This window comes from Somniosus microcephalus, chromosome 18 (assembly GCF_052327205.1).
Source record: "Somniosus microcephalus isolate GS21.2 chromosome 18, FLI_Smic_1.0, whole genome shotgun sequence".
NCBI classification, from domain to species: Eukaryota; Metazoa; Chordata; class Chondrichthyes; order Squaliformes; family Somniosidae; genus Somniosus; species Somniosus microcephalus.
In genome coordinates, this window is record NC_141004.1 from 83,472,177 (window position 1) to 83,543,618 (window position 71,442).

General features: G+C 48.2%; 2 protein-coding genes across 5 annotated transcripts in view; both read left to right on the top strand.

Moving 5' to 3' along the window:
- Positions 1-14,836: 14,836 nt before the first annotated feature.
- LOC147105418 (mitochondrial glutamate carrier 1-like) lies at positions 14,837-41,013 on the top strand. Of its 3 annotated transcripts, none has more exons than XM_086011711.1 (10): positions 14,837-14,952; positions 27,251-27,362; positions 29,213-29,338; positions 29,820-29,875; positions 34,560-34,650; positions 35,068-35,186; positions 35,296-35,491; positions 36,330-36,484; positions 38,222-38,297; positions 39,528-41,013. In XM_086011711.1, the coding sequence occupies exons 2-10, from the start codon at positions 27,343-27,345 to the stop codon at positions 39,679-39,681; spliced, it is 993 nt and encodes a 330-aa protein (XP_085867837.1). In that variant the 5' UTR covers positions 14,837-14,952; positions 27,251-27,342; the 3' UTR covers positions 39,682-41,013. The 3 variants fall into 3 exon arrangements, with proteins under 3 accessions (XP_085867837.1, XP_085867838.1, XP_085867839.1); XM_086011712.1 differs by having other exon boundaries at positions 35,299-35,491; XM_086011713.1 differs by lacking the exons at positions 14,837-14,952; positions 27,251-27,362 and adding an exon at positions 32,195-32,282 and having other exon boundaries at positions 29,254-29,338.
- A 23,650-nt stretch (positions 41,014-64,663) lies between these two features.
- LOC147105419 (serine/threonine-protein kinase 38) overlaps positions 64,664-71,442 on the top strand; it is a 175,617-nt gene continuing 168,838 nt past the window's right edge. The window contains exon 1 of one of the 2 annotated variants that reach the window (XM_086011719.1): positions 64,664-64,727. The gene's annotated coding sequence lies outside the window, so the exon portion shown is untranslated. The remainder of the gene's footprint in view (positions 64,728-71,442) is intronic. The other variant, XM_086011717.1, reaches the window with a different exon arrangement.

A 71,442-nucleotide genomic window follows, 5' to 3' on the forward strand; every position in this document is an offset into this window, starting at 1 on the left:
TCACATCATATCCCTGAATGGATATTGTGTTATCAGCTTGTTGACTAATTGGCATCTGTCAATCATAGTTTCTGACACAGGCCTGCCTCGCTCAATGCTCCTTGAAAAGGATCGATGTGACAGAGTTGTCCATCTGGATTGGTCATTTACAGAACAAAATCAGTGGTCCCGTTCCATAAGTGGGAATTGACGTTGTGAAACTAAGGGTGGACAAGGTCATGCTTTGCCTGCTCCTAAACAAGAAGTTTCCAAGAAGGTTGTTAAGAGTGTTAAGAATAAAGTTGGAAGATTAAAAAAGGCTAAGTGGTTAACTGAGCAGAAGTAAAACTTATTAGTTAATAACCTAAATTTCTGAATCCAGAGAGTGAAGGAACAGTATACAGTATGGAAAGATAATGCTCGGGAAAGGTTGGTCAGCTGGGATTAGATGCCCTTTAAACGCCCCCTTCCATTGTGAACTGAACCCCTTACTGTTCCTCAGCCCAAACAGCTGACAGGTGAGCTGCTTACAATCCTCTGTCAAATCAGAGTGTGATTGTTTGCTGTGTGGTAGAGTCTCACCTTCTATTTTAATGTCTTCCAGTCGGTTTTTTTTGTACACTATAAAGTGCTACTTGGAGCTGTTTTGTATTTGGTCACAGGCTTTGTCCCTTCTGACACGTAGGCAGCTTCCCGGGCAGCAGCAGGTGCACGGCGGTCTGGATCCCCCTGGAACAGCTGGTCGAGCGCTTGCTGCAATGGGCCAGGCAGGAAGCTTCACCGTTCAGAAATATCGTTCACAAAGGAGTTTAAGATTTCAGCCGTGGTTCAATGGGTTGCACTTTCACCTCTGAGTCAGAAGGTCATGGGTAGAAGTCCCACTCCAGAGACTTGAGCACAAAATCTAGGCTGCCACTCTAGTGCACTGCTGAGGGAGTGCTGCACTGTCAGAGGTGCCGTCTTTCGAATGAGATGTTAAACCGAGGCCCTGTCTGCCCTCTGAGGTGGATATAAAAATCCCATGGCACTATTCCAAAGAGCTGGGGAGTGCTTCCTGATGTCCTGGCCAATTTTGATCCCTCAACCAACATCAATAAAACAGATTATTTGATCATTATCACAAAGCCGTTTCTGGGATCTTGCTGCCACATTTGCTATATTACAAAAGTGACTACACTTCAAAAGTACTTTGTTGGCTGTAAAGCGCTTTGGGACATCATGAGGTGGTGAAAGGCGCTATATAAATGCAAGTCTTTCTTATAATGCCCACGGCCTTTGATGAGATGCCAGTGTTGGGGTGAACCTTCTTCATCACATTGTACACGTAGATTGAGTTACTCTCCTCCTCAACATTCTCTGCTTCTTGATGCCCTTTGCCGTAACTTTAGTATGGGTGCTGGTTTCATCAAAAGAGCTCTGTACAAGCGGTCATAAGCCTCATTGTTAACTATGCCCAGACTTGGCAAATAGACCAATTGTGTGTGAAAGTAGCTCATGATTGACTGGCAGGTGTTCGCTCCCGCTTTTTTAATTGGCACATATAGGGGGTATGATTAAGAAGTTTGCAGATGATATTAAAATCGGCTGTGTGGTTGATACTGAAGAAGGAAGCTGTAGACTGCAGGAAGATACGGGCACGGGCAGCACGGTGGCATAGTGGTTAGCACTGTTGCCTCACAGCGCCAGGGACCCAGGTTCGAATCCGGCCTCGGGCGACTGTCTGTGTGGAGTTTGCACATTCTCCCCGTGTTTGCGTGGGTTTACTCCGGGTGCTCCGGTTTCCTCCCACAGTCCAAAGATGTGCAGGTTAGGTTGATTGGCTATGATAAATTGACCCTTAGTGTTAGGGAGATTAAATACGTGGGGTTACAGGGATAGGGTGGGATATGTGTTGGTGTAGGGGTTACGGGGATCAGGTGGGATATGTGTCGGTGCAGGCTCGATGGGCCGAAATGGCCTCTATCTGCACTGTGGGGTTTCTGTGATTCTGTGATATCAATAAATTGGTCAGGTGGGCAAAACGCGGGTGTCAGCGGGAGGCGCGAGCGGGAAGCTTTAAAAAGCTTCCAAGACCCAGGTAAGGCCTCAGACCGCGGGTGTCGGCGGGAGGCGCGAGCGGGAAGCTTAAAAAGGCTTCAGAGACCCAGGTAAGGCCTCAGACCGCGGGTGTTGGCGGGAGGCGTGAGCGGGAAGCTTTAAAAAGCTTCCGAGACCAAGGTAATGCCTCAGACCGCGGGTGTCGGCGGGAGGCGCGAGCGGGAAGCTTAAAAAGGCTTCAGAGACCCAGGTAAGGCCTCAGACCGCGGGTGTCGGCGGGAGGCGTGAGCGGGAAGCTTTAAAAAGCTTCCGAGACCAAGGTAATGCCTCAGACCGCGGGTGTCGGCGGGAGGCGCGAGCGGGAAGCTTAAAAAGCCTTCAGAGACCCAGGTAAGGCCTCAGACCGCGGGTGTCGGCGGGAGGCGCGAGCGGGAAGCTTAAAAAGCTTCCGAGACCCAGGTAGGCATACCAGTCTCCAGTCTCGGACCTCAGAGGGAAGGAGAGAGGTAAAAAGTAATCCAAGTGTGACGTCACCAGAAAGCGGGTAAGTGATTGGTTGGTGAGTATTTCTCTCTTTTGAAGCTTAAACTCTGTGGTTTATAGTTTCTAAGGTGCGATATTCATCATCTAGAATCGGGGCAGAGGGTATTTAAGAATAATAATAAATGTAATTAATTACATAGAATGGGAGATCAGGTGATGTGTTGCTGCTGCAATATGTGGGAGCTGGTGGACACCATTGATGCTCACAGTGATCACATTTGCAGTAAGTGTTGGCTGCTCGAGGAATTCGGCTCCGTGTTGAAGAGCTGGAGTCCGAGCTTCAAACACTGAGACACATCAGGAAGGGGGAGAGTTACCTGGACTCTGTGTATCAGGAGGTAGTCACACCAATTAGATTAATTAATTCAGATGTAGTCCGTGGCCAGGGTCAGGATGGTGTGACTAGAAGTGAGGCAGGTACGGGGATTCTGGAGGTAGTGTTGGAGGAGCCGCAGCCCTTGCTCTTGTCCAACAGGTTTGAGGCTCTTACTCCCTGTGAGGACGGGAACGGGGACTGCGGGGAGGATGAGCAACCCGGCCACAGCACCGTGGAGCGGGGGGCCATTCAAGTGGGGGGGAGATAAAAGAAATGTTGTAGTGGTAGGGGATAGTATCGTTAGGGGGATAGATTGAGTTCTTTGCAGCCGAGAGCGAGAGTCCCGAAGGCTGTGTTGCCTGCCCGGTGCCAGGGTTAAGGACATCTCCTCTGGGCTGGAGAGAAACTTGGAGTGGGAGGGGGAGGATCCAGTTGTCGTGGTCCGTGTTGGTACCAACGACATAGATAGGACAAGGAAGGAGGTTCTGCTGAGGGAGTTTGAGCAGCTAGGGGCCAAATTAAAAAGCAGAACCACAAGGGTAATAATCTGTGGATTACTACCTGAGCCACGTGCAAATTTGGCTAGGGTAAATAAAATTAGAGAGTTAAATGCGTGGCTCAAAGCCTGGTGTGGGAGAAATGGGTTTTGCTTCCTGGGACACTGGCATCAGTACTGGGACAGGAGAGAGCTGTTCAGTTGGGACGGACTTCACTTGGCCAGTGCTGGGACTAGAGTCCTGGCAAATCGAATAACTAGGGCTGTAGAGAGGGCTTTAAACTAATTAGTGGGGGGGAGGTTTTAAGAGAGCGAAAAATAAAAATGACAGCGGAGAAGGCAATAGAGCAAGGTAGCAGTGGGGGAATTAAAAACCAGAGCGTGTCAGGAAGGGACAGAATGTATAATGATAAAGGTAAAGTAGTAAAAGGGGTAAAAGCAGGAATAAATTGTCAGAAAACATATTTGAAAGTTCTTTATCTGAATGCACGCAGCATTCGTAACAAAATTGACGAGTTGACGGTACAAATAACTACACATGGGTATGATCTGGTGGCCATTACGGAAACATGGCTGCAAGATAATCATGACTGGGAACTAAACATACAAGGGTATTTGACAATTAGGAAGGACAGACAGGAAGGAAAGGGAGGTGGGGTTGCTATGTTAATCAAGGATGGAATCACTGCAATAGTCAGAAATGATATTGGGTCAAAGGATCAGGATAGTGAAATAGTTTGGGTGGAGATAAGGAATAAGAAGGGGAAAAAGTCACTAGTGGGCGTAGTCTATAGGCCTCCTAACAGTTGCAACTCTGTTGGTTGGAGTATAAATCAGGAAATAGTTGGGGCTTGTAATAAGGGAACAGCTATAATCATGTGGGATTTTAACTTTCATATTGACTGACTAATCAAATTGGGCATGGCAGCCTTGAGGAAGAGTTCATAGAGTGTATTAGGGACGGGTTCCTTGAGCAGTATGTAACTGAACCAACCAGGGGGCAGGCAATCTTAGATCTGGTCCTGTGTAATGAAACAGGATTAATAAAAAATGTCCTAGTAAAGGATCCCCTTGGAATGAGTGACCATAATATGGTTGAATTCCAAATTCAGTTTGAGGGTGAGAGAGTTGGATCTCAAATCAGCATACTGAGCTTAAATAAAGGAGACTATGAAGGTATGAGAGTAGAATTGACTAAAGTGGACTGGGAAAACAGATTAAAGTGTAAGACGGTACAAGAGCAGTGGTCTACATTCAAGGAGATATTTCACATCTTTCAAGATAAATATATTCCACTGAGGAAAAAGGGGAGTAAAAGAAAAGACAGCCATCCGTGGCTTAGTAAAGTAATAAAGGATAGTATCCGACTGAAAACAAGGGCATATAAAGTAGCCAAATCTAGTGGGAGGATAGAAGATTGGGAAGCATTTAAAAGCCAGCAAACAATAACTAAAAGATTAATTAAGAAAGGGAAGATAGATTATGAAAGTAAACTAGCAAAAAATATAAAAACAGATAGCAAGAGTTTCTACAGCTATATAAAAAGAAAAAGGGTGGCTAAAGTGAACGTTGGTCCCTTAGAGGATGGGACCGGGAAACTAGTGGTGGGGAACATGGAGATGGCAAAGACGCTGAACAAATATTTTGTATCAGTCTTTACAGTAGAGAACACTAAAAATATCCCAACACTGGACAAACAGGGGGCAATGGGGGGGGGGGGAGGAGCTAAAGACGATTAAAATCACTAAGGAGATGGTACTCAGTAAAATAATGGGACTTAAGGCGGATAAATCCCCCGGACCTGATGGCCTACATCCTAGGGCCTTGAGAGAAGTGGTGGTAGGGATTGTGGATGCATTGGTGATTATTTTCCAGAACTCCCTGGACTCAGGAAAGGGCCCGGCAGATTGGAAAACTGCTAATGTAACACCCTTATTTAAGAAGGGAAGTAGACAAAAAGCTGGAAACTATAGACCAGTTAGCCTAACATCTGTGGTTGGCAAAATGTTGGAGTCCATTATTAAGGAAACAGTAACAGAGCACTTGGATAAACGTAATTTAATAGGACAGAGTCAGCATGGTTTTACGAAGGGGAAGTCATGTTTGACAAATTTGCTCGAATTCTTTGAGGATGTAACATACAGGGTGGATAAAGGGGAACCAGTGGATGTAGTGTATTTGGACTTCCAAAAGGCATTTGACAAGGTTCCACACAAAAGATTACTGATCAATATAAGAAATCACGGGATTGGGGGTAATATACTGGCATGGGTGGAAGATTGGCTATCTAACAGAAAACAAAGAGTTGGGATAAATGGTTCATTCTCGGGCTGGCAATCAGTAACTAGTGGTGTTCCGCAGGGGTCAGTGCTGGGACCCCAACTCTTTACAATCTATATTAACGATTTGGAGGAAGGGACCGAGTGAAACATATCCAAGTTTGCCGACGATACAAAGATGGGAGGGAAAGCAATGAGTGAGGAGGACATAAAAAACCTGCAAAAGGACATAGACAGGCTAAGTGAGTGGGCAGAGATTTGGCAGATGCAATATAATGTTGGAAAGTGTGAGGTTATGCACTTTGGCAGAAAAAATCAAAGAGCAAGTTATTATCTAAATGGAGAGAAACTGCAAAGTGCTACAGTACAAAGGGATCTGGGGGTCCTGGTGCATGAAACACAAAAAGTTAGTATGCAGGTGCAGCAGGTGATCAGGAAGGCCAATGGAATCTTGGCTTTTATTGCAAGGGGGATGGAGTATAAAAACAGGGAAGTCTTGCTGCAGTTATACAGGGTACTGGTGAGGCCACACCTGGAATACTGCGTGCAGCTTTGGTTTCCATATTTAAGAAAAGATATACTTGCTCTCGAGGCGGTTCAGAGAAGGTTCACTCAGTTGATTCCGGAGATGAGGGGGTTGACGTATGAGGAAAGGTTGAGTAGGTTGGGACTCTACTCATTGGAGTTCAGAAGAATGAGAGGCGATCTTATCGAAACATATAAGATTGGGCAGCACGGTGGCATAGTGGTTAGCACTGTTGCCTCACAGCACCAGGGACCCGGGTTCGAATCCGGCCTCGGGCGACTGTCTGTGTGGAGTTTGCACATTCTCCCCGTGTTTGCGTGGGTTTCCTCCGGGTGCTCCGGTTTCCTCCCACAGTCCAAAGATGTGCGGGTTAGGTTGATTGGCTATGATAAATTGACCCTTAGTGTTAGGGGGATTAAATACGTGGGGTTACGGGGATAGGGTGGGATATGTGTTGGTGTAGGGGTTACGGGGATCGGGTGGGACATGTGTCGGTGCAGGCTCGATGGGCCGAAATGGCCTCTATCTGCACTGTGGGGTTTCTGTGATTTCTGTGATTGTGAGGGGGCTTGATCGGGTGGATGCGGTGAGGATGTTTCCACTGATGGGTGAGACTAGAACTAGGGGACATAATCTAAGAATAAGGGGCTGCCCTTTCAAAACTGAGATGAGGAGAAACTTCTTCACTCAGAGGGTAGTAAATCTATGGAATTTGCTACCCCAGAGAGCTGTGGAAACTGCAACATTAAATAAATTTAAAATGGAGATAGACAGTTTCCTAGCAGATAAGGGAATTAGGGGTTACGGGGAGAGGGCAGGGAAGTGGACGTGAGTCTGGATTCGGATCAGCCATGATCCTATTGAATGGCGGAGCAGGCCCGAGGGGGCGTATGGCCTACTCCTGCTCCTACTTCTAATGTTCTTAAGCCGGAGAAGTGTGAGGTAGTGCATTTGGGGAGGGCTAATGTAAAGTCTGTGTGTTCTAGTTGTAATTAATAACACACAGGCTACAAGCTTAAAGTTCAACAGATCTTTACTGGTTGGAGGTCCTCTTTTTATTTGAACCAAAATTTAAAATTTAAACCAAATCAACTGTAAATAAACAAAAGTTCAACTAAACCTTAATAAATCAAATTAAAATTTGGTGTTCCAAATTGACGATGCACTCCAGCCCCCGCGGCGCCCAACGGTCGCGGAAATACTCAAGCGTACCAGCGGACACCGCGTGCTCCATCTCCAGGGCCACCCGGGCGCGAACATGGCCGCGGAAGAGAGGCAGGCAATCCGGCTGGATGACCCCCTCGATCGCCCGCTGCCTGGACCAATTGATTGCTCTTTTAGCCAGGCCCAGGAGCAGGCCCACAAGGAGGTCCTCCAGCCTATCCGCTCCCCTCCGCACCGGGTGACCGTAGATCAAGAGCGTGGGACTGAAGTGCAACCAAAAATCGAGGAGCAGCCCCTTTAAGTAGTGAAAGAGGGGCTGCAACCTCCCACACTCCATATAAACGTGGAAAACGGACTCCTCCAGGCCGCAAAAAACACAGGCGGCCTGGGAGTCCGTGAACCTACTTAAAACCTTATTGCACGGGACCGCTCCGTGCAACACCCTCCAGGCCAAGTCCCCGATGGAACAAGGGAGGACTCCTGCATAGAGAGCCCTCCATTGGGGACCTCCGCCACCGCCAGTCGGCAAGACGCCACGCCAAGGCGTGTCTGGACGGCAGACGAAGATGGCAAAGTGGAGAGTGTGCAGGAGCAGCCCGTACAGGAAACCCCTCCGCGCGGAATGAAAAGGCACGGAGGGTATTTCCTCGAGACGGCTCAAGTTGTGAGGCGCCGGCTCCCGAGGGGAGTTTCGGGGCCGGGCGCCAATAAGGAATTCCGTCCGGACGGGGGTAAGCTCGGACTGGATCGCCCCATGTGCTTGAGCCGCCTCGGTACACCTAGTGGAATCGGGGCCCAGTGCCACTTTCACCGACTCGATGGCTTCGGCCGCGAGCCGGACGTTGGCCCAGGACAGGCGCCACGCCAGCTCCTCCGGCGCCATCCAGCCCGCTCCTCCGACATCGAGCAGGTCCCCGACTCTGGTCACACCGCCAGCCACAGCCCCACCCTCCGCCAGCCGCCCGAACCCACATTCACGGAGGTGCGGATTCCTGAGCAGCGGCTCCCGAAGGAGAGCAGCGGCTCCCGAAGGAGAGCCGCCGCTCCTGACGGGGGAGAGCTCCGCCTGGAAGCGACATAGTTCCAAACCCATAGTAGTTCCTGGTAGAAGACAGGCAGCTCCCGCAGGCCGGCACGCCTGCTGCCCACTTTCGCAAACAGGAGCTGCGTGTCGTAATTGAGGCCATGCAGCTGACGGAAGAAAAACGTCGCCAGCGCACACCATCTCGGAGGATTCTCGACGTACAGGTATCTCTGCAGCGTCTGAAGATGGAAAGTCGCCGCCTGGGTGCGAAGGCACACCAGCACCTGACCGCCCTCCCTAAGCGGGAGACACAGAACTGCAGCAGAGACCCAGTGCTTCCTTTTGTCCCAGAAGAAGTCGATGAGCTTCTTCTGTATCTTGGCGACAAACGCAGGGGGAGGGATCAAAGTGACCAACCGGTACCACAACATGGCAGCCACCAGCTGGTTTATGACCGGTGCTCGACCCCTGTAGGACAACACTCGGAGCAGTCCTGTCCAGCGTCCTAGGCGAGCGGTGTCTTTGGCCTCCAGCTCTTGCCAGTTCGCCGGCCAGGCATCCTCGGCAGGGCTAAGGTAGACTCCCAAATAGAGGAGGTGCGTAGTGCTCCAGGCGAAAGGCCTGAACTCCTCCGGCAGGGAGTCCACCCGCCACTGACCCACCAGGAGTCCGGAACATTTCTCCCAGTTGATCTTGGCGGAGGATGCGTCCAAGTAAATCTGCTGGCATTCCCGCATCCTCCGCAAGTCAGCGGGATCCGTGACCGTGAGGAGCACGTCATCGGCGTAAGCCGAGAGGACCACCTCCACGCCCGGCCCTTGCAGAGCCAGTCCCATCAACCTCTTCCGCAAGAGGCGCAGGAATGGCTCCACGCAAATGGCGTATAACTGACCGGACATGGGGCATCCCTGACGCACCCCCCTCCCGAAGCGAAGGGGCGCCGTCAAGGACCCATTAACTTTAATCAGACACTCTGCGGCGGCGTACAGAAGTCGGATCCGGGCGACGAAATGCGTCCCGAACCCTAATGCGCGCAGAGTCCCGAAAAGATACTCGTGATCCACCCTGTCGAACGCCTTCTCCTGATCCAGGGAGAGGAAGGCGACCGACAGACCAGCCCTCTGGGAGTGGTGGACCAGGTCCCGGACCAGATGGATGTTGTCGTGGATGGTCCGGCCCGGGACCGTGTAGGACTGGTCGGGGTGGATCATGTGGGCCAGCACGGTGCCAAGGCGAGCAGACATAGCCCTGGCAAAGATTTTATAGTCCGTGCTAAGGAGGGAGACCGGGCGCCAGTTCTTGAGGAGGCGGAGATCGCCCCTCTTAGGCAGCAGGACAATGACCGCCCTGCGCCAAGAGAGGGGCATCTCCCCGGTCGCCAAACTTTCCCCCAGGACCCGCACGTAGTCGCCCCCCAAGACATCCCAGAACGCCCTGTGGAACTCCACGGTCAGCCCGTCCAGCCCCGGGGACTTTCCCCTAGAGAGCTGGCGGAGGGCGCCGGTCAGCTCCGCCAGGCTTAGCGGAGCGTCCAATTTTTCGGCGCCCTCCGGACTGACCTTCGGCAGGTCCTCCCACAAAACTCTGCGCGCATCCTCGCTGGACGGATCCGGAGAGAACAGAGCCCCGTAGTAGGCGCGGGTCTCCGCGCTGATTCCCTCCGGATCCGAGACCAGAGATCCGTCGTCGGCCAGCAGCCCCAACAGCTGCTTACGGACCCCTCGTCTTTTTTCCAGCGAGTAGAGGAAGGGGGAGCCGCGGTCCAGGTCCCGCAGGAGCTGGATCCGCGACCTCACGTACACGCCTCGGGACCCGACGAGCTGCAGGTCCTTCAGCGCGCCCTTCTTCTCTTCGTACACCTTCCGCAGGGCCGAGTCCCCAACAACTTGACCGAGACGGGACTCCAGGTCGAGCACCTCCTTCTCCAACCGCCCGACCCGGGCCTCCCGCCTCTTGGTCGACCCCTTCGCATACTCCTGACAGAAGAGATGCACGTGAGCCTTGCCCACGTCCCACCACAGCCTCAAGGAGGGGAAGCCCCCCTGCTTCCTTCTCCAGTCGGCCCAGAAACGACAAAACGAATCCCGGAACCGCGCGTCCGCCAGCAGCAGGTTGTTAAAGTGCCAGTACGCGGACCCCCCCCCGAGCGCGCAGCGGGACGAGCTCCGCCCACACCAGGTGGTGGTCCGTGCACGGCACCGGCCGCATGGAAGCCGCCGGAACGCAGGATACGTACGCCCGGGACATGAAAAGGCGGTCGATTCTGGACCCTCCTCCTCCAGACCTCACGTAAGTGAAGGCGCTGGAGTCGGGATGAAGATTTCGCCAGACGTCCACCAAGTCGAAGGACCCGACCAGGTCCCTCAACTTCTCCATCGCCGGCGGGCATCGCGGGGGACCCGTACGGTCCCTCGCCTCGAGGGTACAGTTAAAATCCCCCCCGAGGATGACGCACTCGCCCACGTCGATGGAGCCCAGAAGAGCGGACACTTCTTCAAAGAAGCGCACTTGCTGCGCACCGGCCTGAGGGGCATACACGTTCACTAGATGGAGCGGCACGCCCCCCAGGCGAACAGTGACCTGGAGCAAGCGGCCCGGCACGAGCTCCTTGACCCCCAAGATCTCCGGCTGAAAAAGCGGGGCCAGCAAGATAGCCACCCCGCTGGAATTGTTGGAGAGGTGACTCATGCTGACTCCTCCTTGCCACTCCAGGAGCCACGTGGCTTCGTCTCCCGGAACGGTGTGGGTTTCTTGCAGGAAGCACACCGCATACTTCCCGTCCCGAAGGACCGAGAAGTTATTGAATCTGCGGCGCGCCTCCCCGCTGCCGTTGATGTTGAGGCTGGCTATGGTTATCTTCATGTCAGAAGCATAGTGCAACCTGTACCTACAACTAACGGGGGGAGGAAGCGCAGCCGCTAGTCAGCCGCCACCTCCTCAGCAGCCCAGTGAGAAATGTTCTGAGCCGACGCAGCTCAAGTGGGTTCACACCCTCGTCCGCGTCCATGGTCTTAACGGCGGCGCGGACGGAAACAATGAGCAGCGCCAGCTCCGACCACCTGTCGAGGGCCAGCCGGACCTTCCCGCGCCGACCCAGGCACATGGCCATAAAATCCCGGAGTTCCCTTGCAGGAATGAGGGGAGACTCGGCAAGGGGCACGAGGTCGTCCACCGCCTCGTCGGCGCCGGAGTCCGACTCGTCCTCCGTGCCCATCGCCGAGTCCCCATCCTCCTCCAGGGGGTCGTCACCAGCGGCCGACCCGTCCACCGCGCAGCGGACGGCTCGGCCGCAACAGCCGGCCCCGCCTCCACCCGGATCCCACCCCCAGGATCGGTGGCGGAGGAATTCTCCCTGGGCTCCTCCGGGGGCGCCGGGCCAGAAGACGGCGGCGGCGGTTCGGAGCCCCCCTCCGCCTCAGACGCCAGATCGAACGGAGAAATCGGGGAGAACACAAATCCGAACTCCCCCAGGACGTCCGGCGCCCGAGACACAGCCAGAGGGCCTTCCTCTTCCGCGCCACCGGCCTCTGACCCGGCAGATGGGACGTCTTTGGCTAAATCCTCGACCAGGTCGAGCAGCCCCCGGGAAATGACCGGGCCGCTTTGGGCGAGCTCACTTTCTTCGAACTCGCCCGACCCAGACCCCAGGCCGCCCGACCCGTCGAGGGGTAACGGCACCGATAGATAGTCTATTTCAGCCGCGGGTTGATCCGCGACCCCCCCCACGGGCAGTGTCTCGTCCCCATCCCCGGGAGGCACGTGCTGGACAGACACATCTGCCTCAGCCTCCCGAGGGACAGGGGATCCCCGCCGATCGCCGGTGATGGTGACAGCGGTGGGGGGGGGGCGCAGCTCCCGCGGCGGGCGACGACTCCCCCTGTTCGGAGGGACCCTCTTCCTCCCGGTCCTCCTCCTCATCCAGGGTGTCGCGCCTTCTTTTTAGCGCGGAGGGAGCGAGGGAGACCTCCATGTCCGCAAAGGCCTCCTCCTCAACTCCCTCCGGCGGAGCAGGTTTGTCGGGTTCCTCGGGCCCGAGCCCGGCCGCAGGTAATGGCAATACCGCTGCGGCGGTTGCGGCCACAGGCTCGGGCACGAGGCCCCTCCCGCTCGCATCTGCCCCGGTCAACTCCGCGAGGAGCGCGGGTGTAAGGGGCTCAAGGGGCAAGGGCTCGCCATCCACGGGGGGACCCGCCCTAAGGTGTCTTTTCTTTCCCCGCGCCTTTTTTCCGACCGGACACGCTCCCTCCCCCCCGCCGGAGGCCTTGGTGGCATCGGCCCCCGACGTCAACCGCGCATCAGACGTATTTGATGCGCGGGCAGACCCGGGGGGAGGAGCAGCGGCGGCGCCCGCCTCAGCCGCATGAGATGATCCGGCGGCCTTGGAGGCAGGGCAGTTCCTCCTGATATGCCCCACCTCCTTGCAGGCGTGGCACCGCACACCGTCCGACGTCCAAAAGACGCGATAGGCGGTCCCCTCGTGGAGGACGACGAACGCTCCGTCAGTGTCCTCCTCCCGCGCCAGCTGGATAAACAGCTGGCGCTGGAAGGAGAAGACGTGGCGAAGGCTGGCCTCCCGGAAGCCGAGCGGGATAGGCGTGATCCCCGACCTCACCTCCCCAAGCTGACGCAAATGGGGAAGGAGGAGCTCACCAAGAACATAGGGCGGGTCGTTAGAGATGACAATCCTCTGCGCGGTGGCCTCGAGAGGATCCACCGGCAGGAAGGTCCCGCCCACGGTGAGCCCCTTGGTGACGGCCAGGGACACCGCCCGCTCCGACCCCAGGAAGAACACAGCCTTCCCGTACATTTTCGAGGCCGCGACGATGGCTGAGGGGCCGACAACCCCAGCCATGGCTTTGACGCAGGCCTCGATGGTCATAGTGGGGTGAGTGTAGCTCTTAAAAAAGCACCCCAGAATGGCGACTACATCATCGCCGGTGGCGGGGCAAGCCAAGACTTATGCGGGAGCGACAACCACAGCTGCTCCCGCTGCTTCTGCTGCCCCGCCACCATTTAGACTGATAACGAAAGAGCTTGGGGTGAAGACCTTGTACTGAGTGAACAGTTTGAAAGGTTTGGAAAGTGTGAGCTTGATTGGTCAATCGGCTGGAGTCAAGGCCAGGCGCCTGCGCGCGCACCCTGCCGGCCTGGAAAAGTTTGAGCACGCGCCGATCACGCGGGCTTGGTTCCGAGAGATACTGGTTTGTGATTGGCCAGCAGCCGTCAACCGTTATTCGAGGTCAATTTGAATTGGTCACAATGAATCAGGGGGCCAATCAGGCCGGCGTCAACCAATGGATTAGCGATACGTCAGCGTTCGCTGAGCGGATTGGATAGCAGGCGCAGCAGAGCCCCGCCTTCCGTGTAGTGACTGTGGAGCGAGCGGCGCGCGGTGGCTTTTGACAAGCGAAGCTTCCGCTCACCGCCCGTCCCGCCCCGGCCCCGAGTCTCCTCACCGCCCGTCCCGCCCCGGCCCCGAGTCTCCTCCTCACCGCCCCCGAGTCTCCTCACCGCCCGCCCCGGCCCCGAGCCTCCTCACCGCCCGCCCCGGCCCCGAGTCTCCTCACCGCCCGCCCCGGCCCCGAGCCTCCTCACCGCCCGCCCCGGCCCCGAGTCTCCTCACCGCCCGCCCCGGCCCCGAGCCTCCTCACCGCCCGCCCCGGCCCCGAGCCTCCTCACCGCCCGTCCCGGCCCCGAGTCTCCTCACCGCCCGTCCCGGCCCCGAGTCTCCTCACCGCCCGTCCCGTCCCCGAGCCTCCTCACCGCCCGTCCCGGCCCCGAGCCTCCTCACCGCCCGTCCCGGCCCCGAGTCTCCTCACCGCCCGTCCCGGCCCCGAGCCTCCTCACCGCCCGCCCCGGCCCCGAGTCTCCTCACCGCCCGTCCCGTCCCGGCCCCGAGTCTCCTCACCGCCCGTCCCGGCCCCGAGTCTCCTCCTCACCGCCCGTCCCGTCCCCGAGTCTCCTCACCGCCCGTCCCGGCCCCGAGTCTCCTCCTCACCGCCCGTCCCGTCCCCGAGTCTCCTCACCGCCCGTCCCGAGTCACCGCCCGCCCCGGCCCCGAGCCTCCTCACCGCCCGTCCCGGCCCCGAGTCTCCTCACCGCCCGCCCCGGCCCCGAGTCTCCTCACCGCCCGCCCCGGCCCCGAGTCTCCTCACCGCCCGCCCCGGCCCCGAGCCTCCTCACCGCCCGCCCCGGCCCCGAGTCTCCTCACCGCCCGCCCCGGCCCCGAGCCTCCTCACCGCCCGCCCCGGCCCCGAGCCTCCTCACCGCCCGTCCCGGCCCCGAGTCTCCTCACCGCCCGTCCCGTCCCCGAGCCTCCTCACCGCCCGTCCCGGCCCCGAGTCTCCTCACCGCCCGTCCCGGCCCCGAGTCTCCTCACCGCCCGTCCCGGCCCCGAGTCTCCTCACCGCCCGTCCCGGCCCCGAGCCTCCTCACCGCCCGCCCCGGCCCCGAGCCTCCTCACCGCCCGGGCCCTCCTCACCGCCCGCCCCGGCCCCGAGTCTCCTCACCGCCCGCCCCGGCCCCGAGTCTCCTCACCGCCCGTCCCGCCAACAGAGCCGAGCCGCCACCCAGAGGGGAAGCCGAGCGGTGAGTCCCGCGGCACCGCGCCATTGTATGGGAGGCGCCACCGTTCCGGCGGGGCTAGGCCTGGGCTGGGCTTCGCGCTCTGAGCCGGCGCCGGGTGAGTGCGGCGGTGCTGAGACTGGGCGGCTCTTCCCCAGCTTCACAGTTACAGCTGCTCACTGCAGTGGGCCAAACAGGCGCCGAGCCCGGGGGAGGGGGGGGATCGGTCAGTGGGTGCTGGCCCGGGGGGGGGGGGGAGAATGGTCAGTGGGTGCTGACCCGGGGGAGGGAATGGTCAGTGGGCGCCGGCCCGGGGGGGGAATGGTCAGTGGGTGCTGACCCGGGGGAGGGGGGATCGGTCAGTGGGCGCCGGCCCGGGGGAGGGGGGATCGGTCAGTGGGTGCTGGCCCGGGGGGGATGGTCAGTGGGCGCCGGCCCGGGGGGGGGGGGGGAATGGTCAGTGGGCGCCGGCCCGGGGGAGGGGGGATCGGTCAGTGGGTGCTGGCCCGGGGGGGATGGTCAGTGGGTGTTGGCCCGGGGGGGATGGTCAGTGGGCGCCGGCCCGGGGGGGATCGGTCAGTGGGTGCTGGCCCGGGGGGGATGGTCAGTGGGCGCTGGCCCGGGGGGGATGGTCAGTGGGCGCCGGCCCGGGGGGGGGGGGAGATCGGTCAGTGGGTGCTGGCCCGGGGGGGATGGTCAGTGGGCGCCGGCCCGGGGGGGGGGGGGGATCGGTCAGTGGGTGCTGGCCCGGGGGGGATGGTCAGTGGGCGCCGGCCCGGGGGAGGGGGGATCGGTCAGTGGGTGCTGGCCCGGGGGGGATGGTCAGTGGGCGCCGGCCCGGGGGGGGGGGGGGGAATGGTCAGTGGGCGCCGGCCCGGGGGAGGGGGGATCGGTCAGTGGGTGCTGGCCCGGGGGGGGGGGGGGTGGAATGGTCAGTGGGCGCCGGCCCGGGGGAGGGGGGATCGGTCAGTGGGTGCTGGCCCGGGGGGTGGGGGATGGTCAGTGGGCGCCGGCCCGGGGGGGGGGGGAATGGTCAGTGGGCGCCGGCCCGGGGGAGGGGGGGATCGGTCAGTGGGTGCTGGCCCGGGGGGGGGGATGGTCAGTGGACGCCGGCCCGGGGGCGGTGCTCCTGGTGCCGGGTCTCCGGGGGAATGGTCAATGGTGTGTGTGTGGCTATTCGTGCACTGGTCGCTGCCCCAGCCGGCTTCCTGCACTGTGCCCAGCATAAGCGGGGGCGGTCCACTGGGTGACCCGGCGCACACAGACCATTCGCGCCTGAGCCGGCTCTCCAAGAGCTTCCCACTCCCTGCGAATTTTCCCCTTCGAGTATTTATCCAATTCCCTTTTGAAAGTTACTGTTGAATCTGTTGCCACTGCCCTTTCAGGCAGCGATTTCCTGACCATAACGATGTTCAAACATCAGTTTATTCATTCTGTGAGTAGCATGTTCCAGCTTCCCCCAGTAAAAGGGGCTGTGAAAGATCTCGATGGTGTCAGTATAATTGCCCAAGTGTCACTTCGTTCCAGTGAAACAGCTAAATCCAGTTGGCCGAATTATGCCAACCCAGTTTGATCGTTGTGAGCTATGGTGATGGAGCCTCTCATTGCACTTTCGGGTAGCCACACGTGATCCTTCATTGTAACTTTTATAATATAACAGTTGTGAAATAGTGTTGCCTTGACTTTCGACACAGGGATTCAGACCAGATTTCAGGGGGGAAACAGCTAAACAAGGTTGTGTCCAGTATCTTCAGCCTCAGTTTTGTGTGTGTGTGTAATCAATACTGGGAAGTGCCCACAGATTAAATCATCTGATTACACCAGCTGAACAGTGAGGGGAATTCTATGATTCTTAATTACTTGCTTAACTGGGAATTTTAAGTAGTTTCATGGGAGGTGCTTGCATTTGGGTGAGAATTGACTTGCTATGGCTATATTGAATACACGCATGACCTAAACCCAGGAACAGAAGTTTGTGGTGTTTAAAAGTGGTAATTCATTTCTGGGCATTCTACTTGGTAAAGTACCCACATTACTAAAACTTAAGGTTTTCTATCAGCAACCATTACATTTTTTGACTTAAAAGCTACAGGCATGTTAGCTCGTGGCTTTGGAGCAGGCGCTTCCTCATTTACTATGGAGGACCTCAAGATGGTGAGGGAAAGAAATTTTAAAAAATGGCCACCTGTAAGTGTTGCTGTATCTATTATACATATATTGGCATTTCTGATTTTTATTAAAGTATGTTGAATGAGTTCTAGAATCCTTATGATGAGTTATCTAGATTTAACATTATGTACTGTGGTTCTGTCTCAATGAGGTACAGAGTGGAGCTATAGCAGGGGGTGATTTATAGCCAAATACAGAGGAAAAAACAAGGCAGAGCAAATATGTGAAGGCAAAAGGGAACATGGCAGGGCTGGAAGGCATTTATTTTAATGCAAGGAGTCTTGCAAATAAGGTGGATGAACTGAAGTTGTTGCTGAACACATGGGAGTACGATATTGTTGCTATCACGGAGACATGGTTGAGGGAGGGTCAGGACTGGCAGCTCAATATTCCGGGGTATAGAATCTTCAGGCGAGACAGAGGGGGGTGTAAAAGGGGAGGGGGTGTTGCAATATTAATTAAGGAATCAATTACTGCTGTAAGGAGGGATGATAGCGGGTTCCTCTAATGAGGCCATATGGGTAGAACTTAAAAACAAAAAGGGGGCAAGCACTTTGCTGGGAGTGTACTATAGGCCCCCAAACAGTCAGGGGGAGATAGAGGAACAGATATGTAGGCAAATCTCAGAAAAGTGTGAAAATAATAGGGTAATAATAGTGGGGGATTTCAACTTCCCCAATATTAATTGGGATAGTCAGAGTGTGAAAGGCTTAGAGGGTGCAGAATTCTTAAAGTGCATCCAGGAGAGCTTTTTGAGCCAACATGTAGAAAGTCCTACAAGAGAGGGGGCGATACTGGACCTAATTCTGGGGAATGTAGCCGGGCAAGTGGTGGAAGTGTCAGTAGGAGAGCATTTTGGCGACAGTGACCATAATTCGGTGAGATTTAAGGTGGTCATGGAAAAAGACAAAGACGGCCCGGAAATAAGGGTTCTAAATTGGGGGAAGGCCGATTTTAATATGATAAGGCAGGATCTGGCCAAAGTGGACTGGGAGCAGCTACTTATAGGAAAATCCACATCAAAACAGTGGGAGACTTTCAGAAGGGAAATAGAGAGAGTACAACGCCAACATGTTCCTGTAAAGGTCAAGGGGGGGGGGGACCAACAAGCAAAGGGAACCTTGGATGACAAGGGATATACAAAAATGCATTAGAAATAAAAGGGGGGCTTTTGGCAGTTACTAAAGACGGAAGAAGCCCTAGAGTATAAAAAATGCAGGGGCATACTTAAAAAAGAAATTAGGAGGGAGAGGAGGGGCCATGAAATAACACTGGCGAGCAAAATAAAGGAAAATCCTAAGATGTTTTATAAGTATATTAAGGGCAAGAGGATAACCAGGGAAAGGGTAGGGCCCATTAGGGACCAAAGTGGCAATCTGTGTGTAGAGCCAGATGATGTAGGCGGGGTTTTAAATGAATTTTTTGCATCGGTGTTCACTATGGAGAGAGACGATGCAGACATAGAAATCGGGCAAGGGGACTGTGACATACTTGAACATATTAGCATCGAGAGGGAGGAGGTGCTAGCGGTTTTAGCAGGCTAAAAAGTGGATAAATCCCCAGGCCTGGACGAGATGTATCCCAGGCTGCTGTGGGAGGCAAAGGAGGAGATTGCAGGGGCTCTGACACAAATTTTCAGAACCTCTCTGGCCACAGGGGATGTACCAGAGGACTGGAGAACAGCTAATGTAGTACCATTATACAAGAAGGGTAGCAGGGATAAACCAGGGAATTACAGGCCAGTGAGCCTAACATCTGTGGTAGGGAAATTATTGGAAAAAATTCTGAGGGACAAAATTAGTCTCCACTTGGAGAGGCAAGGATTAATCGGGGATAGTCAGCATGGCTTTGTCAAGGGTAAATCATGTCTGACAAATCTGATTGAATTTTTCGAGGGGGTGACTAGGGGGGTGGATGAGGGAAATGCTGTGGATGTGGTTTACATGGACTTCAGTAAAGCTTTTGACAAAGTCCTGCATAGGAGACTGGTCAAGAAGGTAAGAGCCCATGGGATCCAGGGTGCCTTGGCGCGTTGGATCCTAAACTGGCTGAGTGGCAGGAGGCAGAGGGTGATGGTCGAAGGATGCTTTTGTGACTGGAAGCCTGTGTCCAGTGGGGTACCTCAGGGATCGGTGCTGGGTCCCTTGTTGTTTGTGATCTACATAAATGATTTGGATGAGAATGTGAAAGGTATGATCAGTAAGTTCGCAGATGACACGAAAATTGGTGGGGTGGTAAATTGCGAGGAGGAAAGCCTCAGGCTACAGGACGATATAAACGGGTTGGTCAGATGGGCGGAAAAGTGGCAAATGGAATTTAACCCTGAAAAGTGCGAGGTGATGCATTTTGGACGGAGAAATAAGGCAAGGGAATACACAATGAGTGGTAGGACCCTAGGAAGTACAGAGGGTCAGAGGGACCTTGGTGTACATGTACATAGATCCCTGAAGGCAGCGGAACAGGTACATAAGGTGGTTAAAAAGGCATATGGGATACTTGCCTTCATTAGCCGAGGCATAGAATATAAGAGCAGGGAGGTTATGATGGAGCTGTACAAAACGCTGGTGAGGCCACAGCTGGAGTACTGTGTGCAGTTCTGGTCGCCTCACTATAGAAAGGATGTGATTGCTTTGGAGAGGGTGCAGAGAAGATTCACCAGGATGTTACCTGGGATGGAGCGCCTCAGCTATGAAGAAAGACTAAACAGGCTGGGGTTGTTTTCCTTGGAGCAGAGAAGGCTGAGGGGGGACCTGATTGAGGTGTACAAAATGATGAGGGGCATAGATAGGGTAGACAAAGAGGAACTTTTCCCCTTAGTAGGGGGGGGTCAATAACAAGGGGGCATAGATTCAGGGTAAGGGGCAGGAGATTTAGAGGGGCTTTGAGGAGGAACTTTTTCACCCAGAGGGTGGTTGGAATGTGGAACTCAATGCCTGAAAGGGTGGTAGAGGCAGGAACCCTCACAACATTCAAGAAGCATTTGGATGAGCACTTGAAATGCCATTGCATACAAGGCTATGGACCAAATGCTGGAAACTGGGATTAGACTGGACAGGGATGGATGGGCGGCGCAGACACGATGGGCCGAAGGGCCTCTTTCTGTGCTGTAGAACTCTCTGACTCTGACACGTGCACTATTATGTCCTGTGACCTCTGATCAATCCACAGCCAGTGAGTCTCTTGATTTCTCCCTTCCCGTTGACCCCTTGCCTGGGCATTGTTCTGTCATCCTTGGTACCTCGTCAAAGTGGCCATTGTTGATGTGGGAATTAAAATTGATCCTCTCTACATTTATGCACTTCTAGCAGGATATTAGATTACATTGGAGCAGGATTACTGTCTGACTCCACTCCCTAACCCAGGCGTGCTGAAGCATATTTGTAGCAGCCCCAATTTGGATGAGATCATCCGTGCAGACTGGGAAATGAACCTGGAACCTTTATGGTCTATATGGCTCAGCTTCGAGGCCCCATTCAGAGTTGTAGTTCTTTTAAGGAATGCTATTATACATGCTGGGAGGCTCGTCCCATGTAAATGGCAACCACTTGTGTTGCAGAGATATCAGGCTCTCTGGATTTGGTGCCATTTTGTCACATTTCAGCATTTTTTGTGATTATGCTGAGTCATAACTAAATTCCTGTACCACTTGGGCAGTGATGTATTTTTGTACAGGTGGTAGAAGCCTCTGAAATTTACCTTGTAGAGGCTGATAGTTACATGGAAGAATTAACAGAACAAGTCATACAACTATTTCCAAGCTAATGGCATTAGTTTCTTAGCTCTACAGATATTTGCTGCCAGGTACATAATTTACATTCAGTGTGACGGCATCCTGTGGTGTAATTACTGATCACATGCAAAAAATACTCCTCACAATGACTCCATGAGTCAATGCCTTAGTAAATCCACACTCTCATAGTGGTTCGCACTGTTGCCTCACAGCGCCAGAGACCCGGGTTCGAATCCGGCCTCGGGCGACTGTCTGTGTGGAGTTTGCACATTCTCCCCGTGTTTGCGTGGGTTTTCTCCGGGTGCTCCGGTTTCCTCCCACAGTCCAAAGATGTGCGGGTTAGGTTGATTGGCTATGATAAATTGACCCTTAGTGTTGGGGGGATTAAATACGTGGGGTTACGGGGATCGGGTGGGATATGTGTCGGTGCAGGCTCGAATGGCCAAAATGGCCTCTATCTGCACTGTGGGGTTTCTGTGATTCTACAATTCAGACTGATGCCATTTTCTTTGTTTTCTGATCCAGGAAACTTTCTGGTATCCGGCACTGACGGGACTGAGCTGGTGCCGTACCATCAAAACTGCGGTAGAAACCAGCGCTAATGTTAAAACATGGAGCTTTTCAGCTCCGTGAGAATCAACAAACCCTGTTGCTTAGCAACAGCTTCAAAACAGTCGGCCACAGCTTAAAAGCATCTCCGTAGCTAAGCAACAGCTTCAGCTAGACCTTGCAGAGCCTGACTGGGGGAAAAAAAGCAACGAGAAATAAAAAAAACTTATAGGAAACGGCTCCTGAATTTTGCCGGTAGATAGAGCTTTCCGGACATTTAACTTCCGGTTAAACGAAAGTTTCCTGTATTTTAGTTATTCATTCATTGCATTTTCCATCTTGTCACTTCCTGTATTTATTTGCCTTTCTCAACAACTAGTTTTCAATATTTGCAAATTGCTGTTTTGCTTCAAAGCTTTTAAAAAGTTTTATTGGCTTCAACATTAAACTTGGGGTGGAAAAGGCACACAGAATAACACGAATGGACCTACAGTGATCCGGTTTTTTAGTAGTAAGAAAGTTCAGGGGTTTCCTGTGGAAAATGTAGTGAGCGTTTGTTATCACCATGCTGGAGTCTGTGATCAGAGTGCTGTGGCATTGTCTAGGAGATAGATTTATGTTTTTACTTGAGCTTGTTATTGGGATTGCGTGGCTTCACAAATTTTTTTTCCATACTATATACAGTGATCCCTCCCCAACCGCAGGGGATACGTCCCTGAAAACCCCCGTGGTTGGTAAAACCGCGGTTGGCAAATATAAGACCTTATGGGGAAAAATGGGGTTCGGGGGAACGCTGCCACATTTACACTCATCAGAGCCTAAGTAAGTTGCTTTATTTTAAGTAACACAATAAAAAAGATCATCAATCGAGGGGGGGTGAATGCAGAGAAGCGACATCGTGGCTGGTTGATGCAACTGGGTCATCAACTGCGGTTTCTTGAAGAATTCTGCGATGGATGGTTGACTCTTTTTCTGAATATCTTTCTGGACCTGCTTGTATGGTCTCATTAAATCCTCCAAACCTCGCTTGAATTTTAAACTACGCTCCAAGAATGGGTCAATCTCCATAGAGGTCCGAGAGATTATTGGCAAGGAGCATTGCCTTGCTAAGGTTGGCACTTGTCATCTTTGACTTCTCTACCATATCTTCGTCCTCTGCCTCACTAGAATGCTGTATCAGCTCATCAAAGTCCTCCTCCATCAACTCCTCGACGTCATCAGGCTGTAGATTCCTTGCCCTTTTAGCTATTGATTCACCTTTACCACTGAGATTACGCTTAGGGGCCATGATTAAGGGCTAAACGGAACAATACTGTAATTAAAGGCAAAATGGGTAGCAACGAGACGACATTCACACACACTATTTCCACAAGTGGAGCAAAACCACGCCTGGTAGTAAATATGCTGAAAAGAGCAGCGCGGATGAATGGAGTCTCGTGTTTTGAAGCGCGACCCGTGAAACTTGAAAATTAAAAACCGCGTATACGCAAAATTTGTCAGAGGAAACCGTGTATACTTGAAATCCGCGTGTGGCAAAACCGTGATTGGGGTGGGATTCCTGAACTGTTTTGGGAGTGCAGGCTCAATCATCTAGCAGTAGGCGGTACAAATAATGACAAACATTGCTGTGGTATATATTTGTCTAGTGCTTTTTACACTAAAATTGATGATTCAAATATTTGCAGTGCAAAACGTTATCTAAACTCTGATTAGAAAATAAGGATATGTGGCCTTGACACGAAGTCTACCTACTTGTCCGCTGTGAAGGGGTGGGTGCAATTTCTGCTGAATGCACTGTTGTAAGCAACACAGTGCGAAGTCAAATTGCGTTTAATTCTGTGAGCCAGCATTTATTTCTCAGAACACAAGTAATCTGGTGGTTTCCGAAACACTGACATTAAGCCCTTTTTGAGGTTTTTAAAAATATGCTGGAAACTTGTGTTAAGTGCTATTTCTGTGACTGCTGAGAATGTTAGTAACCTCATAGCTTTGAACATGGTGTGCGAATATCAGTGTAGCTTTCAAAAGGCCAGAATTAAATTCGTTTCTCTCCCTTCCAATGGTGAGATTTTTGTGCCGAAGTGAAATTAACTCTCCAATCTCCATATTTTATTAACTTGCTCCTTAAACGATTGATCTATTGAAAATTGCTTGGCTCGGACGGATGGATTAATTTCCAGTGATATACCTACTTTCTAGCCTTATTGGTAAAGCAGCTTTCTGCCAGACGCAGAGGTAAATTTTGTATGGATGGGGACTGTCAGAATAATTCCAGTCTACTGATTTGTTCATCCAGGTGACTGCAGAGTGGAATGAAGTCATGTCATGCGTACTATGGTGGTGAGGTTAAGAATGGAATTGGCGTGCTTTGAGCATGCATCCCTCGTGGCAGAATTACATGTTCATACCAAGAATAAGTCATCTAAAGGGTTATATGGTCTGAAAATGCAGATCATGTTACAAAACCGTTGCAACTTAATAGCTTGCTGATTTTAGGATTGAGCCTCATGGACGAGCATATTTCTTTATTCCCCACACCCCCTCACTCCTTTTTACTTTTGCTTCAGGTAATTTGTTGATTTGTAATATTCCATGACACAGTAACCCAACATCGTCTGCCTTGTGCTGAGGTCAAGAGTCCATTGATGCTCACTCGTTGGGCTTTAGACTTTGTTTATTAAACTAATTGACTTGGGAATTAGCTTTCATAGGTGGTAGAAAGTTTTAAACTATGGCAGACACAATTCCTAGTGTTGACTAAATGGAACATTATCACTTTGAAAGTTCTCAGTAGTATTTTCACAGCTGCAATGAGGATGTGGAATTGGTTGGTTAGATAGCTGAAGGAGCTGCATTGAGCCTAGACTGCGATTCATATCTGGCCTCTGTTAGATTACAAATACTGACTGCATTGCAATTCTGTAGCATTTTGTGGAATCCTTTGGACAGAACAGAAAAGAAAGAATGAGGAGAGGACATATAAACTAAATGGTACAATTCTAAAGGGGGTGCACGAACCGAGACCTGGGGGTATGTGTGCCCAAATCGTTGAAGGTGGAGGGGCAGGTTGAGAAAGTAGTTAAAGCATACGGGATCCTGGGCTTCATCAATAGAGGTAGAGTACGAAAGTGTGGAAATGATGATGAACCTGTATAAAACACAGCTTTGGCCCCAACTGGAGCACCGTGTCCCATTTTAGGCACCACACTTTAGGAAGGATGTGAAGGCCTGAGGGAAGGTGCAGAAAAGATTTACAAGAATGATTCCAGAAATGAGGGACTTCAGTTATGTTGATAGACTGGAGAAGCTGGGGTTGCTCTCCCTGGAGCAGAGGAGATTTGATTGGTGTTCAAAATCATGAGGGGGTCTGGACAGAGTAGATAGAGAAACTGTTCCCATTGGCAGAGGGGCCGAGAACCAGAGGACACAGATTTACAGTGATTGGCAGAAGAACCAAGGGCGATGTAAGAAACTTTTTACGCAGCGAGTGGTTACGATCTGGAATGCACTGCCTGAAAAGATGGTGGCGGCAGATTCAATCTTGTCTTTCAAAAGGGAATTGGATAAGTATCTGAAGGGAAACTAAATTGTAGGGCTGAGGGAGTGGGACTAGCTGAGAGTCGGCACGGGATCGATGGGCTCAATGGCCGCCTTCCGTGCTGTAATCATTCTGTGACTCTGAAAATGCACAATGCATTCCCCCCCACGCACACTTTTCTCACAGTACTGAATGGTATCCTGTATCGAATAGTGCAGCACAGGAGGAGGCCGCTCAGCCTGTCGAGTCTGGGCCGACTCTTTCAAAGGGCAATCCAGTTAGTCCCTGCTCTTTCCCCGGATCCCTGCAATTTTTTCTCCAAGTATTTATCCCGTTTCCTTTTGAAGGCTATTGAATCTGTGTCCACCACCCTATCAGGCAGTGTATTCCAAATCCTAACCACTCACTGCGTTAAAAAAAAAATCCTCATGTCGTCCCTGGTTCTTTGGCCAATCACCTTTAAATCTGCGCTCTCATTAGCGACCCATCAGCCATTGGAAACAGTTTCTCGTTATTTACTCTTATCTAAACCCTTCATCATTTTAAACACCTCGATCAAATCTCCTCTTAGTGTTCTCTGCTCCAAAGAGAACAACCCCAGCTTCTCCAGTCTATCCATTTAACTGTAATCCCTCATCCCTGGAACCATTCTGGTAAATGTCTTCTGTACCCTCACCAAAGCCTTCATGACCTTCCTAAATTGTGGTGCCCAGCTGGGGCCAAACTAGTGTTTTACATAGTTTAGCATAATTTCCTGGCTTTTGTACTCTGCCTCTATTTATAAAGCCTAGGATCCCATATGCTTTATTAGCTGCTTTGTTGACCTGTCTGTCCTGCCACTTTCAAAGATTTGTACCCCAGGTCTGTCATCTCTTGCACCCCCTTTTTAAAATTGTACCATTGGAGCATGTATTGTCTCTCCCCATTCTTCCTACCAAAATGTTTTACCCCTCACTTTTCTACGTTGAATTTCATCTGCCATGTGTCTGCCCATTCCAGGTGGCATGTTTTGACATGCCTTTTATATCCAGCAGCTTGAATTCTAGCCACAGCCACATGATATTTTTCTTCATGTCTATAGAGTTTCAGCATCTGTTTCAGTCGAGTATTCTGCTGAATGCTCAATCTGGCAAGGATTGGATTAACTCCATCACCTTGGAGGATGGGCTTCAGAGTAACTTGGTGTATATGACATGGTAGAGATTAAGGGCTAGAAATTACGTAGCGCCGCATTTGGGGCAATAACTTTTCAGGGAGTGCAAAAGTATCACTGGGAGAAAAAGATTTGCTGCTGCTGGGAACTTCTGCTTTAGTGCTCAGAGGGAAGTGGAGCTAAATCAAGCGCTACCACTTCCCTTAGAGCGCTAAAGGGAGTGAGGGGGCGATATCGGCAGAGTGCTGAGCAATGTTCGGGGCATCGCTGCTGTCTTTACAGGCTCCTTCCCTCCCTTAAAGGGAAGGATCAATGCTGCATTGAGTGAATCTTCAGGCTGTGTCTGTTGGACGATGGCACCTGCACAACGTGCATAGCAGCCCCCAGCACTGAGTGCAGGGCTGAGCAATCGCGGAGGGCAAAAGAAAACAGGAGGCACCAAAATGGGGACATAAGTAAATTTTGTCCTACCTGACCACCACTGCCTTTAAATAGCGCTCCCCAAGTGGCCAGCCGAGGTGACAATGCCTCCTGCAGCTGCTGTTGTTGACACCCAGCGATGCTGCAGGGGGCAGAAGCGAATTTTACTTCCGGGGCACTGCGCACTGGAAGACGTCACAATCTCGGGTGTGGGAGATCAAGATGGTAACCCACCATGGAAGTTCATGGGCGTCTGTAATTTCACCATGCCCAGTCGATAAGCCCTTAGCGCCTCGTTATTGCCCCTGGAGATGCTAACGGGAAGCACAAAGGAGGCCAATTTCTCCCCTTAAATGTGCCGCTGAATAAATAGGTGACCGTAAACCTGGATAGCCCAGTGTTAGTACCAACATGTACGAACTAGAAAGTCTAGAATTTGAACCCTGGTCTCTGGTTAGCTGAATGCTTCAATTTGGCTGCGTGATGACTGGGATGGGTGGGGAGGAAATCAACCAAGATGTTCCTGCTCGTGATTGCTATCCAGTGACTGCTGGTGGAAAGTATGTGTGGGTGCAGTGAGGTGAGGAATGACTCCTTTTAGAATGGGGCTACCACTTTGAGGCTCTGAATGGTAACGAAGATCTGGCTGGTAACGAAGATCTGGCTGGGTCGGCCTACTCTGGGCTGATCTGCACATGGGGCTTGTGTTGGTCATTGATGTGTGACTGTTGAAGCAAGCTCAAAGACTTCATTTGTTCTGCAGAATCCAGGCTGCACTTCCCGGAACCATTCAGTTGTGACGTGTGAACTTCTGTAACCATCTTGTTTCTGCATACTTTGAAGAATATTGCAGCTATGTCCAACAACCAAATCAGGTAGGCACGTTCCTGCTTTTCATAAGTTAGATGTGTACTATTTACCACCTCCTCATTCTTTTGTGTAGCTTTCTACCTCTGTCCAGAGAATGATGCAACCTGGGAGCTTCAGGTCTGCATTAGCCAAGTCATAAGGAGCAGGAGTAGGCCATACGGCCCCTCGGGCCTGCTCCGCCATTCAATAGGATCATGGCTGATCCGAACCTAGACTCGCATCCACTTCCCTGCCCTCTCCCTGTAACCCCTAATTCCCTTATCTGCTATGAAACTGTCTATCTACGTTTTAAATTTATTTAATGTTGCAGCTTCCACAGCTCTCTGGGGTAGAAAATTCCATAGATTTACTACCCTCTGAGTGAAGAAGTTTCTCCTCATCTCAGTTTTGAAAGGGCAGCCCCTTATTCTAAGATTATGCCCCCTAGTTCTAGTCTCACCCATTAGTGGAAACATCCTCACCGCATCCACCCGATCAAGCCCCCTCACAATCTTATGTTTCGATAAGATCGCCTCTCGTTCTTCTGAACTCCAATGAGTAGAGGCTCAACCTTTCCTCATAAGTCAACCCCCTCATCTCCGGATACAACCGAGTGAACCTTCTCTGAACTGCCTCGAGAGCAAGTCTATCTTAAATATGGAAACCAAAACTGTACGCAGTATTCCAGGTGTGGCCTCGCCAGTACCCTGTATAACTGCAGCAAGACTTCCCTGCTTTTATACTCCATCCCCCTTGCAATAAAAGCCAAGATTCCATTGGCCTTCCTGATCACCTGCTGTACCTGCATACTAACCTGTGTTTCATGCACCAGGACCCCCAGATCCCTTTGTACTGTAGCACTTTGCAGTTTCTCTCCATTTAGATAATAACTTGCTCTTTGATTTTCTTTATGCCAAAGTGCATAACCTCACACTTTCCAACATTATATTCCATCTGCCAAATTTCTGCCCACTCACTTAGCCTGTCTGTCCTTTTGCAGGTTTTTTATGTCCTCCTCACTCACTGCTTTCCCTCCCATCTTTGTATCGTCGGCAAACTTGGATACGTTGCACTCGGTCCCTTCCTCCAAATCGTTAATATAGATTGTAAAGAGTTGGGGTCCCAGCACTGACCCCTGCGGAACACCACTAGTCACTGATTGCCAGCCTGAGAACGAACCATTTATCCCAACTCTCTTTTCTGTTAGATAGCCAATCTTCCACCCATGCCAGTATATTGCCCCCAATCCTGTGATTTTTTTTTATCTTGTGCAATAATCTTTTATGTGGCACCTTGTCAAATGCCTTTTGGAAGTCCAAATACACCACACCCACTGGTTCCCCTTTATCCACCCTGTTCGTTACGTCCTCATTGACGTGCTTATATTCACTGAATTGTTGGGAAAATGATATTCCTCCACCCTCCCCTCAAACGGTGCTTACAGCCGAGGTATAGCGCCACCTATATAGGTAGCTTGTCGATATGTTGCCCAAATTACTCTTTAATGTGAGTTGTTGGCAAATGTTTGGTCCCTGGAGAGTATCCCAGCTGATCCTGATGCCCATGTGCCTGCACCTTCCAGCAGGGATCACTGGTAAACAATCGGGAGCAGGAAACCTGGTTGGAGTTTTCTCCTTTCCGGCCACTGGTGTCCCTACTTGCCTCCAGCTGAGAGTAATTAAGCACAGACCAGTAATGAAACCAGAGATTCTCTGGTCTGTCTTGCTTCATACCACACTGGTACATTTACCCTCCTAAGCCATCATCTTCAGTCATGCTTTAAAAGTTCTGCTGGGTGTTTAGTGCTTGAAGATTATATTTTAAAATATTGTATAGCTTACAACTAACTGTTCACTCGCTTTTGTTTGATTCTCAGCCTCCCTGCAAAACTCATCAATGGTGGAGTTGCTGGATTGATTGGAGTAACGTGTGTTTTTCCGATAGACCTGGCCAAAACCAGGCTGCAGAACCAAAGGAATGGGCAGCGTACCTACACCAGCATGTGAGTTGCATTCGTACTCATCTTGAAATGAGGGCATGAAAGCATTTTCACACCATTTCCAATATATACATTTGCTATTTGAGCACATTGTAGCTTTCAAACTTCCTGGCTTGCATTATTCCCTACTGTGACTCTACAATGTGCTTTAATTAAGACTTTTAGCTGATTTGAAGCTAAAATGCTTTATATTCTTCTAAATGAGTGTTTTCAGTCGTGATTATTTTGTTTCCTTGCGCATTGAGCAGCTCCTTGACCTTTTCAGTGAAAGTTTGCAATAGTCAAATTAATCTGTATATAATGCAGTTTATTCCTTAAAGGAAAAATGACAGCTGATAATTGAGCCTTGCTGCAATTTAGAAGTCTGATAAAGCCTGGAGGGTGGGAGCTGATTACATGTGTTTCATATTTAATGTTTTTGAGCAGTTGTGTTAATCTGAGTTCTCTTGCTCCTCCTGTTATCGACCTTTTCTTGTGTGTCTAGGATGGACTGTCTGATTAAGACTGTGCGATCTGAAGGATATTTTGGAATGTACAGAGGTAAGGGATATGCTTCCACACTCTGCTTCACAACATCAAGTCTAGTCTGCAGGTCTATGCAGTGATAACTGAATTTTTGTTGAGGCCACATCTCACTGGTGACTAGCCTACTTTTCTTCCACTATGTAACTTACAGTAAACTTGTGCAGATGGCATTCTCAACATTTAGTTTGTAACAAACACTTGAATTTAGACTGTACTGAAGTTGAATGTCTTTTGAATATAATAGCATTAGTGCATGCTTATGCTGCCACCATTCACATTAAAGCAGCTAAAGCCCTGTAACTTTCTTGCCTCCTCTCCTGATGGCTTGACTTGTATTGGGGTTCGGCACCACAGGTGCTGGTAATTCTCTAGTACCCCTTTCCAGTTGTCATTCTTCATGTTTAAGCAGTGATGGGTGTCAGCTGAGTCCTGTCCTTTCCTCGCCTTGCCTGCACATCCAGCAGGAGTCACTGGGTGGCGCCTAAAGCGAGGACGAGACTTTTTGCCATTCTTCGGCTTGGGGTGCTGAGTGCAACTGCTTAGATCAGCTAACCTAGCATAGATTGGAGGCCTCATAATTTCTCAAATACAGTGATGTTGGTCACAAGTAATGTATGCTTGGAATTAAAAGTCTGAATGAAGTATATTGGAGGTTTAAGTAAATCCCCGAACATTGTAAAATTGTAGCTAGATCTGGTTCAGGTAGTGTAGCCTCGTGCTGCTCAGCACTGTGCTCTGTAGTTTATAGCTAAATACAATGCATTGACTTAAGTGTTTGAGAACTGTGCAGTAATTGGGCATGTTTTCAGGAGACAATGTTCTTCTTTAAGGTTCCGTCTATTACAGTGCACCATGTCATATTGCTACCAAATGACCTTAAACAGATTTCCTCCTGTTGGTAAACCACTTCTATATTGAGCTGAAATGCAGTCCACTTCATGCTGTCTGGTGCAGTGTAAAAAATGGGAGCCCTCATGAGAAACTTGACAGAGCCAGAACTCTTAATATAATCACCACAATTCTTAAACAGGTCTGAGCTTTAGAGTGAGGGGATAATATTCTGTCTTCCCAGCAACAATTTCCTTTTGTGTAGAGTTCATAAATGCTGAGTTTATGTGTGGAGGGGGACTGTTGTAACAGTCAAGTTCCATCTGGGCAGGGGAAGCAGAAAAATCTGTTAATTATGTAGCATTGGATGCTCTGGAGGGCAATGGGTGGAGGTGAGGTTTAATGGTGGAATACAATGCACAGATGTTCATCATATAAAACCTAAAACTCACTGACCAATGAGCTCTTGTCTGGGTGCACTTGGTTTACCAACACGAGACAAAGTAACTGTTTTAGTAACACTCTGGTGATGAACTTCAGGTCAGATACAACTATGAAGTGAGCACATCCTGATTGTATTTAGACCATGGCAGCGTTGGAGCTGGCACTTGACCACGCGGGCTAGTTTTGTTTAAGGCAGAAGAGAAAATGTAAGCAAAATAATTAAAGGGAAAATGGCTACAATGTTTTGGATATAAATAACAGGTGGTGGAACTGAAGTGGATATTGACTTGCTGACATCTGAGCAGCATTATTGTCATTTGTTTCACTGTCCCATTGGCTTGGGCTGAAAACAAACGGCTTCTCTGGCCAGACTGGAATAACCTCGAACTGCTGGCACCATGAGGTTTGGCAAGAACTCCAGGTAGATGGTCCCAGGTACACACTAATCTGTGCTGGGTCAGCTGATCTCAGCCAGAGTTAGGGAGGGAGAGATCTGTCGGTTCTCTCCTGGTTGCTATGCAGTGAACCCGAGTGGAAGTGTTTGGCTTGGTTATATTGCTCTTTGTGGTCAAATATCTTGCCAGCATGTTCTCTTGTAACTCATGCATAAATCGTGGCCATTTGGGTATGGTACCAGAGGGAACCTGGAACTAGTGCAACGTATTGAAGAATAGCACAACCTAATGGGTGCGTTCAAGCCTGGCCTTTGGGGAAGTATATGCCAGTAAGAAGAATACACATGACTCCAAGGAATTGGGCCTAGCCTGTTTTCGACTTTGCTTAAACATGCCCTTGTCAAAGCCTGCCTGTATGCTTGCTGTTTAACAAGTTAATGTTAAATACCATTAATGGTACAGCCCCAGAGTACACCTGTGACCAGGAATGAGCTCTCCTGAAAACATGCCCATTGGTTGAGCTGTTTAAGTTTAGGAGCTCAGGAAAGCAGTGTCCTGTAGATATTTAAATGCAAACAAAGGGAGATGTTAATGCCAAGTGTCCACTGCTTAAAAAAAAAACTTGGAGGAAATGCTGTTGTTTGCATCTGTGTTTTTCATGTTACAGACGGTCGCCACGGATATTGAGGGCTAGCCGATCTGGCGAAGCCACGATGGATCAAACCATTAAATGGTTTACAGTACCACTTACTATTGTAATTAGGATCCATTTCATTCTCTCTTCTATATTGCTTGTAAAAAAAAATAAAACTTTCAGCAAAGATTCCACCTTGCTCATTTCCTAAGAATGTTCTCATCTGCCTCGTTCCTTCCTCCCACCATTTATTAATACTCTTTAAGCTGTCTGTAAAATCTCTGCTGATTTTCCTTTCTGCCTTGGTTCGGTTTGCAAAGAAACTCTGTGAAATCTTAAACCTATTAGTTTTAGTAGTGACTTTATTGTGGGATGGAGAGACTTTTTGGGGCTATAGTTTCATCTGTCCAAATGAGCAATATTTGATCTACTTAGTATAAATTTTTGTAACTTTGTGTAATGTGCTGACCAGTGTTCCTGTTGATGTATTTGGGGTGATGGCCCCTTTAAGGGGCTGTGCAGCCCATTCAAAATACCACATGCGCAGTTTTTCCCATTGAGAAGCTGGTGAGCCAGAGAGGGAGGTCCAGAGAGGGAGGTCCAGAGAGCTGCGCAGCTTAAAGGGAACATCGGTGCTGACCTTTGGATGTTAAACAACTTAGCTGGAAACCAGCGTCATCTGCACGATTAATCAAATGTGTTGACGTGTTGGTCGGGCTAAAGGTAAAAAATGTGTTGACTGGTTATTTAGCTATAGCTGAGCCATCACAGTGTCCATACCACAACCATAGCCACAGTCAGCTAACTTGGACCAAACCGTGTTCATACTGTGACGGTCTGTACTTGTTTGATAAACTTGCTCAGGGAAGGTGCAAAGCTGCTTTACCCAGAGTAACATGGCATGTTTTTCACTGGTAAAATCTGCAGCTTGTGTGAACTGGGAAGTTGGCTCCCACTTTTTCTGGGATGTGCTAAATTCCAAGTGATTGACCTTGACATTCTTTATTGGAGCAAAGTGTTGCTAACAATAGTCACTTGTGTTGAATTAAAATTGTAGAATGTTTCACTTACATTTTTTTTTGATTTAGAAGTTAAAGTTTAATTGTGACCTTAAAATGGATATTTTGCACTAAGCAAAAAAAATGATTTCATGGAGTCTTCATTGTTGCGTGTATTCTTCATATTCTAGTCTTCGAGCCTTCCTGTTAGCACTGTCACTCCTGCTTAAAATGCAACTCCATGATGCAGAAGCTTTAATCTGCATGCAGTGCTAGAATATTGTGTAAAGTATAGCTATCTGCATCGCCTCTGATACTCTTCTATTCTCCCTCCTCTCTAGAACTGTGTACGTGTGATTAGAATGCTGCAATTTAGATGTTGCATTTCACAACAGATGTTCCGCCCTATTCCCTTTTAAGCCTGGATTAGCCAACATTGGAGTTTTTGCAGCAACTGGTCCTTAATTTTAAGGGGAGTATCTAACATAAACTCTCGTTAAACAAATGCCTGACCTTTTTGTTAACATTTATGTAAGATCTAGACATCAGCCCATCTAGCTGTGCTCAAGATTCTCAGTTTGTAGTTTCTGAACTTTGAACAAATTTCTCCAATAGATATACTGATTTGATCAAATCCCATCTTTCGAAAGCTCTCTGGTTCCTTGGCCAAGTCACCATTCTTTGAGCTTGGATGACATTGGCAAGCTGCTCAATGTGGGAGCACCCTGGCCAAATCTGATCCTATCCTTGCACGATGCTTGCATTGCGATCAGGAACCCTTGATTAATCATCCACACTCCTATGATGAGGTCAGCTGTACCCGACTGTAGTCCTAGCTGTGATCAGCCAAGTCAACATGAGCTGCGAGCTTCTAGTCTGCAGGGCTCAGCACCACACCTGGTGGTGCAGCCGCTCCAAGCCACTGGAGAAGCTGGTACTTGAGGACTTGCAGCTTCTACCCCCAAATACTGAAGGAGGGAATATTGTGGTCAAACCAGACCTTCTGACATGCTGGAACTTGCTCTGAATTGTATGCTACATAGTCAACTAAATGGAGCAGTATTAGCTTCCTTAGAAATGACACTTCAGGCTCTTGTCTAATTGTTAACACACTTTGTTCACCTGGCCGGAATTTGAGACCACACACTCGCTGTGGAAGATGCCCCTTCCTTCTGTTGAGCCCTCCCTATTTACATCAGGTGGTCTTCTTGGAGAGCTTTAATCTCTGAGCACTTACTTGGGAGGCTATTTTAAAAGCTGCAAAAACACAATGGTGTGCTAAGGCCAGGAAAAAAGGATTATTGTCTTAAATTTAGACACCATATTGTGTATAATCCAAACTGAATGTAAATGGCGGCTACAGAGAGCAAAACTCAATGGGGATTGTTTTTGTCTGACAGGTGCGGCTGTGAACCTGACATTGGTAACACCTGAGAAGGCCATTAAACTCGCTGCAAATGACTTTTTTCGTCAATATTTGTCCAAAAATGGGTATGTTTTTGTCTGATTTAAGTGTTGGCATAAGCAAGTTGGGAGTTCAGTTCATTAAATGGGAAAGTCGCTATATTTATCAACATTACAGAATGAAGCTATATAGTTAGCTTTGTGGATTTGTTCATCTCTACATAATGAAGAGTAGAACATGCAGCCCATTTAGTCTACCCAGTTTATGGGTGTTTGTGTATCAGTGTGTACAGTTTCATTTTGACAAATTCTCAACCCTAGATGTTAATGCTGTAGAACATGTTTTCAGTATAAAAGGTATCTTAGTTTGCATTATGTATAAAATGTTCAGATTTAAATGCTTTTGTTGAACTTGGTGCCTATGTTGTATTTGTGGTTAGTATATGATGGAGCATCTTGGTTTCCACAGGTATTTAAGTGAATGTATATTTTTTTGCCTTTCAGTACGGGCTTAAATGTATTGAAAGAGATGCTGGCCGGTTGTGGGGCAGGAATCTGTCAGGTCATTGTCACTACTCCTATGGAGATGCTGAAAATCCAGCTCCAAGATGCTGGCAGATTAGGTAACTAGCCAATTTACTCACTTTCTGTATAAAGTAACACTACTTCCTGCAGCAAGAATTATATTCAATATGAGTGAGGTTGCTAAAATTGTTGTTTGAATTGATGCAGCAGCTCAGCAGAGGTTGACATTGCCTTCAGGTTCATCCACTAAAGCTGTGGCCACCAACCCAGTTCTGAGTCGGGCGTACAATGCTGGCCCTGCTGCGGTTACCAGGCCGATGTCTGCTATCCAGATTGCCAAGGATTTATTTTACTCCCAAGGGCTCAGAGGACTGTACAAAGGATTAGGAGCCACTATACTGAGGTACAAATAGCTGTATGATTGCCATGTTGTCACTAGGTTTATTTAGTGTATATGTGCCATTATACTATAGGAAAAAACATCACTAACAGAATCATAGAATAGCACAGCTACAGAAGGAGGCCATTGGGCCCATCGAGTCTGCGCTGGCTCTTTCGAGGAGCAATCCAGCCAGTCCCACTCCCCCGCTCTTTCCCCACATCCCTGCAATTTTTTCTCCCAAGTATTTATCCAATTCCCTTTTGAAAGCTTCTATTGAATCTGTATCCACCGCCCGATCAAGCAGCGCAGTCCAAATCCTAACCACTCGCTGCATAAAAAAGTTTTCCCCCACGTCACCTCTGGTTCTTTTGCCAATCACCTTAAATCTGCACCCTCTCGTTATTGACCCTTCAACCATTGGAAACAGTTAACCAGTATTTTACAGCTGTGCCAAGATATTGGTGATATTACCAAATGCCAGATTAGCCCTGTTAATCCCAGCAATAACATTAATATTATACAGGTCAAAATACTCTCAACAGATGCAACCCAAGTTTGTAAGGACAAAATCTAATGCCACTGGGTGTTTTTCAGTGTGGTAATTGAGAAACTGTTCCCCTTTTTGCTGCTGTGGTCAGTTGGGAGATGCAGGCCAAATATTTACAGGCTGCACCTACAATTAGCAAGGTGCCTGGATCCCTAGGTCCTTCACTCAGCTATTGAGTGGTGAGAATGCTTAGACTAACGTGCTATGTAAATACAATTGCAGTAAATAAACTGACAGCAGTATGTAGTCTTTGCCAAGTATGTTTGTAGAAAACGTGTTCTCTGTATTGATTATGTTCCCTTTTATGAACAGGGATGTTCCATTCTCTGTCATCTACTTTCCATTGTTTGCCAATCTGAACAAAGTTGGGCAAAATTCAGTGGCTGGGAAAGCTTCTTTCGTCCAATCATTTTTATCGGGGTGTGTTGCTGGTTCCGTTGCTGCTGTAGCTGTCAACCCATGTGATGGTAAGTATATTATGCTGGACAGTGACTTAAAGATGTTTCTACCACAAAATGGGGGCAAATTAATAGTTATCGAACGGGGTAACCATTTATTGGTGTACTGGTTGGATTATGCAGTAGTGTGGCCTGACCTTGGTTTCAGGGGTTGCTAAATAGCAATTAGCAGCAAGAACTCTAGTCTAGGGTGTTTATACTCGTTGTAGCACCTCCAGCTGTTGAGCCAGTTGAGATTTCCCCGTGACTACATGTAAAAAATGCTTCATTGGTTGTAAAGCACTTTGGGGACGTCCTGAGGTAGTGAAAAGCGCAAGTGTGGGAACAAAAATACAAGAGTAGATCAAGGCTGCTAAGAGATTGACTTGGACTTGGCTTTAAAGAGGTCAAATAGACTTATTAATTAGTTCAGTTCCGTTTTTTAATGGACTGTTGATTTGAGTGTAAAATTGGGACAAAATGGAAGCAATTATCAGTGGGATGCACTGAAATTATAGATGACCAATTATAAACCACAGGTTGCTTAAACAGTTGCAGTTGACTTGCTGCACGTAGTTCTCGGCTGAATGAGTTAGTTTATTCACTTGTATTCAGGATTCTCCAAGTTTGTAATTAAGCTTGTGGTTCAGTTAGCAGTTAGACAGTTAAAGCAGGGTGGCACTTAGCAACAGTACAGTGCTTCCTGTATATTGCATATGTGGCACCTCTTCCTGGGAGTGGCTTAGTTCAGCTGGTGGTTACACAGAAGGTTAAAGCAGGGTGATATGCTTCCTGTATATTGCATACGTGGCATCTATTCCTGGAATCGGCTCACTTCATTTAAATTAAAACTTACAACAACTTGTATTTATATAGCGCCTTTAACGTAAAACGTCCGAAGGTGCTTCACAGGATGTATTCGACAAAAAAATTGACACCAAGCCATATAAGGAGAAATTAGGGCAGGTCACCAAAAGCTTGGTCAAAGAGGTAGGTTTCAAGGAGGAAAGAGGTAGCGAGATTTGGGGAGGGAATTCCAGAGCTTGGGGCCTAGGCAACAGAAGGCACGACCACCATCAGGGATGCTCGAGGGCTAAATTAGAGGAGCGCGGATATCTCGGGGTTGTGGGGCTGGAGGAGATTACAAAGATAGGGTGGGGCGAGGCCATGGAGGGATTTGAAAACAAGGATGAGAATTTTGAAATCGAGGTGTTGCTTAACCGGGAGCCAATGTAGGTCAGCGAGCACAGGGGTGATGGGTGAACGGGACTTGGTGCGAGTTAGGACACAGGCAACGGGTTTTGAATGACCAAGTTTACGCAGGGTAGAATGGGAAGCCAGCCAGGAGTGTGTTGGAATAGTCAAGTCTAGAGGTAACAAAGGCATGATGAGGGTTTCAGCAGCGGATGAGCTGAGGCAGGGGCGGAAACAGGCGATGTTACGGAGATGGAAATAGGCGGTCTTGGTTATACTGTGGATATGTGGTGGAAGCTCATTTCAGGGTCAAATATGACACCAAGGTTGCGAACAGTGTGGTTCAGCCTCAGACATGTTAGGGAGAGGAATGGAGTCGGTGCCTAGGGAACAGAGTTTGTGGTGGGGACCGGAAACGATGGCTTTGGTCTTCCCAATATTTAATTGGAGAAAATTTCTGCTCGTCCAGAACTGGATGTTGAGCAGTCTGCAACAGTTCCTGTTGGCTGCTACTTATGAAACTGCTGAATAGTATGTTACTTGACAGTAAATTAATATATTTTCATATTTTAGTGATCAAAACACGATTTCAGTCACTACATAGAGGAGCAAATGAAGAAACTTACAGTGGGATTGTGGACTGCGCAAGGTGAGTGAGTGCTAGGTGAGCAAAGTGAAGTGAGCTGTCTGAGAAAAAGCAGGATTCCACCCACTGGGTAATGTAGCACAAAACAAGTTGAGACAGACCAGTCACTTTGTCCCCTTGTCCATTCTGTAACCTATGACATCACAGTAGCATTATGGGAACACATTTCTTGTGATGAGGTGCAGCATGTTTCTGTAATGAAATAACATGGGCTAAACCCAATGGCTAACTGTTCACTGAAACACATTCCTAGGCTTTAATGGATGCTGTTTCATTGCTGACATGCCCACCTAAATTAGCTCCACCTCATGGGACTGCAGGGAATCAGAGTTCAGAGCACATCCCTGGGATGGTTCTGCACATTACATGGTGGCAAGAACCCCTGCCGGAATGGAATGGGGAAATGCTGACAAGTTATCTGGGAGCTTTGGTCTTGATCTCTTGAATTGGGGAAGCTGTACCATCTGATACTGAGCTTTTTGACATGCATTTGTGTTGGATTGGTGCAAACTCCCATTCTGCACCACGAGTCAGTGACTTCAGGAGGGAATTAACGTTTGGTGGGGGGGTTGGTTGTCAATTTTCCCTCCTTTTTTGGAGCATAGATTTACTGGTGACCAGTGTTCCCTTGAGAAAAAATTTGGCCAATCAAAATAGCGCGCATGCGTGGTTTTTCCTATTTAAAAGCTGACTGCAGGAGCTGCAGAGCACTGCGCGACTGCAGCTTAAAGGGAATGTTGCCGGTGACCCTCTAATACTTGGCTTGAGTAGCCATTCATTTTACTTTATTTTCATTTTCTTGATAATGTGGGCACCATTTGTTGGCTATTCCTAGTTACACTGAGAAGGTAGTGATGGACTACCTTGAACTGGTGCATTCCTTGTGCTGGTGCTCCAACAATGGTGCAAGGGAATTCCAAGATTCTGGCTGTGGCTAAAGGAATGACAAGTGTAGATGGTGTGAGACTTGAGGGAGGTTGATTATGTTGGCAGAATTATTTGACCTCTGGGTCAAATTGCTGCCGAGCCTGACCCAACACCCCTGCATACATTTGTCCAGCGAGGGTTGTAGGGTAGCTATCGGGAGCTAGAAATGTTACCCTGTTCAGCCGTTGCAGTTAGTGATAATTGGTTCGTGTCCTTCAAATTATGGTCATTGCAATGGTGAGATTTTCATTTTAATCTCTATAGAGTGTTGTGGTTTTCTGAAATTAATTCAATTGTTCTTTGCAGGAAAATCTGGGTGAATGAGGGTCCTTCTACATTCCTGAAGGGATCTTGCTGCCGAGCACTCGTCATTGCACCACTCTTTGGCATTGCGCAAGTGGTTTACTTTGTAGGAGTTGGAGAATTTGTCTTGGATTTTTCACGGTTTGAAGTGTATTAAATATCTACATCCATTCCTGAAGGACTACATTCGACTGTACGATGAAAAATCCCAAACAAGGAACATTGGAGGATTCACTCGCTTTTACTTTGCCATTGTTCAGATTCCTAAAGTGGTTGTGTATATGGGAATAATGTTTGGAGGAGGAAGAATATTGGTCATCAACCTTTTTTTTAAGCTACTGAAGGATGGTTTGAGATGGTTGGTTTTGGAAAGATTGTTTTGGAGTGTTGTGAAAGAGTGCTTAAACTAAAGGGGCCACACTTATATTTCCTCCTTCAGCTCCATAGTACTTTTCTACTTAAGCTTGTGAAGAATTGGAACAGAAGTTACACACATTTAACACTTTAAAAAAAAAAAATTTAAAAAAATGTTTTTCTACATTTATATACAGTATTGGTCACATTTTCCAAGCCAATCTTAATTTTGAGATTGGAAACTCTTAAAGGCAAAGCCATTTTGTCCATGCTTGGGGGAAATTGAAACTAATATTACTCCAAATAAGCTCACCCAAAGTGGCTTCATTTCAGAAAAGCAGCATCTACCTGGACGTGAAAGTTAATATTTTGTGGGGGGTGGGAGGTGCTAAAATCAGGAAGCACTTTTTGCACTGACTGAAGGAATAGTTTCTGTGCAATGGTAGTGCAAACCACTCATTCAGTTATCTAGCACTGCAGAATTCAGTGTCGGCATCTGATTTGTTCCAGATTTGGATCTGCCCATGTAGATCGGGGAGCCGTGCTTCCTGCACTTGGTCTGGCTGGAACACTAAAATTACCACTTTTAATGTTCATATATTGCAACGGGCACATTAAAACGTTATGGTCTACAGGACAACCAAGATGCAGAATAGTAGACTATAGACTGAGGTCCATCTCTTAGAGCATTCCATTCTCACTGGCACTACAGTAGCACAAAGTGCCTATATTCAGGTTATATAACCTGAAATAACTCATCGCAAAGCACCATCTGAGACCGGATTCTCGAGTTGTTTAGCATCAGATGGGAAACCATGTGGGTTGACTGGGATTCACACCACTGAGGGGAGGGACAGTGTCACACTTTGACATCCTAGTTTGTAACTGACCCTTTGTCTCGGTGTTTTTACTGTAATATTGTAAATGTCATGAAACAAATAATGCCTCTGGTTAATTTTTAAAACACAATGGTGCCTTCTGTACCATTGAACTGGTTTACATGAAATATTTAATCTACTGACTGACAGAGTCACAGCACCATTCTCAAATATTTGAATTCACACATTGAAGTAAAACTGTTTACAAACAGAACCAAACTGAGCTGTGACAATAAACCTAGAGTTTTGTAACCTTACTTTGTCTGTCTTTGACTACACTATATAGACGTGTCAGAGGTTGCGGCTGGTAATGGGCTGTTTGGCCATCTTTCTTGATGAATTTCTTGCCCCTCCACCTGACTGCATTGCCTCCCTGTTCATATATGGTTCCACAGATGACAGTCAGCCTTCAATATATCTCAAATTGCCATCATTTGAGTGTCATCGGGCTGTTTGACTGCAGGAGCATCACAGCTGATGTTTGTTCTTGCCCCGTGTCTTTGTGTGCTTCCAAAATGGGTTGATGAATAGCAATAATCCTTATTGACTGCTCCCCACCTCCATACAAGTTAGTCCTTTCCTAGTTTGGGAACCACAGGATATGAGTTCAAACTTGGTTCATGTGATTCTCTTCACTTGTGCACTGTCCCCTCAGTTAATAGGCTGCAGTGTTGTGATCTCCAAGATGAGGTCTTGCTCCTTTTTGTCTTTTGTAAATCTTTGAAGCATTTTCTTGAAGGGGAAACTACTTTGTTTGAAATTGCTGGAGTTACAAGTGTGGATAGTTTTGAGTCCCTTTTACTGAAGTCTTAGTAAACGCTAGATCTCTGGTTTCAGAATGCCAGCACTGGGTCATAAATGTCAATGGCTCAGAAGCTTTGACTTCACAACGTGCAAGCATGCAAAACCTGAGCACAGTTATTGGAGCTAACGGTGAATTTTGTGTATATATTGGAAGCTGCTTGATTGTAGCCTGGCGTGTCCTGTCTTGCCGCACCCATTGGATTCTTTCATTAGAAACGAGTATTCCAAGGCACAAAGGTAAAAAGCTGCAATGGGTATTGTAGCTCGCTCATTGCTTCAAGAGTCACTGGGTAATAAGAGAATGCACTGGCCTGGGACTCGGGCTGGCAGTCCGCGCCAATGTGATATGAATCTAAATGTCCTTATAAGGCATACAATGACCTCTCTAAACTACAAAGTTACAATGGCCAATGGGTAAAGGCTATATTGATTGACATGGTGTTTGTCAGGTTCTAAACTTCCCTATCTACAGTACAACAGTGACTGCACTTCAAAACTATTTCATTGACTAAAGCTTTTGAGACATCCTGAGGTTGTGTAAGGCACTATATGAATGTATTCTATGTATGCAGAAATTACCCATGTCTCCTAACAATTCTGATGACTTTACACCTGCTGGAGTCGTTTGAATCAGTCAGATTTTGATATCACTTTAAACCTTGCAGTAGCAAATGGAAACAAAGGTCTCCCAAAAGCCAACACAAATTAAGTTTTACTCCTCTTTGCATTTTTTTTAAATGGAAAGCCATACAAAGAAATCAACGCCACAAAATTCCAATCAGGACCAGCAGGACCACAAGAATCATGGCAGATCTACAACCTGGGGGCTGGAAAATAAAGTGGAATTAGGTTCCACTGGGATTGTACCCTGTCTTTTCAATTCTTCCATTTTCAGGTGGGGGATGGGGCCATGAGCAGATCTCGTGCCCATGCTCTGCATATGAAAGGGGCATATCTGGGAGTTCCTGGGATACTTCTGCAGTGATGCTCTCCATAGGTCTCTGTGGAACTCGTGCTGGTGTCGAGTCCCACTGATGTCTGTTACAAGTCCATTGGGAGCAGAAGAGAGTTAAAAAAACAAAAGGCTGGCAACATGCAGCAACTGGAGAGAGAAACAAGAGTTAATGTTTCAGGTCAATGACCTTCCATCAGAGCTGGAATATCTTGAGATGAACAACATTTAAGAAAATACAGACCCAGGGAAATGGGGGGCAGGAAAAGAACAAAACGCAGAGGTCAGTGATCGGGTGGACAGCAGGAGTGATTAAATGACCGAAAGTGATGATGGTGCAAGGCAGACAGAAGAGACTGGGGTTTCTAATGCACCATCAGAGTAGTGTTGCACTGTTCTAATATTTCCACGGGCAAGTCAAAGTAAGCAACACTGACGTACCCAACCCGGCTACAGATCACCCCGTTCCTGGGATGTGGGACAGGGTATCTGGCCTGGGGCTAAGGTGGTTGGGGGGTTCTGCTCCGCTTCACTTACACTCGTGGAGAGGCCCCTCAGTAATTTTGGGGCCAGAATGTCTGGCCAAATATAAGATGGTAACAATCCTGGGTGTAACCAAATACTTTGGGTAGGCAGGAGCAGGGTACTGTAGAATCATGTGAACTTCAGGTACAGTTCATAGAATCACAGCATGATACAGCACAGAAGGAGGCCATTCGGCCCATCGCGCCGGCTCTTTGAACGAGCTCTCCAATTAGTCCCACTCCCCTGCTCTTTCCCCATAGTCCTGCACATTTTTCCCCTTCAAGTGTTTATCTAAATTTGAAAGTTACTATTAAATCTGCCTCCACCAGCCTTTCAGGCAGTGCATTCCAGATCATAACTCGCTGTAAAAAAATATTTTCTCATGTCCTTTTGCCAATTATCTTAAATCTGTCCTCTGCTTACCGACCCTCCTGTCAGTGAAAATCGTTTCTCCTTATTTACTCTACCATGATTTTGAACACCTCTATCAAATCTCCCCTTAACCTTCTCTGCTCTAAGGAGAACAACCCCAGTTTCTCTAGTTTCTCCACATAGCTGAAGTCCCTCACCCCTGGGACCATTCTAGTAAATCTCCTCTGCACCCTCTCCAATGCCTTGACATCCTTCCTAAAGTGCGGTGCCCAGAACTGGTCACAATACTCCAGCTGAGGCCAAACCAGTGTTTTATAAAGGTTCAGCATAACTTACTTGCTTTTGTCTCTCTGCATCTATTTATAAAGCCAAAGATCCCGTATGCTTTTTTAACGGCCTTATCGACTTGTCCTGTCACCTTCAGAGATTTACGTACCCCGGGTCTCTTGCGCCCCCTTTAAAATTGCGGACTGACTGCTGCCAACAAACCGGAAGCTGCACAGAACAGAAACGCTCTGCACATAAATCTGTATAATATCATATTGCATAAATCTGTGGCGCTCTGGGTTGGTTTAATAATGTGGGTTGGTTTTAGTATTCCTGTATAATCATTTTGTGGGGGTAGGGTTGCAGAGATTTATTTGTTTGGAGCGCGAGCTCCATGTGGGGAAAGGAGAAGAAAATTAATAAAACTTGCGTTTGCTGAGTTTTGCTGGCCCAGATTTTCTTTCCCTGACACGGCTCTGTTCAGCAGAAATGTATTAAACTCCTCATTAATCTTCGCACTTATCAGCAAACATTCACTCTTCACTTCACACTTGGGATCCTTTAACATGGATTCCATTTTTTTTAAACCGAGCCTCCAGACAACATGGTGTTCACATTATTTTGTAAAGTTTCATCCCAATTAAAAATGAACCTGTACAAAATAAGCTCTTCTGATGTGACTGTGACAGCCTCTTCACGGAGCAATGAGCAGATGTTTTTAACCATCGCTGCCAACAGCTTCACAGCATAGTTTCACCCAACAGTATTTTTTTACTCAGAAGCACCAAAAAAAAACGCATGCGCAACCAATTCATTCCATTGGTAGCAGTCGCGTCCTAAAAATTGTACCATTTAATTTATATACTTCTCTGCGTTAAATTTAATTTGGGGACCATTTCACCAGTCTGTCTATGTCCTGAAGTCTGTTACTATCCTCATTGTTCACTATATTTCTGAGTTTCGTGTCATCTGCAAACTTTGAAATTGTGCCTTAAATACCCAAGTCCAGGTCATTAATTTATATCAAAAAGAGCAGTGGGAAACACCACTGTATACTTCCTCCAGTCTGAAAAACAAGTGTTCACCACTACGCCCTGCTTTCTGTCCCTTAGCCAATTTTGTATCCACGCTGCCGCTGCCCCTTTAATTCCATGGGCTTCAATTTTGCTAACAAGTTTATTATATGGCACTTTATCAAACGCTTTTTAAAAGTCTATAAACACAAATCAACTGCACTACTCATCAACCTCTCCATACTTCATCAAAGAACTCAATGTGTTCATTCTTCTGTACTTTTCCAGTGCAGGATTCAGTGTAACTGAACACTCACTGGTAATTAACCTAAATGTGGCTCAAGAGACATTTGTGCCAGATTCAGTTTCACTTTGAAACAGCTGTTCCAATACATGAGCTGCATCATCCACTGAGACATGCTAAAATTAAACCTGATGGGGTGGCTTTTCAAGAAAACTGGCAGAATCTCACACGACACCAATACATTTCACAGATCGCAGGGAGAGCTGCGATTCATAAAGTTACAATGACAAGCTTCATCATTCTAATAGTTTAGAACTTAATCAAAACATTTTTTTTAAAGAGCCTTTAACTCCTTGTCAGTTATTTTCTGGTTTCAGTATCACAAGATGGAGGAAACCATTTCAACCAATTTGTGTTCATTCATCCAGAGAGACCCAAACAGTCCACCCAACATGGCATCTATTAAGATTTTGGGGTTTTAACTCAGATATTTCTTGTGCTCAGCGTTAACTGCTGTAACTGAGCCTTCGCACCTTATGATCCGGAGTGTGCCTTTATAATTCAATATCTAGTAATCTCCACCCCCGATCTCAATGGCTTCGGAACTGCTGAATTGGGAGCATGCTTCCCGAGCTTTACAATCCATCCCCTTGAAGTTTAACCAGGAACAAACAAAGTCAAACTGTGTACCTCTCACAATTGCATCAGCCTGTCAAACATGCACAGAATTTTGAACATGTGATGCTTGCCTGAGCCTGCAGATTCAGCTCCGTCCCAGGATCCAAGCTATTTCTAGCAGTTTGGATGGGCCATGAGACTTTCTTTCTTCTGTTCAGTTCTTAGATGATATCACCAAAGGGGCTTTGCCATTAAAGTACTCTCATATTAACGGCATCTTGCTTCATTGCTGCAATCTGTAGGTGCACCATCGGTGGAATCGTTTGTGGTATCTAGTGATTGGGTTGTAACACTTTGTAACTCCCTCTGAGAGTAATCTCTATACATTGAGCTGTAACTCCCTCTGAGGGTATACCAATCTCTATATAATGGTGTGTAACTCCCTCTGAGGGTATACCAATCTCTATATAATGGTGTGTAACTCCCTCTGAGTGTATACCAATCTCTATATAATGGTGTGTAACTCTCTCTGAGTGTATACCAATCTCTATATAATGGTGTGTAACTCCCTCTGAGTGTATACCAATCTCTATATAATGGTGTGTAACTCCCTCTGAGTGTATACCAATCTCTATATAATGGTGTGTAACTCTCTCTGAGTGTATACCAATCTCTATATAATGGTGTGTAACTCCCTCTGAGTGTATACCAATCTCTATATAATGGGGTGTAACTCCCTCTGAGGGTATACCAATCTCTATATAATGGTTTGTAACTCCCTCTGAGGGCATACCAATCTCTATATAATGGTTTGTAACTCCCTCTGAGTGTATACCAATCTCTATATAATGGTGTGTAACTCCCTCTGAGTGTATACCAATCTCTATATAATGGGGTGTAACTCCCTCTGAGTGTATACCAATCTCTATATAATGGGGTGTAACTCCCTCTGAGTGTATACCAATCTCTATATAATGGGGTGTAACTCTCTCTGAGGGTATACCAATCTCTATATAATGGTTTGTAACTCCCTCTGAGTGTATACCAATCTCTATATAATGGTTTGTAACTCCCTCTGAGTGTATACCAATCTCTATATAATGGTTTGTAACTCCCTCTGAGTGTATACCAATCTCTGTATAATGGTGTGTAACTCCCTCTGAGTGTATACCAATCTCTGTATAATGGTGTGTAACTCCCTCTGAGTGTATACCAATCTCTATATGATGGGGTGTAACTCCCTCTGAGAGTATACCAATCTCTATATAATGGTGTGTAACTCCCTCTGAGGGTATACCAATCTCTATATAATGGTGTGTAACTCCCTCTGAGTGTATACCAATCTCTATATAATGGTGTGTAACTCTCTCTGAGTGTATACCAATCTCTATATAATGGTGTGTAACTCCCTCTGAGGGCATACCAATCTCTATATAATGGTTTGTAACTCCCTCTGAGTGTATACCAATCTCTATATGATGGGGTGTAACTCCCTCTGAGAGTATACCAATCTCTATATAATGGTGTGTAACTCCCTCTGAGGGTATACCAATCTCTATATAATGGTGTGTAACTCCCTCTGAGTGTATACCAATCTCTATATAATGGTGTGTAACTCCCTCTGAGGGTATACCAATCTCTATATAATGGTGTGTAACTCCCTCTGAGTGTATACCAATCTCTATATAATGGTGTGTAACTCTCTCTGAGTGTATACCAATCTCTATATAATGGTGTGTAACTCCCTCTGAGTGTATACCAATCTCTATATAATGGTGTGTAACTCTCTCTGAGTGTATACCAATCTCTATATAATGGTGTGTAACTCCCTCTGAGTGTATACCAATCTCTATATAATGGGGTGTAACTCCCTCTGAGTGTATACCAATCTCTATATAATGGGGTGTAACTCCCTCTGAGTGTATACCAATCTCTATATAATGGGGTGTAACTCTCTCTGAGTGTATACCAATCTCTATATGATGGGGTGTAACTCCCTCTGAGGGTATACCAATCTCTATATAATGGGGTGTAACTCCCTCTGAGTGTATACCAATCTCTATATAATGGTTTGTAACTCCCTCTGAGTGTATACCAATCTCTATATAATGGGGTGTAACTCCCTCTGAGGGTATACCAATCTCTATATAATGGTTTGTAACTCCCTCTGAGGGCATACCAATCTCTATATAATGGTTTGTAACTCCCTCTGAGTGTATACCAATCTCTATATAATGGTTTGTAACTCCCTCTGAGTGTATACCAATCTCTATATAATGGTTTGTAACTCCCTCTGAGTGTATACCAATCTCTATATAATGGTGTGTAACTCCCTCTGAGTGTATACCAATCTCTATATAATGGTTTGTAACTCCCTCTGAGTGTATACCAATCTCTATATAATGGGGTGTAACTCCCTCTGAGTGTATACCAATCTCTATATAATGGTGTGTAACTCCCTCTGAGTGTATACCAATCTCTATATGATGGGGTGTAACTCCCTCTGAGAGTATACCAATCTCTATATAATGGGGTGTAACTCCCTCTGAGTGTATACCAATCTCTATATGATGGGGTGAAACTCCCTCTGAGTGTATACCAATCTCTATATAATGATTTGTAACTCCCTCTGAGGGTATACCAATCTCTATAAAATGGGGTGTAACTCCCTCTGAGAGTATACCAATCTCTATATAATGGTGTGTAACTCCCTCTGAGTGTATACCAATCTCCATATAATGGGGTGTAACTCCCTCTGAGTGTATACCAATCTCTATATAATGGTGTGTAACTCCCTCTGAGTGTATACCAATCTCTATATAATGGGGTGTAACTCCCTCTGAGTGTATACCAATCTCTATATAATGGGCAGCACGGTGGCATAGTGGTTAGCACTGTTGCCTCATAGCGCCAGGGACCCGGGTTCGAATCCGGCCTTGGGTGACTGTCTGTGTGGAGTTTGTACATTCTCCCCGTGTTTGCGTGGGTTTTCTCCGGGTGCTCCGGTTTCCTCCCACAGTCCAAAGATGTGCGGGTTAGGTTGATTGGCTATGATAAATTGACCCTTAGTGTTAGGGGGATTAAATACGTGGGGTTACGGGGATCGGGTGGGATATGTGTCGGTGCAGGCTCGATGGGCTGAAATGGCCTCTATCTGCACTGTGGGGTTTCTGTGATTTCTGTGAACTCTCTCTGAGTGTGTACCAATCTCTATATAATGGGGTGTAACTCCCTCTGAGTGTATACCAATCTCTATATAATGATTTGTAACTCCCTCTGAGTGTATACCAATCTCTATATAATGGGGTGTAACTCCCTCTGAGTGTATACCAATCTCTATATAATGGTTTGTAACTCCCTCTGAGTGTATACCAATCTCTATATAATGGGGTGTAACTCTCTCTGAGTGTATACCAATCTCTATATAATGGGGTGTAACTCTCTCTGAGTGAACACCAATCTCTATATAATGATTTGTAACTCCCTCTGAGTGTATACCAATCTCTATATAATGGGGTGTAACTCCCTCTGAGTGTATACCAATCTCTATATAATGGTTTGTAACTCCCTTGCCGGACTTGCCCTTGAGGGCCTCGTACAGGGGCTGCATGAGCAGAGCCGCATTAGGGACGAACCGGTGATAAAAATTTACCATCCCGAGGAACTCCTGCAGGGCCTTGACAGTCTGCGGGCACGGGAACGAAGTAACTGCCTCCACCTTTGTTTGCAGGGGAATTGCGCCGTCCGATGTGATGCGATGGCCTAAGAAATCAATCTGCTGCAGGCCGAACTGGCACTTGGCCGGGTTGATGATCAAGCCGTATTGACTGAGGCGTCTAAAGAGGGTGTGCAAATGGCAGCTGTGCTCCTCTTTATTAGGGCTGGCGATGAGGATGTCGTCGAGGTAGACGAATAGAAACTTGAGGTCCCGAAGCACGGAGTCCATCAAGCGCTGGAAAGCCTGTGCAGCGTTCTTCAATCCAAACGGCATCCGCAGAAATTCAAACAGGCCGAATGGGGTGATGACTGCAGTTTTCGGGACATCTTGCGGGTGTACGGGGACCTGGTGGTAGCCACGGATAAGGTCGACTTTTGAAAAAATGGTATTTCCCGCCAAATGTGCAGAGAAATCCTGAATATGAGGGATCAGGTACCGATCAGGAGTAGTGGTGTCGTTCAGGCGTCGGTAGTCGCCGCAAGGCCGCCATCCGCTGCCAGGTTTCGGAACAATGTGGAGAGGCGAAGACCAGGGACTATTCCACCAGCGAATAATCCCTAGCCGCTCCATCGTGTCGAACTCTGCTTTCGCAGCCGCGAGCTTGCCAGGTTCGAGGCGCCGGGCCCGTGCGTAGACCGGGGAGCCAGTAGTGGTGATGTGATGTTCAACACCATGTTTCGTGGCCGTGGAAGAGAAAGTGGGCCTGGTCAAGTCTGGGAAATCCCCGAGGAGGCGAGTGAAGTCATCCGGAGGTGGGGATGTGCAGGAGACAGTGTGCGCCACGGTGTTACCGCGGTGGCACGGGATGGAGTGAAAAGTGGCCGCAATGATCAACCGGCGGTGCCGTACATCCACCAGGAGGCCGTTGGTGCACAAAAAATCCGTCCCGAGGATGGCTTGAGAGACTTTGGCCCTGATGAAATCCCAGTAAAACTGCTGGCCGCCGAAGCACACCTGGACCCGTCGGCTTCCGAAGGTCCAAATGGCCCCGCCATTAGTCGCCTCGAGGGAGGGGCCATGCCCCCCGGCTTGTAGATCAAGATTTGACGCGGGTAGGATGCTACACTGCGTCCCGGTGTCACAGAGGAAACGTCGACCAGATAGGGAGTCGTTGATGAAGAGGAGTTTTCCCGAATTACCGATTGCCATCGCAGCCGCGGGGCGCTCGTTATAACCGGTCCTCTTTCGACAGGGTGGCTGCTGTTTTCTTTTGAGCAAAAAGCTGCAGGGAGGGCGGCAGCATCTTGATTTTGCGCCAAAACAGGCGTAGTAGAAGCACAACCCCGCAGGTTGAGGGGCTGGAGCAGCGTCTGTGGGGGATGGGCGCCTCGTGGCCGCGCAGTACTGCTGTGTCACCGCGAAGATCTTGTCCGCATCGGCAGCCAGCTCTGCGCAGTCGGTGGCTTCCGACCCGGCTAGGGCATCCTGAACTTGCTCAGGTAGCTGGCTAAGGTATAGCTCCCTGAAGAGGAAGCATTCCGGTTCGGAGCCCAGGAGTGTGAGCATTTGGCTCATGAGCTCGGACGGCTTGGAGTCCCCGAGGCCGGGCATAGCGAGCAGCCGGCGGGCGCGCTCCGACTTCGTGAGCCCGAAGGCCTGTAACAACCGCCCCTTTATCGTTTCATACTTGCGATCTTCTGGTGGATTACCAAGCATGCTGATGATCCGCGAGGCTGTGGTGCTGTCGAGGGCGGAGACGACGTAATAGTAACGGATCTGATCCGCAACGATGTTCCTGATGGCGAACTGGCTGTTGCTCCCAGAACTGTGGTAGCTTCAAAGCAATGGCATTCGATTCCATGTTCAGTAACTTCTGAGAAAACCGTTCGCAAAAGTTGGGGTCGCCAATGTAGGAATGTCTAGTTCCTATCCAAAAGATTGAGGTCCACTCAGGCGATCAAATAAACGAGGTTTAATGAAAACTAACAGAGTTTAACGGATAACTACAGGAGAACATCGAATATAGGTCCAGTCAGTTCGGAGGCTCCACGAGGACTGCTTGGGCGGTCCCGTGGCTGACGTCATGACATCATCATGTTTTTCCCGCCGGTGGGGGATCACGTGATGAACGGCGTGATGTCATCGCGTTTACCCGCGCTATTAAAGTGATTGCGCTCTGTACATGTAAACAGTGAAAACAAAGATACAGACTTAGGCTGTAGCTAACATATTATTAAAGGGAATTATATACAATTTATTGGAGTCCCTTAGTGGCTCCGCCACAATATAATGATTTGTAACTCCCTCTGAGAGTATACCAATCTCTATATAATGGTGTGTAACTCCCTCTGAGAGTATACCAATCTCTATATAATGGTTTGTAACTCCCTCTGAGTGTATACCAATCTCTATATAATGGTGTGTAACTCTCTCTGTGTGTATACCAATCTCTATATAATGGTGTGTAACTCTCTTTGTGTGTATACCAATCTCTATATAATGGGGTGTAACTCCCTCTGAGTGTATACCAATCTCTATATAATGGGGTGTAACTCCCTCTGAGTGTATACCAATCTCTATATAATGGGAGTGTAACTTCCTCTTGTAGGGGTTCGCAAAATCCCCTCAGCCCCCGAAGATCGGGAAATATTAATCCGCATCGTGGACAAAGACTTTGTGTGATTTAAATTGTCTCTGGGTTGGACAATGTTTAATAACGTGCCCAGAACCGCAAAAGGCTGCGTTAAGGAGCCCGTGAGCTAAGCAGCACTTGGACACCGGAATCAAAGGACTTTGTAAAAATCGCACACTTTAAGACATTTTATTTTTTTTTAAAAGATGTACTCTTGAGTTTTGAACCTCATGGAAACAGAATTTTCAGCAGGAAAAGGGACAGACAGGCCATTAGCATTTGAATGGAGCCCGAGCTGTCAGTCACCCTGTGGTATTTGGGAGGGTCTGGTAGCCTACAGCTGTTTGTTTACACTGGGGAGTAGCCCGTTTGAATCTGCCAATCAAAGGAAGTTCGGGTAGTCCCTCCCTGCAGAGACAATCGATTTGTTTACAGAAACTGCTACAAGGATGTTTGCACAAGGAGTAACCACTTGAGACTGTAGTCTCAGTTGACCACAGACAATGGGTTTCTGTTTACATAGTAATACAACTCCATTCAAGCCCATCAGGATGAATGAAGACACATTCAAAACTGCAGCTATCACAGAAGAGACACTTAAACTGAGAAGAGGAACAGTTTAAAATTGAATAGGTTTGAATCACCCATTACTGGACAATGGGGACAGTTGGATCCCTTTTGTTTTAGCCCAGAAACTTCCGGATCTGGGCGGGAACATTTGGGCCCCAAAATTGGAGCATAAGAGATAGCTTCTCAGAGGCATCTCTCTCTCTCTGGCTTGCCTCCATGTACCCTCTACAGCGTGGGAGTCTGTCTGAAGAAGTAAGAACACCAGCAGTTTGCTTTTATAACACTGGGGTGTTTCTTTACTTCAGGACAGTGAAGATCTCGTGGGGCACGGAGCTGGCATTATAGTGGTGAGCATATATTTTTCTGGCCTTCCACAAGGCAACTTAGGGTAGGCTTAGGGGTGGGGGTAAAGTGGGGATTTCGTTAAGAATTGTTATTTTAGTTGTTTTCCCTCGTTGTGTCCGTTTTTCCCTCCCCTATTTAAGCTATTTTACCATGATTACTTTAATCGTGTGGTGTAGTTTCTTTAGTTTAATTAAATTTGACTTTCTCGCATCCAGACCATTTGTCCATTTTAATATATCATTAATTATAAGTTCCTCCAGTCAGAACTGGAAGGAGGGGTATAGCGATTCGAAACCGCTGATTGGAGCTGGTCAAAGTGCAGTGGCAAAAGGGCTGCCTGACCAGGTAAATTACCGTAAACCAGGTAAAGGAAGGTAAATTACCGTAAACAGGGTAAAAGATGCCCCCTACACTCTGAGTGTATACCAATCTCTATATAATGGGGTGTAACTCCCTCTGAGTGTATACCAATCTCTATATAATGGTGTGTAACTCCCTCTGAGTGTATACCAATCTCTATATAATGGTGTGTAACTCCCTCTGAGTGTATATCAATCTCTATATAATGGGGTGTAACTCCGTCTGAGTGTATACCAATCTCTATATAATGGGGTGTAACTCCCTCTGAGAGTATACCAATCTCTATATAATGGTGTGTAACTCTCTCTGAGTGTATACCAATCTCTATATAATGGTGTGTAACTCTCTCTGAGTGTATACCAATCTCTATATAATGGTGTGTAACTCCCTCTGAGTGTATACCAATCTCTATATAATGGGGTGTAACTCCCTCTGAGTGTATACCAATCTCTATACAATGGGGTGCAACTCCCTCTGAGTGTATACCAATCTCTATATAATGGTGTGTAACTCCCTCTGAGTGTATACCAATCTCTATACAATGGGGTGTAACTCCCTCTGAGTGTATACCAATCTCTATATAATGGGGTGCAACTCCCTCTGAGTGTATACCAATCTCTATATAATGGTGTGTAACTCTCTCTGAGTGTATACCAATCTCTATATAATGGTGTGTAACTCTCTCTGAGTGTATACCAATCTCTATATAATGGTGTGTAACTCCCTCTGAGTGTATACCAATCTCTATATAATGGGGTGTAACTCTCTCTGAGTGTATACCAATCTCTATATAATGGTGTGTAACTCTCTCTGAGTGTATACCAATCTCTATATAATGGGGTGTAACTCTCTCTGAGTGTATACCAATCTCTATATAATGGGGTGTAACTCTCTCTGAGTGTATACCAATCTCTATATAATGGTGTGTAACTCTCTCTGAGTGTATACCAATCTCTATATAATGGGGTGTAACTCTCTCTGAGTGTATACCAATCTCTATATAATGGTGTGTAACTCTCTCTGAGTGTATACCAATCTCTATATAATGGGGTGTAACTCTCTCTGAGTGTATACCAATCTCTATATAATGGTGTGTAACTCTCTCTGAGTGTATACCAATCTCTATATAATGGTGTGTAACTCTCTCTGAGTGTATACCAATCTCTATATAATGGTGTGTAACTCTCTCTGAGTGTATACCAATCTCTATATAATGGGGTGTAACTCTCTCTGAGTGTATACCAATCTCTATATAATGGTGTGTAACTCTCTCTGAGTGTATACCAATCTCTATATAATGGGGTGTAACTCCCTCTTTGTATTTATTAATTTCTTTGAAGCACTTAAATGTAATTGAATATTTGTTCTTATTTCTTACTCCTTGGATACTATCAATATCTACCCTACCCGAGAGATCGAACTGTAGACCTGACTTGCCTATTTCAGTTGGTTAATAGGAAAGTAGGGCATTAAGATATAGAAAGAGGTTCTGAATGTGTACACCAGCCCACAGGGCATGCTGGAATAAAACCCGAGGTCACATCTAATTAGGTCTGTTTCAACACACTGCAATCTGTACAACCGAGCAAAACAGCTGGACCGAAATCCAGTTTACTGGAGTGCAAACGACTTGTTACAAAAGCTGCACATCATTGAACCTAGTAGTAATGATACATATACTCTTCTTACCTAGGAACAGAAGTAACCGTAAGATTTTCTGAATCCAATCCAATGCTACATCTGTTCTCCTGAAAGTTGCAATCCAATGGCCTTCAAAGATGGTTTCCCTCTCATAGGCCTAGATTTTCAGTGTGCTGTGAGGTGGGCTTTTAGGCGTGCGGGGGGCTAAAATCCCGAATTCGGGGGTCCCGACACCATCCCGCCCAAAACCCGCCTCCATGTAAGTTTCAAAGGAGGCGGGTACCCGCCCCGCACTGGGACCCGCCGACCCGAGGCGGGAAGGGAATAGTGCCAATTAACTGCCTGTTAACAGGTAGTTAACAGGTAGTTAACAGGCAGTTTTTAGCCTAATCCCTATTTTGAAGGGTGTCGTGTGGGATTCCCGACGGCTCCAAACCACGCCAGGTTAGAGGAGTCAGGCCGTCGGGTTGAAGGACTTGGAGGGGTCGAGACCACACCTTGAGTATTGTGTGCAGTTTTGGTCACCTTACCTGAGGAAGGACGTTCTTGCCATGGAGGGAGTGCAGCGAAGATTCACCAGGCTGATACCTGGGATGGCAGGAATGACGTACGAGGAGAGATTGTGTCGATTGGGCTTATACTCACTGGAGTTTAGAAGATTGAGAGGGGATCTCATCAAAACCTATAAAATTCTGTCAGGTCTGGACAGACTAGATGCAGAAAGGATGTTTCTGATGGCCGGGGAGTCCAGAACCAGGGGTCATAGTCTAAGGATAAGGGGTAAGCCATTTGGGACTGAAATGAGGAGGAATTTCTTCACCCAGAGAGTGCTGAACCTGTGGAATTCTCTGCTACAGAGGGCGGTGGAGGCCAGTTCATTAAATATATTCAAGAAAGAGTTGGATATATTTCTTGAGGCTAAAGGGATCAAGGGATATGGGGAGAAGGCAGGGACAGGGTACTGAATTTGGATGATCAGCCATGATCTCATTGAATGGCGGAGCAGGCTCGAAGGGCCGAATGACCTACTCCTTCCTATCTTCTATGTTTCTATGTTTCTGTGTCAGTGTTCAGGTGAGTGATGGGTGCATGAGTGCAAAGCTAAGTGTGTTTGGTGTGTCTGAAGTGTGTAAAGAAGTTTAAATTACCTGTACTTACCTTTACAGCCTTTTTTCCTATAGGCTTCTGGAGTCCATCATTCAGCCGGCACTGAAAGCAGAACGGCTGCGATCTGTCAAAAGTGACAGCCTGCAGCTTCCAGTGCCGGCGAGATTTCTAACTGAGTCTGTGCAGAAGGACTCAGGTTAGAAGTCAGACTGTCAGTGTTTGACAGCTTCAAACAGCTGTGAAACACTAATATTTCATCTGTCAACACGTCTTGACAGATGAAATTTCAGTCTGTGACGTCACCTGTTGCCGGGTGGCCCTTAATTGGCCTGCTGAGCCCACTGAGCGGGCTCAACAAGGTCAATCAAGGGAAAATCGCGTGGATTGGCTGGACGTCGATGGAGGCGGGACTAAAACCCGAAAGTTGTAGTCCCGCCTCCTTCCTGACTTCTGAATGAAAATCCAGCCCATTGAGTCTATCATGGTGGCAGTGACTAATGGCTGCTCAGACCCAGATGAAGGACTCTGGAAGAAGGGGCATGGCAGGGAGGAATCCATCTCTCACTGGCCTATCACCGGGCTGTTATCGACTACATCTCTCTTGTTTCTCCGCACAGGCGTGTTGTACCAGTCCTTGAAGTTACATCTACCCATTACATCCCATCATCTGCCCGTGTTCTATCTCAGCCTCCTTACTACTTCCAATGCTTCCAGACAGCAATAGCCCAACAACTTTCCTTCTCACTCCTGAATAACGTCCGCACTGTAAGGATCAGTTATGAGTGTGCACCAGTAGTGAATGTCGTCACATCGCAGGTCAGATTATTCGGGGTATCACAAACATGACTTTATCATAAGCATCTGCAGTGGGTGAGGATCCAGGTTGGGAATGGGTGAGGATCCTGGTTGGGAATGGGTGAGGATCCTGGTTGGGAATGGGTGAGGATCCTGGTTGGGAATGGGTGAGATTCCCAGTTGGGGATGGGTGAGGAACCTGGTTGGGAGAAGGTGAGGATTCTGGTTGGGAGTGGGTGAGGATCCCGGTTGGGAATGGGTGAGGATCCTGGTTGGGAATGGGTGAGGATCCTGGTTGGGAATGGGTGAGATTTCCGGTTGGGAATGGGTGAGGATCCTGGTTGGGAGTGGGTGAGGATCCCGGTTGGGAATGGGTGAGGATCCCGGTTGGGAATGGCTGAGGATCCCAGTTGGGAGTGGGTGAGGATCCTGGTTGGGAATGGGTGAGGATCCTGGTTGGGAATGTGTGAGGATCCTGGTTGGGAATGGGTGAGGATCCCAGTTGGGAATGGGTGAGGATCCTGGTTGGAATGGGTGAGGATCCCGGTTGGGAATGGGTGAGGATCCTTGTTGGGAGTAGGTGAGGATCCTGGTTGGGAATGGGTGAGGATCCTGGTTGGGAATGGGTGAGGATCCTAGTTGGGAATGGGTGAGGTTCCTGGTTGGGATTGGGTGAGATTCCCAGTTGGGAGTGGGTGAGGATCCTGGTTGGGAGTGGGTGAGGATCCCGGTTGAGAATGGGTAAGGTTCTTGGTTGGGAGTGGGTGAGGATCCCGGTTGGGAATGGGTGAGGATCCCGGTTGGGAGTGGGTGAGGATCCAGGTTGGGAATGGGTGAGGATCCCGGTTGGGAATGGGTGAGGATCCCGGTTGGGAATGGGTGAGGTTCCTGGTTGGGAGTGGGTGAGGATCCTGGTTGGGAATGGGTGAGGTTCCTGGTTGGGAGTGGGTGAGAATCCTGGTTGGGAATGGGTGAGGATCCTGGTTGGGAGTGGGTGAGGTTCCTGGTTGGGAGTGGGTGAGGTTCCTGGTTGGGAGTGGGTGAGGTTCCTGGTTGGGAATGGGTGAGGATCCCGGTTGGGAGTGGGTCAAAAAGAAAGACTTAGATTTATATCGCACTTTTCACAACCTCAGGACGTCCCAAAGCGCTTTACAGCCAATGAAATACTTTTTGGAGTGATGTCACTGTTGTAATGTAGGAAACACGATAACCAAATTGCGCACAGCAAGCTCTCACAAACAGCAATGTGATAATGACCAGATAATCTGTTTTTTTAGTGATTGTTGATTGAGGGATAAATATTGGCCAGGACACCGGGAATAACTCCGCTGCTCTTACTCAAAATAGTGACATGGATCTTATACGTCCACCTGAGAGACTGATGGGGCATTGATTTAACATCTCATCCAAAAGACGGCACCTCCAACAGTGCAGCACTCCCTCAGCCTTTCTGGGATGGGATTTGAACCTACAATTTTCTGACTCAGAGGCTAGGGTGCTACCACTGATGTCACTGTTGTAATGTAGGAAACGAGTGAAGGAATGTTGGGTGAGTAACTGATTCAGGTATGAAGCCCACGGAACCCTTTGTTTTCACATGTCTGAGCCTTCTAGTCTGGGGAGTTTCTGAGCTGTCAGCTGATTTTACATTTGTGTGTTCTTCTCTTTGGAGTAGATTTTCAGCTTGCTGTCCTGGCGTAAAACTGGCATTGCAGATTGGCCGCCCGTTCTAGAAACTGCCTGATTATCATTTCATAGAATCATCCAGCATATTGTGCCTGTGCCGGCTCGTTGAAAGAGCTCTCCAATTAGTCCCACTCCCCTGCTCTTTCCCCACAGCCCTGCGGATGTTTCTTCCTCAAGTATTTAAAGAAAGACTTGCATTTCTATAGAGCCTTTCACGACCACCGGACGTCTCAAAGCTCTTTACAGCCAATGAAGTACTTTTTGAAGTGTAGTCACTGTTGTAATGTAGGAAACATGGCAGCCAATTTGCGCACAGCAAGCTCCCACAAACAGCAATGTGCTAATGACCAGATAATCTGTTTTTTTAAGGATGTTGATTGAGGGATAAATATTGGCCTGGACACCGGGGATAACTCCGCTGCTCGTCTTCAAAATAGTCATAGAATCATAGAATCATAGAAAGTTACAGCACGGAAGGAGGCCATTTTGGCCCATCGTGTCCGCGCCGGCCAACAAAGAGCTCTCCAGCCTAATCCCACTTCCCAGCTCTTGGTCCGTAGCCCTGCAGGTTAGAGAATCCCAAGTGCACAGCCAAGTACTTTTTAAATGTGGTTAGGGTTCCTGCCTCTTCCACCCTTTCAGGCAGAGAGTTCCAGACCCCCACAACCCTCTGGGTGAAGAAATTTCCCCTCAAATCCCCTCTAAACCTTCCACCAATTACTTTAAATCTGTGCCCCCTGGTTTTTGACCACTCTGCTAAGGGAAATAGGTCCTTTCTATCCACTTTATCTAGGCCCCTCATAATTTTATACACCTCAATAAGGTCTCCCCTCAGCCTCCTCTGTTCCATGGAAAACAGACCCAGCCTCATAGAGTCATAGAGTTTTACAGCACAGAAAGAGGCCCTTTGGCCCATCGTGTCTGCGCCGCCCATCCATCCCTGTCCAGTCTAATCCCATTTTCCAGCATTTGGTCCATAGCCTTGTATGCAATGGCATTTCAAGTGCTCATCCAAATGCTTCTTGAATGCTGTGAGGGTTCCTGCCTCTACCACCCTTTCAGGCAGTGAGTTCCAGATTCCAACCACCCTCTGGGTGAAAAAGTTCCTCCTCAAATCCCCTCTAAATCCCCTGCCCCTTACCCTGAATCTATGCCCCCTTGTTATTGACCCCCCTACTAAGGGGAAAAGTTCCTCTTTATCTACCCTATCTATGCCCCTCATCATTTTGTACACCTCAATCAGGTCCCCCCTCAGCCTTCTCTGCTCCAAGGAAAACAACCCCAGCCTGTTTAGTCTTTCTTCATAGCTGAGGCGCTCCATCCCAGGTAACATCCTGGTGAATCTTCTCTGCACCCTCTCCAAAGCAATCACATCCTTCCTATAGTGAGGCGACCAGAACTGCACACAGTACTCCAGCTGTGGCCTCACCAGCGTTTTGTACAGCTCCATCATAACCTCCCTGCTCTTATATTCTATGCCTCGGCTAATGAAGGCAAGTATCCCATATGCCTTTTTAACCACCTTATCTACCTGTTCCGCTGCCTTCAGGGATCTATGTACATGTACACCAAGGTCCCTCTGACCCTCTGTACTTCCTAGGGTCCTACCACTCATTGTGTATTCCCTTGCCTTATTTGTCCATCCAAAATGCATCACCTCGCACTTTTCAGGGTTAAATTCCATTTGCCACTTTTTCGCCCATCTGACCAACCCGTTTATATCGTCCTGTAGCCTGAGGCTTTCCTCCTCGCAATTTACCACCCCACCAATTTTCGTGTCATCTGCGAACTTACTGATCATACCTTTTACATTCTCATCCAAATCATTTATGTAGATCACAAACAACAAGGGACCCAGCACCGATCCCTGAGGTACCCCACTGGACACAGGCTTCCAGTCACAAAAGCATCCTTCGACCATCACCCTCTGCCTCCTGCCACTCAGCCAGTTTAGGATCCAACGCGCCAAGGCCCCCTGGATCCCATGGGCTCTTACCTTCTTGACCAGTCTCCTATGCGGGACTTTGTCAAAAGCTTTACTGAAGTCCATGTAAACCACATCCACAGCATTTCCCTCATCCACCCCCCTAGTCACCCCCTCGAAAAATTCAATCAGATTTGTCAGACATGATTTACCCTTGACAAAGCCATGCTGACTATCCCCGATTAATCCTTGCCTCTCCAAGTGGAGACTAATTTTGTCCCTCAGAATTTTTTCCAATAATTTCCCTACCACAGATGTTAGGCTCACTGGCCTGTAATTCCCTGGTTTATCCCTGCTACCCTTCTTGTATAATGGTACTACATTAGCTGTTCTCCAGTCCTCTGGTACATCCCCTGTGGCCAGAGAGGTTCTGAAAATTTGTGTCAGAGCCCCTGCAATCTCCTCCTTTGCCTCCCACAGCAGCCTGGGATACATCTCGTCCGGGCCTGGGGATTTATCCACTTTTTGGCCTGCTAAAACCGCTAGCACCTCCTCCCTCTCGATGCTAATATGTTCAAGTATGTCACAGTCCCCTTGCCCGATTTCTATGTCTGCATCGTCTCTCTCCATAGTGAACACCGATGCAAAAAATTCATTTAAAACCCCGCCTACATCATCTGGCTCTACACACAGATTGCCACTTTGGTCCCTAATGGGCCCTACCCTTTCCCTGGTTATCCTCTTGCCCTTAATATACTTATAAAACATCTTAGGATTTTCCTTTATTTTGCTCGCCAGTGTTATTTCATGGCCCCTCCTCGCCCTCCTAATTTCTTTTTTAATTATGCCCCTGCACTTTTTATACTCCTCTAGGGCTTCTTCCGTCTTTAGTCTTTTGTAACTACCAAAAGCCCCCCTTTTATTTCTAATGCATTTTTGTATATCCCTTGTCATCCAAGGTTCCCTTTGCTTGTTGGTCCCACCCTTGACCTTTACAGGAACATGTTGGCGTTGTACTCTCTCTATTTCCCTTCTGAAAGTCTCCCACTGTCTTGATGTGGATTTTCCTATAAGTAGCTGCTCCCAGTCCACTTTGGCCAGATCCTGCCTTATCATATTAAAATCGGCCTTCCCCCAATTTAGAACCCTTATTTCCGGGCTGTCTTTGTCTTTTTCCATGACCACCTTAAATCTCACCGAATTATGGTCACTGTCGCCAAAATGCTCCCCTACTGACACTTCCACCACTTGCCCGGCTACATTCCCCAGAATTAGGTCCAGTATCGCCCCCTCTCTTGTAGGACTTTCTACATGTTGGCTCAAAAAGCTCTCCTGGATGCACTTTAAGAATTCTGCACCCTCTAAACCTTTCACACTCTGACTATCCCAATTAATATTGGGGAAGTTGAAATCCCCCACTATTATTACCCTATTATTTTCGCACTTTTCTGAGATTTGCCTACATATCTGTTCCTCTATCTCCCCCTGACTGTTTGGGGGCCTATAGTACACTCCCAGCAAAGTGCTTGCCCCCTTTTTGTTTTTAAGTTCTACCCATATGGCCTCATTAGAGGAACCCGCTAATATATCATCCCTCCTTACAGCAGTAATTGACTCCTTAATTAATATTGCAACACCCCCTCCCCTTTTACACCCCCCTCTGTCTCGCCTGAAGATTCTATACCCCGGAATATTGAGCTGCCAGTCCTGACCCTCCCTCAACCATGTCTCCGTGATAGCAACAATATCGTACTCCCATGTGTTCAGCAACAACTTCAGTTCATCCACCTTATTTGCAAGACTCCTTGCATTAAAATAAATGCCTTCCAGCCCTGCCATATTCCCTTTTGCCTTCACATATTTGCTCTGCCTTGTTTTTTTCTCTGTGTTTGGCTGTAAATCACCCCCTGCTATAGCTCCACTCTGTACCCCATCCCCCTGCCTATCCAGTCTTTCCTCAGAGCTAAGATTCTCGACTCCCAGCAACATCCTTGTAAATCTCCTCTGTACCCTCTCTAGTGCAATCACATCTTTCCTGTAATGTGGTGACCAGAACTGCACGCAGTACTCTAGCTGAGGCCTAACTAGTGTTTTATACAGTTGAAGCATAACCCCCCTGCTCTTGTATTCAATGCCACGGCTAATAAAAGCAAGCTTTCCGTATGTCTTCTTAACCACCATATCTACCTGGCCTGCTACCTTCGGGGATCTGTGGACATGCACTCCAAGGTCCCTTTGTTCCTCTACACTACTCAGTGTCCTACCATTTAATGTGTATTCTCTTTCCTTGTTAGCCCTCCCCAAATGCATTACCTCACACTTCTCCGGATTGAATTCCATTCACCACTGTTCTGCCCACCTGACCAATTTATTGATATCTTCCTGCAGTCTACAGCTTCCTTCTTCAGTATCAACCACACAGCCAATTTTAATATCATCTGCAAACTTCTTAATCATACCCGCTATATTCAAGTCTAGATCGTTGATATATACCACAAAAAGCAAGGGACCTAGTACGGAGCCCTGCGGAACCCTACTGGAAACAACCTTCCAGTCACAAAAACACCCATCAACCATTACCCTCTGCTTCCTGTCTCCGAGCCAGTTTTGAATCCAACTTGACACTTTGCTCTGGATCCCATGGGCTTTTAACTTCGTGACCAGTCTGCCATGTGGAACCTTATCAAAAGCCTTGCTAAAGTCCATATACACTACATCAAACACACTACCCTCATCTACCCTCCTTGTTACCTCCTCAAAAAATTCAATCAAGTTTGTCAGACATGACCTTCCCTTAACAAATCTGTATTGATTATCCTTAATTAATCCGTGTCTTTCTAAATGAAGATTTATCCTGTCCTTCAGAATTCTTTCCAATAATTTTCCCACTACCAAGGTTAGGCTGACTAGCCATGGAATCTTTTACGTCCATCTGAGAGAGCAGACAGGGCCTCGGTTTAATCTGTGCGACCGTGCAGCATTCCCTCAGCACTGCACTGAATTGTCAGCCTGGATTTTTTTTGTCCTCAAGTCCGAGTGGGACTTGAACCCACAACCTTCTGACTCAGAGGGAAGTGTGCTACCCACTTAAAATTTTTTAAAATTAATATACTTTATTGAACGGTAAGAACATTTACAACATTATGATCATTTCATTGTATGATACAAATCAATTCCACCGCTCTGCACAGCCATTCCGCCACCACATTTTAACATCAAAACCTGAAGTTTAATTTGTCTCCTGTAACATATATTAATCAATTGTACTTTAAAAATTGAGTGTGCTGCCCACTGAGCCACAGCTGACACAGCTCGCCCAACACTCCTGTCTCCAATTCCCTGTTGAAAGTTCCTGTTGAATCTGCTCCCACTGCCCTTTCAGGCCGCGCATTACTGTCTGAGGCTGGTGGGTTATTCTGGGATGTTGGCTTGGCTGAGGGTTCACATGCTTATTATGGGCTGTGGGGTTGCTATGGGCCGGGGCCCTGCTTATTATGGGCTGTGGGGTTGCTATGGGCGCCCTGCTTATTATGGGCTGTGGGGTTGCTATGGGCGCCCTGCTTATTATGGGCTGTGGGGTTGCTATGGGCGCCCTGCTTATTATGGGCTGTGGGGTTGCTATGGGCCGGGGCCCTGCTTATTATGGGCTGTGGGGTTGCTATGGGCGCCCAGCTTATTATGGGCTGTGGGGTTGCTATGGGCCGGGGCCCTGCTTATTATGGGCTGTGGGCGCCCTGCTTATTATGGGCTGTGGGGTTGCTATGGGCGCCCTGCTTATTATGGGCGCCCTGCTTATTATGGGCTGTGGGGTTGCTATGGGCCCGGGTTATTATGGGCTGTGGGGTTGCTATGGGCCCGGGTTATTATGGGCTGTGGGGTTGCTATGGGCGCCCTGCTTATTATGGGCTGTGGGGTTGCTATGGGCCGGGGCCCTGCTTATTATGGGCTGTGGGGTTGCTATGGGCCCGGGTTATTATGGGCTGTGGGGTTGCTATGGGCGCCCTGCTTATTATGGGCTGTGGGGTTGCTATGGGCGCCCTGCTTATTATGGGCTGTGGGGTTGCTATGGGCGCCCTGCTTATTATGGGCTGTGGGGTTGCTATGGGCCGGGGCCCTGCTTATTATGGGCTGTGGGGTTGCTATGGGCGCCCTGCTTATTATGGGCTGTGGGGTTGCTATGGGCGCCCTGCTTATTATGGGCCGGGGCCCTGCTTATTATGGGCTGTGGGGTTGCTATGGGCGCCCTGCTTATTATGGGCTGTGGGGTTGCTATGGGCCCGGGGCCCTGCTTATTATGGGCTGTGGGGTTGCTATGGGCCGGGGCCGCTGTGCTGACGCTGGCCGCGGGGGGGCGCCGGGGCCCGGGGTTGGGGTTTCGGGGAGAGCGGCGGGAGGAGAGGAGAGGAGAGGCCGGCACCAGCACCAGCACCAGCGGAGAGTCCGGGCCTTGCACTGCCGGTAAGGGGTGCAGCGACTGGGGCGCCGGGGGTTGGGTTAGAGAGGCCGAGGGGGAGGCCTGGGCCTGGGCCTGAGCCGAGCCCGCCGGCGGGTGAAGGAGGCCCGGACCCTGGACTCTCCTACCCGGGAGAACCGCCGCTTCATCCCAGCGCCGGCCCCGGGGCCCTGGCAGCGGCCGCTCCTCGGCCAGAGTCCCCCTGGGCCCGGCCCAGGCCGCACCCCACACTGCAGGGGGTATGGGGAGGCCTGGGCCTGGCGTGACGCCCTGAGGCGCTGGATCTGGATCTGGAGCGGCAGTCGGCGGGGCCGGGGCCGGGGTGATGCAGTTGGCTGGTGATGTGGCTCTGGTTGGGGGGCCTGGCCCTCTAAGGCCACAAGGGCCAGTAATTGGGCCCATCCTGAGGTCGAGTGGCGGCAGGTCTTCCTGAGGATGGCGGGGGAGCTCCGGGAGCTCAGAGTACCGGGCTGGATCCGGGCTCACTGCTCTGTGTGTGTGTGTGTGTGTGTGTGTGTGTGTCTCTGTCTGTGTGTGTCTGTCTCTGTCTGTGTGTCTCTGTCTGTCTCTGTCTGTGTGTGTCTGTCTCTGTCTGTTTGTGTGTCTGTGTGTGTCTCTGTCTGTGTGTCATATCACAGGGAACTCCTCCATGCAGTCCTGAGTCTGGGTCCCTGGTCTTTGGGCAGTAAGGACAGTCTTGTGTTCTGTTAGGAGCCCAAACTCTTAAATTCCCTCCCTAAACCTCTCCGCCTCTCTCTTTTTTAAGACACTCCTTAAAACATAGAAACATAGAAGATAGGAGCAGGAGTAGGCCATTCGGCCCTTCGAGCCTGCTCCGCCATTCAATGAGATCATGGCTGATCATCCAAATTCAGTGCCCTGTCCCTGCCTTCTCCCCATATCCCTTGATCCCTTTAGCCTCAAGAAATATATCCAACTCTTTCTTGAATATATTTAATGAACTGGCCTCCACCGCCCTCTGTGGCAGAGAATTCCACAGGTTCACCACTCTCTGGGTGAAGAAATTCCTCCTCATTTCAGTCCTAAATGGCTTACCCCTTATCCTTAGACTATGACCCCTGGTTCTGGACTCCCCGGCCATCCGAAACATCCTTCCTGCATCTAGTCTGTCCAGACTTGACAGAATTTTATAGGTTTCGATGAGATCCCCTCTCAATCTTCTAAACGCCAGTGAGTATAAGCCCAATCGACACAATCTCTCCTCATACGTCATTCCTGCCATCCCAGGTATCAGCCTGGTGAATCTTCGCTGCACTCCCTCCATGGCAAGAACGTCCTTCCTCAGGTAAGGTGACCAAAACTGCACACAATACTCAAGGTGCGGTCTCACCAAGGCCCTGTACAACTGTAGCAAGACATCCTTGTTCCTGTACTCGAACCCTCTTGCTACAAAAGCCAACATACCATTTGCCTTCTTAACCGCCTGCTGCACCTGCATGCTTACCTTCAGCGACTGGTGCACAAGGACACCCAGATCTCTTTGCACTTCCCCTTCTCCCAATCTATTGCCATTCAAATAATAATCTGCTTTCCTGTTTTTGCCACCAAAGTGGATAACCTCACATTTATCCACATTATAGTGCATTTGCCATGTTTCTGCCCAATCACCCAACCTGTCCAAATCGTACTGGAGTTTCCCGACATCCTCCTCGCAGCTTACCCTCCCGCCCAGCTTTGTGTCGTCTGCAAATTTGGAGATATTACATCCAATTCCCTCGTCCAGATCATTAATATATATTGTGAACAGCTGGGGTCTTAGGACCGATCCTTGCGGTACCCCACTAGTCACTGCCTGCCACTCGGAAAACGACCCGTTTATTCCAACTCTTTGCTTTCTGTCCGCCAGCCAGTTCTCTATCCAAGTCAATACCTTGCCCCCAATCCCATGTGCCTTAATTTTGCACGCTAATCTCTTGTGTGGGACCTTATCGAAAGCCTTCTGAAAGTCCAAATACACCACATCCACTGGTTCTCCCTTATCTATTTTACCAGTTACATCCTCAAAAAATTCCAGAAGATTAGTCAAGCATGATTTACCTTTTGTAAATCCATGTTGACTTTGTCCGATCCTGTCACTGCTTTCCAAGTGCTCTGCTATTACATCTTTTATAATAGACTCTAGCATTTTCCCCACTACCGATGTTAGGCTTACCGGTCTATAATTCCCCGCTTTTTCTCTACCACCTTTTTTGAATAGTGGGGTAACATTAGCTACCCTCCAATCCATGGGTACCGTTCCAGAGTCTATCGAGTTCTGGAAGATGACCAGTAATGCATCTACTATCTCTAGGGCCACTTCCTTAAGTACCCTGGGATGTAGACCATCAGGCCCTGGGGATTTGTCGGCCTTCAGTCCCATCAATTTCCCTAACACCATTTCCCTACAAATACTGATTTCTTTCAGTTCCTCCCTTTCATCAGACCCTATGTTCCCCGGCATCTCTGGGAGGTTATTTGTGTCCTCCTTTGTGAAGACAGAACCAAAGTATATATTTAGTTGTTCTGCCATTTCCTTGTTTCCCATTATAAATTCCCCTGATTCTGACTGTAAGGGACCTACGCTTGACTTCACCAATCTTTTTCTCTTCACATATCTATAAAAGCTTTTACAGTCAGTTTTTATGTTCCCTGCTAGCTTACTCTCATTCTATTTTCCCTTTCTTAATTAATCCCTTTGCCGAATCCTAAACTGCTCCCATTCCTCAGGATTATTGCTTTTTCTAGCCAATTTATATGTCCTCTCCTTGGATCTTATGCTATCCCTAATTTCCCTTGTTAGCCATGGTTGAGTCACCTTTTTTGTTTTATTTTTATGCCAAACATACCTCTTTGACCAAGGTTTTGGTCATCTGTCCTAATATGTGGCTCGGTGTCGAATTTTGTCTGATTTAAGGCTTCTGTGAAGCGCCTTGGGACATTTTACTATGTTAAAGGCACTATATAAATACAAGTTGTTTCATATTTGTACTCGTGCTGCTGAATCTGCCGTTAAATGTGAATAGAGGTGAAGGTCAGAAGCCAGGCCTTTGCAGCAGAAGCCTCATATATTTGAATTTGATTGCTTGATTCCCTCAGACAGACTCTGCATAGCTTGATTCCCGCTCTGCTGTTAGATGATTGCAATAATTTGACCCTTGTGCTCCGAGAATTAATTCAGCCAGTGTTCCTGCTCCTGGATACTGTATGTGTGTGGCTCTCGGGCAAGGACAGAATCTTGCTGGGCTGTGATGCCCCTTCTAGTTTTCTTCTTTCGTACGGTGTTAGCAAATCAAATGTCAATATCTAAGTCAGATATCTAGGCCAAAGCTTCCAGTATAACAGCGTGGATATCTTGCAGGCTGCCTGTGAATTTCCTCTGAGGGCAGTGCTCAATGATGTGCTCCAGGGTCTGATCAGGAGCTCCACAGTCGCATGGTGGGGATGCTTTAATCTTCCATCTATGGAGAAGGTGGCAGCATCTACCATGACCAGTTCTGAGGCGGTTGATGGTTGTCCACTGTTTGCGAGGAAGGTTTGATCCTTCAGGTTGTACTGTGGAGCCCTCAATAAGGAATTCATTCCGTATGTCATAGTTCTTCTAAGCATTTTGCCATTGGTCATCAAGGCTGAGGGGAGATCGCTGCAGGGTTTCGGCGACGGTCCAAAATGGCCTTTTAGATTTGAGACGAGTTGGTGGCAGTTGTTCAAGTCGGCCTGGATCGTGTCTTTGCTGGTGTAGTGGTTGTATTCTCTGGAGACTGCATATTTGCAGCGTAGGTGTGGTGGTGCGATGTTTGCAAGCACGGGCAGCCAAGGTACTGGTGATAATTCGCATAGTAGAATTCAGCTGGACATCAACGGATTTGACATGCGGACTTGATAGCCATGCCGGAGAGCAGTACTCCGCTGTAGGGTACACCAGGGCGAGTGCTGCCGTACGGCGGGGTTTGAGTGTCTGCTCCCCATGTGGATCCGCCGAGTTTCTGGATCAAGTTAACCCTACTCTTTAGTTTCTTCCCAAGGTTCTGGAGATGTTGTCTATATGACAGGGTGCGATCGAGCGTGACTCCTAAATAGGGTTTTTTGTCACGGTTTACCTCTGCGCCGCAAAAGGAGACTTTCAAAGGTTGGTTTGCTTGATGGATGTTGAGGTGGAATGTTGAGGTGACCGTCTTTTGTGGGTTTGGCATCGGCAGAAGTAGGCCTCCATCCTCGGTAAATCACTGGTCAGGGTCTCCTCGGTGACGGACAGATTCATGTTTTGCATGGCCAAGGCAATGTCATCAGCGTATACGAACTTGCGGGACTCTGTTTCAGGCAGGTCACTGGTGTAAACGTTGAATAATATGGGTGCCAGGACAGAACCCTGTGGGAGTCCGTTGTTCAATGTCCCAGATCTGCTCTTCTGGGTGGCAGAGTACACACGGAAGTGTCGGTGGCTAAGCTTGGAGTTGAGATGGATCGTTGTTAAGCAGAAAGCTTGAAAAGCAGTCCATGCTTCCGTACTGTGTCATATGCCGCTGACAGGCCCACGAGTGCTCCGGCGGTCTTGAGCTGGCGCTGGAAGCCTGCTTCGAAATGCGTTGTTAAAGCTACCACTTGGTCGCAGCAGTTACGGCCGCTCCGGAAGCCTGCCTACTACTCAGGAATGGTTGGCTCGATGATGGGGGCTAGTCTGTGGAGTAGTAGCCTCTCCAGCATTTTATAACTAGTGCAAAGTAAGGCGATCGGACGGTAGCTGGAGGCTTCTCACAAGCATTCTTCCCCTGCTTCAGGAAGGCAATTATTTTAGTCTCCTTCCAAATTGGTGGAATTTTACCAGTTGCCAGTACCTCGGAGAAGGAGGTCAACCATCTCTTCGCTTTGGGTCCCAGTGCTTTTAAGAATTCTGGGTAAGCAACATCTGGACCAGCAGCTTTTCCCGATTTGGTTGTCTAGAGGGCTGCGTTTAGTTCATCAAAGGTGAACGGATCAGACATAGTTGACGATCTTGGGGCCGCCATCAAGTTTGTCGAAAGCTGCCGCTTCACTTGGCGTTGAAATTATTTGTTCACAGCCTTTGATGTTTGTATCAAGTGCGATGCGATGGTGTCGCTCTGATGGTCGTCCTGTGTTTATAGGCGGGGTTTGGCCCGTGCTTTCCTGCTGGAGTGAGTGAAGTTAATCTTCTCCACAAGGTTCCTCCAACGTTCACGTCTCGCTGAGTTCAAGGGCGGTTTGGCTGGATTCTTGTTCAGTGAAGACTCCTGGTAGAGAGCCTCGCTTTCTTCCATCCAACAAGGAATATATCTTTCTAAACCCTCGAGGTATACTGCATTTTGTGGCAGCTTTAATAATTCCAATAAATCTGTTGAAGGCATTGGTGGTTGGTGGAATCCACCTGAAGTTGGTGTCAACTGACCGTTGGAAGGTTTCCCAGTCTGCTGTTTCTGAAGTTCCATCGTGGTTCTGGTGTTGATGTAGTGACAGGAATTTCGATGCCAACGTTGATGATTGAGGGTCTGTGTTGACTGTTGGGGAAGTCGTCAAGAACGGTTCTGGAGGCAATGATTGGGTTTCCTTTGCTGTCTTTAGAGAGGAAACATAAGTCTGGGTTATATTCTCTCTGCCGCCTTGACAAATGAAACGTACCTCGATCTCTGGCTTCAAAAAGGAGGAATTTATTCTCCAGTGAAGCCTACAATTGCTTCTCCATTCTAGTCGGCGTCTGCAGAGCCCCACATTGTGTGGTGGCTGTTAAAATCTCTGAGATGGATGGATGTTGGCTAGGAGGGAGCGGTGGGTCAGGCCACTGTACGAGTGGCGGTTTGTAGACGTTGCAGATTGTTCGCTCTCCCACACGTACTGCTGTAGTGAAAACTCCAGCAGTCCTGGTACGCTCGAGTTCAGCGCAGCCTTCGATGCCTTGTTTGACAGAGCACGCCAGGCCATATTTGGGATGGTTATTGAAAGCGATTAGGTCAAAACCTGTGATCCGTCCTCTTGTGTCGAACTGGTGGATGTGTTCGAAGTGTGTTTCTTCAAGAACCAGGACATCGACACTATCCTTCTAGTCAAATAGCCTACTGCGATTCACTGTCCAAACTTGCAAATGAAGAACCACCTGGGTAAGGTACTGGAGGGCAGTTGGCACTGATGGAATTTACCCCTGTGAGAATTGGGGCTTTCAAGAAGGTGGGGAGAAAAAAGATTCAACGAGATGCCCAACTTACTGGACCAAGGGCTGGTTTTCACGAGCTGACAGTTGCAAAGATTCTACATTCTGTGCTGTGTGAGACACGTCATCTTGGGGACATCACGGCCCAACAAGACCTGGACGGTGTTCAGGCTTGGGCCGATAAGTGGCAGTTAACATTTGTGCCATACAAGTGCCAGGCAATGACCATCTCCAACAAGCGAGAGTCCAACCACCGCCCCTTGACATTCAATGGCATTACCATCACCGATTCCCCACCATCAACATCCTGGGGGGTCACCATTAACCAGAAACTTAACTAGGCCAGTCACATAGTGTCAAATACTGTGCCAACAAGAGCAGGTCAGAGGTTGGGTATTCTGCAGCGAGTTTCTCACCACCTGACTCCCCAAAGCCTTTCCACCATCTACAAGGCACAAGTAAGGAGTGTGACTGAATACTCTCCACTTGCCTGGATGAGTGCAACTCCAAGAAGCTCGACACCATCCAGGACAAAGCAGCCCGCTTGATTGACACCCCATCCA

Excerpts from the sequence above, each read along its gene's own strand:
- LOC147105418 (XM_086011711.1), top strand. The coding sequence starts at position 27,343 with ATGTCCAACAACCAAATCAG. Across the intron at positions 27,363-29,212 it reads ATGTCCAACAACCAAATCAG|CCTCCCTGCAAAACTCATCA; the intron begins GTAGGCACGTTC and ends TTTGATTCTCAG. Across the intron at positions 34,651-35,067 it reads CAATATTTGTCCAAAAATGG|TACGGGCTTAAATGTATTGA; the intron begins GTATGTTTTTGT and ends TTTGCCTTTCAG.